This window comes from Phoxinus phoxinus (genome assembly GCF_949152265.1).
Source record: "Phoxinus phoxinus genome assembly, chromosome: 8".
Lineage (NCBI taxonomy): Eukaryota > Metazoa > Chordata > Actinopteri > Cypriniformes > Leuciscidae > Phoxinus > Phoxinus phoxinus.
Window position 1 is genome coordinate 18,497,758 of NC_136883.1, and position 72,089 is coordinate 18,569,846.

The following is a 72,089-nucleotide window of genomic DNA, read 5'->3' on the forward strand; positions in this document are numbered from 1 at the left end:
ATAGAGGTAGGAACTATTGGCTACTATGATGCCTCTTTGCCTAAAGGTCAACGGTTCTCCATGAATGATGTTCAGGTAGTTTGGAGAGAAGGAAAATATCAGGTAGATCTTTATTCATATATTTCCCTTTTTTCTTTTCTTTTTAAATTACTGTCAAGAAAGTAAATAGTATAATGCTTATATTGTTATCTTGCAGGTGCCTGTGTCTGTGTGTAGTGAGAGCTGTCCTCCAGGCACCAGGAAAGCGGTTCAGAAAGGAAGACCCATCTGCTGTTTTGACTGTGTACTATGCCCACCAGGAGAGATTAGCAACACAACAGGTACATAATAATTTAATCAAAATACCTGTTAAAATTAAAGAAAGAAAAAAAAGTTACACTTTATTTTAAGGTGTCCTTGTTACAGTGTAATTATAGATTATAATACTGAGTAATATTAATAAACTAAATTTACTTACTATAAGGTTATGATTATGGTTTGGTATAAGGTTATTTGCATGCAATTATGCATAAATGTTATTTCTATACTAAGTAACTACATGTAATATTTGTACCAAGCACACTGTAAAATACAGTGCTACCAAAAAGTCTTTCAAGATGTGTTTTGTCACAAAATTGGAGCCAATTCTCAATTCATGTTTTACATATAAATAATTTGTGCTTGATTTTCTTTTTTTCTAGATTCAACTGATTGCCTCAAATGCCCTACTGCACAGTGGTCAAATACAAGAGGAGATTCCTGCTTCCCAAAAGAAATTGAATTCTTGTCATATTTTGAAATAATGGGGATGGTTTTGGCATTATTTTCTTTTTTGGGGGTCTTTTTCACAACAGTAATCATGCTTATTTTCTACATTTATAGAAGCACACCTATTGTTAGAGCCAACAACTCAGAGCTGAGCTTCCTGCTGCTCTTCTCACTGACTCTGTGTTTCCTCTGTTCACTTACTTTCATTGGTCAACCCACTGAGTGGTCCTGTATGTTGCGTCACACAGCATTTGGGATCACTTTCGTCCTCTGTATCTCCTGTGTTCTGGGGAAAACAATAGTAGTGTTAATAGCCTTCAAGGCTACACTTCCAGGAAGTAATGTTATGAAATGGTTTGGACCCTTACAGCAAAAACTCTGTGTTGTTTCCTTTGCACTCATACAGGTGCTTATTTGTGCATTTTGGTTAATATTAGCTCCACCATTTCCATATATGAACATGAATCATTACCAAGAAAAGATCATTTTAGAATGTCATTTAGGTTCAGCTATTGGTTTCTGGACTGTGTTGGGTTATATTGGTCTCCTGGCTGTCCTTTGTTTCATTTTGGCTTTTCTAGCACGGAAACTGCCTGACAACTTCAATGAAGCAAAATTCATCACATTCAGTATGATCATATTCTGTGCTGTGTGGATCACGTTTATCCCAGCTTACGTCAGTTCTCCTGGAAAATTCATTGTAGCTGTGGAAATATTTGCCATTTTGGTCTCCAGCTTTGGTTTACTATTCTGTATTTTCTTGCCAAAGTGCTATGTAATTTTACTGAAACCTGAAATGAACACTAAAAAGCATGTAATGGCAAAGATGTCCAATGATATCCATTAATAGTTATTGAAGTAAGAAAAAATAACAGAAGAAGTCTGTACATCTGCACATTTTATATGCTTTAAATAAACATCAACAAAATAGTTTGTTGTGTGATATGGAAATATTCATAGTCAAACATTAAGGTATTGGTTTAACCCTCAATTTGACCTGTTTTTATTTATTTTTGATTTAAATTTTTATATTTTTTGTAATTTTTTTTCTCATTTAGGGTCAGGGAAATGCATGCAAAGTTTCAACATACTGATGTGTTTTGCAGAGATGGGGACAAGTCATACATGGTCAAGTCCAAGCAAGTCTCAAGTCTTAACCATCAAGTCTCGAGTCAACTCTCAAGTCACAGTTCAGATAAATCAAGCAAGTCAAGTCAAGGGTTCACCCTAAGCAAGTCAAGTCACAGTTCTAAAATAAAGAGAGGTAAACATTATTAATGAAACTACTCCTGCAGAGCGAGGACCACCTTGCGAATAGTTTGACAAACCCCTAGATTCTGTGCATCAACGATCGTACAAGTATTTACCACTTGCAAAATAACCGCAACGCAATACCATTTGCGGTACAGTAATGAATTCGACGTGTTATGTGCGGCTCAAGAAGTTCACAAAGATAAGATATCCCTTCCGCAGAAAATCTGTATCTTTCATACAAGTAACTATCAGGTAAGGCAAGGGGATTTTGTCTGGCTAAAAACTCTTTCTCTACGATGTGCTCGTCTAACAATTTGCGATGAGATGTCCACAGGATTTGGAAGAAAATGTAAAGCCATTGCAACAAACACTGGGAATTAGTTACGTCACCTATATGTTTCTTTGCTCACAGCTGATTGGTCAAATTTCAGTCTGAGATCTCGAATCCAGAACTTAACCTTCCCCGGAGCAGGTTAGCCGTGCAGCGTAAGATATCATGGCAACGAACACAGATTAAAGCTGAGCTACTTTCATAGTACCTAAAACCCAGGGTTGGTGGAAACTAAGCTGAAACATAGCTGGCTAGCCACCTAAACCGGCTTCATGGTATAGGCCCCAGATGTGCGTCACAATACGGGAGACAATATCTGTTCCTGCTTACACCTTATTACGCAAATATTAAGGTGTTTTGGAGTTTCTTTTAGCAGTTTGCCATAGCTTGTCAACATGAAGTTTAGTTAATGTGAATGTACTGACAACTGCTTCGGTAGAGAGTCTCTTTTTTCGGTCAACTCAGCCATTTTCTTTGATTGAAGGTCTTCTTTTTTCTTTGCTTAAAGGGATAGTTCACTTTAAAATGAAAATTCTGTCATCATATACTCACCCTCAAGTTGTTTCAAACCTGTATGAATTTCTTTCTTCTGCTGAACACAAAGGAAGATATTTTTGAAGAATGTCAGTAACCAAACAGTTAACTGGTCCCATTGACTTCCATAGTAGGAAAAAAAAATACTATAGCAATCAATAGGACCAGTTAACTGTTTGGTTACCGACATTCTTCAAAATATCTTCCTTTGTATTCAGCAGAAGAAAGAAATTGATACAGGTTTGAAACAACTTGAGGGTGAGTATATGATGACATAATTTTAATTTTAAAGTGAACTATCCTTTTAAAGCTGGGTGCACACTGTGCAATTTTTCAAAGTCCTTTGCGAATGTTGCTTGTCAGACTGTACGATCATGATTCCCGATGAAAGCCATGTCAAACTGTATGATCTGAGTTGTCATTATGTCAGACTGTACGACAGTCAGACGTGAAAAACGGAAGCAACTCGTACGGATTGAGATTTACGTCATCAATCCGTGACACGTTTGGCAGCATTCGATTTCACACTCCATTTACAATGGTAGCTTTCAGCAAACAAAAACAATCTGTGGCGTTAATATTGAGAATGGCTTGTCTTGATAATGAAAAAAAAACGAAGACGACGTTTTTGGAGCAAGTTGTGGCTGGGCAAAAGAGGACGTTATGGTCTACCAATTCTACAGGGCGAACTTGAGGTAACTATGTTATCCTAGTTGAAACTTTTGGTCCTTTGTGCTTCTTTTTTATGTCCTGCCCCTTGATGAATTGGTTAAAATATGTGTGTATTCACACAATGATTTTCTGTTCCCTTTCGAAGGGAACTCGAACTGCGCCAAACGCCTTCGCGTGAACCGGTGTCTGAAACTCTTGTCTAATCACAACAATCCTATTGGCCGGCGACAGCCTATGACATCATCAGAAGTGCGACCCGGAAGTATAAAGGGGAGCCTGGAGAACATGTCAACAGCTTTTTCGAGACACGTTCACTGTTCTCAATGTGGAAATTGCAATGATTTTATTCACGCTGCTAGGCAGACTGGATACCATGGACTAGATTTTCGCCTCAGCGAGGGGACCAATCACAGAACGGGGAGGGAGCAGCAAGACAATGACGACGTCTATGCGACACACCCGAATCAGTTTGTTTATATCAACATGTGCACTGCAGATTTACCTTCTATCCTCATGTTTGTCTTGCACAAATGGCAATAGTCGCTGAACACCATTGTGTACACATAAATCTATGACCCATCGTCTTCTTCCTCGCTCTATACACGGGTTTCTGTGCAACGTCATCACGTAGATGCGCGCGCATCTAAGAGGCAGAAAGCAACAGTCTTTACGGCTATATCTAGCAGAAGCAGAGATGACGCGGAGCTGTTGTGTTTTTATGATTTTATACTAATGTTTTTATGATTCGCAAACTTAGTTGGACAATTTCATACTAGTCAACTAACTAACTTTTTACATAAAGTTATATTAATATGCAAATGAAACACAAGCAAACAGATTCAACTCTGAAATTGCAGTTTATTATTGAGTCAACAAGAATTTACAAACAATGCGAAATCTACGTTAATTACAATGTTCTTTTACAGAACTCGGCATAACATATAGCGGTCTTGCCTCTTGGATGCGCGCGCATCCGGGATTGTTTGTATACAAGAAACCTGTGTATACGTCATCTGGTATAATTGAAACGATTGGCAATGAGCTACGTACAGGCGCATGTGATAGACATTCGTAGCGCCCAATAAATGTCTCTGGGCATTCGTAAACCACGCCTTAACCCTCTAGGCACCACGGTCGAGTTTACTCGACAAGATGCGGCACTGAATAAAACGGCCGATTTTGTCAAATAGGGTGTCAAATTTCGTACGACCTCCCCTCCGCTAGTTGGCAGACATGTTATACTTCATCCCAACTCAAAAAAAGTCATGCTTTTATAAAAAATCTTCGAGCTATAGCGCATTGAATCAGTGCGAACAAAAGCGGAGCTAGTGTCCGAGTGAGCCATTTTATCAGAGCAATATTGTCAACATCAGCGAGTATTTGCATTAGATTATTATTATTATTATGTCACGATGTGACAAAAAGCGTATGGAACTTATTCCCGCTGAAGCAGTGTTTCCGGTGGGACACTTGTGAGTGAAACTCCGTCCCCAGGTCTGTGGATGCGTCTGTTGTCATGACAACCCCAAATGACAGATTGGCAACAGGTGTGGGGAATTTAGAAGAATTTGGAAGAAGCCCCGTCAGCATTTGAGAGGATAAAAAGCAAGAGAGAGAGGCAGTAAGGGGTCGGTTCTTTCTCCCCCGTGAAGTCGTTTTATGGGGCGGTTGCAGTTATTGGAGGACTGAGGGACTTGAGGACAACAGAGGGAGAGTGAAATACCCCGTTTGCATTGGAGATGAGCTAAGTAACTGAGAACTGAGTCTCGTAACTGCATGTATTTGACACTGAATTGGATGTGGCTTGGAGTGTGTGGATCACAATCATAAAGATCACCGAGTGGATTGTATTGATTCCTTACCGATCTCTTATCTCTCCCTCCATTAAAAATGGTGATGCGAACTCCATTTGTGTATGTGAAGAAAAACATCCCAAAATATCCTCAGCAGTATTGATGATAACGGCCCCCTCGCAAAGAGACCCAAGGGTGAGTGCTGGCTCTAAATTGCACTTTGTGAAGTGAGTTTGCAGTGCCTAAGATTGACGTTTCCCCCACATTATATGCTTGAAGATACATTCCCTTTTGCCGTGCACTCTCCCTATGTTATGCTGGTCTATTGAAGATGCATTCCCTTTTGCCGTGCACTCTCCCTATGTTATGCTGGTCTACTGTCAATAGTGAGAGTTCTGCGACATTGATCCGTTCTAACTGTTTGGATGTTGAAGAATTATCATCTGGGATTTGAATTAACCCCTCTGTTTGCGCTAATAGGAGAGGAGATGCCCTGTTGCAATGTTCACTGTCTGTCCCAGTAGAAGCCCCGTGCAGCCCGTCGACTTCGAGTCTGTTGTATCCTCGTAGCCCACCTGTGTTGGGAGAAGTGACTGTCCCGAATGTGAGGTTGGCATGCTCTGTCTGAAATACCTACTCTGTCTGCGTCAGAAGAAAGCTCCGTTCAGCCTGTTTGATTTTGAGTCTGCTGTATCCCTACAACTCATCTGTATTGTGAGAAGTGTCCGTTCCTTCCAACGCATGTGAACTGTATACTTTGTCCGAAGCATCTATTCTGTCTGTCTCAGTAGAAGCCCGTGCAGCCTGTTGACTTCGAGTCTGCTGTATCTTCGTAGCCCACCTGTGCCGGGAAAAGTGATTGTCCCTCTGTCACGGACGTAAGGTTGACACGCTCTGTCTGGAATATCCATTCTGTCTGTGTCGGAAGAAGCCCCGTCCAGCCTGTCGACTTCGAGTCTGCCGTATCCCTGCAACTCTTCTGTATTGTGAGAAGTGTTCGTTCCTTCCAACGCATGTGCACTGTACGCTTTGTCTGAAGCATCTATTCTGTCTGTTCCAGTAGAAGCCCCGTGCAGCCTGTCGACTTTGAGTCTGCTGGACCGCTCGTTCGCACCCCCACCTGTAAAAGACCTACTTGACCACCTACCTGTTCGCCGGTCATCTGCTGCAGGGTCTGTACTGGGGAAGAGGGCGGGAGAGTCCCCCCAGTCACTGCACCGTTCACCCTCGAACCCTGAGGGCAACAAGGGAGAAGATTTTAGATTAGGATTTCCAATTTGCTTTTACTTCAAAATAAAACTTGATAATTTTATTCTCTGTCTCTGACTCTTCCCTCTGACACGCTCCTCGAGGTGGTCCTGGTTCAGGGGTGGGTGCAGTCTAGCTTGGCCCACCCGACCTGTGACAATTATCTAATTGCATCAATAAAGCTTACCCACAATGAAGTGTTGGGTCTTCTATTCGCGGACCCTGATTCTGAAGGGGAATATCTGCCTTCAGAAGATGACGGTGATTCTGAAAGTGAAAGTATAGCCCTACACCAAGCACAAACGGTGAATCCTTTGCCCAATGTAGATGGTCTTTTGCCCAATATCAGTGGTGGGAACAATGTTTCCCGGGGTCGGAGTGTTCATCGTGAAGTTAGCAGGTGTGTTATTGTTGTGGGGAACGAGGCAGGAGATTTTTTACCGCACTAGCCATGTAGTTTGTCTTCTGACCGTGTGCCTCTCCGCAATCGCGGCGACAGTATTGTGGTGGAGACTTTGTCTAATGCCACTGGGCATGTTAGACGAGGTCAAAGTATTCATAGGACAGTTAGGGGGCAACGTGGAGGCAGGGTGGGGAGTCGCAATGACAATGACAGTAGTCTGAGCTGTGCGCGAGGCAGATCTGGCCGCGCCCGCGCTGCTCGTAGCAGGAGCAGAGGCGGTGTGACACGGGGCAACTAAACCGGTCTTGTCTACTTGTGTTTGTGTGTCATATGAATAATATATATGTGCCCCATACATGGAATCAGAGTGCCTACTGTATGTAGTAAATGGAAAATCTCTACAGCAAAAGGCCAACCGCTACATGCATTCGGTTTGTTTCTACCATTTATTAGTAATGATTTACAGTTTGTTTACTACTTACTATTTACCTGAGCATTCAGTATTGTGCAATATAGCATACAGAAGGTGAGGGACATTTTGGGGGGAAAGAAGTGCTGCATTTTATCATTTAAACATGTGACTTTTCATGAAAAACTATAATCCAAGATGGCCGCCACCATATGAAGTCATAATATGCAAATTAGATGGGAAAATGTAATCCCTACATGAACTTTGGGTCATCCTTAATATTTCTCTAATTTACAGAATGTCTCTATCTTTTATCACTTTTAAGATATAGTCTTTTGAAATTAAGATGTCAAAATTGAACGTTTTAGGAAAAAACCTCTGGCGCCTAAAGGGTTAAATACGAGAAATTTAACGTGGTTCCCAGACCACGTCTCAATGAGACTAGGTCTGACGTTAGCAAGGCTAGTATTTCTGCATAATCTGATTAAACTTCAGACATCAAGAAAAACAATAGCATTAGCCATGTCACATTAATTATAATTTGACTATAATATAATGTAGGATTACAAATTTATTAAATGTTTAATTTAGATTCCAATACAATAGTATATAAAATGAGAAAGTTCTGAACATTGAATTTTAGCATTTGAGGTATACATGATGATTGAGTTTCCAGCAAGAGATTCCTGCCAGACCTGTTTTTTCCATTCTAAGTTAAATGAGTCAGACTCACACCTTTTGTCTTTAACCCTTTCGCACGTACGTTCTAAAATAGTCAGACTGGTAGCCTGGCGTGAGTTTTTTTTTGCGATCGTTATTTTGCAATCAATCGCGTTCTAATTTCCATGGAGACGCATGAACCTTGGCACGTGACATTTCGCAGTCACAATGGCGCACACGATGGATAACCGTCTGCAGGTGAGTAGTTTGACTGTTTCGCTTTATTTTTTATTCAAAACCTCTCAAATAATTAGTTAGCGTGTACCGACTATGGTTGATATGGTTGTTTATGTGTTCCCCCCCACTGCTTTGAATTTCGCTGGCACATGGTACTTTGCATCTCCCTCACAACAGCCGCGTGATAATCGGTGAGTAAGGCTATATTTTAGTGTTTAATTGTATTCTGAAGCATCTAGAATTATTTACAAGCATGCAATAAATATGAATAAAGAACGTAAAACGGACAGTGCTCAATAATGTGGTCGTTCACGTCAAAACGCGCTGTTTTGTGCATTGCAAATAAATATGTTCAGTAATCCGTGGATTCAGGAGGTAAAGTCGGGGTTCAGTTATATGAATATACCAAAGCACATATTTGACGTTAAATCCTTTACATCGATTTTCTTGTTTGTTTTAGTTCATATTGTTACTGAGTTTTATATCTCTCAATAGCAAAGCAGAGAAAAGCTACATTCTATGACATTGTTAAATTATATTTTCCTATATACAAAACATTTGAGCAAGCTGTGTGACCATATACAATTATATATATATATATGGTCACACCTCACTTATTAACTTGCTCAAATGTCTGTTGGAAATATAATTTAAAGGGATAGTTCACTTTAAAATGAAAATTCTTTCATCATTTACTCGCCCTCAAGTTGTTTCAAACCTGTATGAATTCCTTTCTTCTGCTGAACACAAAGGAAGATATTTTGAAGAATGTCAGTAACCAAAGAGTTAACTGGAGCCATTGACTTCCGTAGTAGGAAAAAAATATATACTATGGAAGTCAATGGGACCAGTTGACTGTTTGGTTACTGACATTCTTCAAAATATCTTCTTTTGTGTCCAGCAGAAGAAAGAAATTCATACAGGTTTGAAACAACTTGAGGGTGAGTAAATGATGAAAGAATTTTCCTTTTAAAGTGAACTAACCCTTTAAAGAAGTCATACCATGTAGATTTTCTCTGCTTTGCTAGTGAGAGACATGTATAAGTTTAGCATTATTCATAGAATTCAAACGTATGACATTTGTTAAAAAGAAATCACAAAATGTACACATTTCATGTATGTTTTATTTAATCTATTTTAATGTAAGTTAAATGTTTTTGTTTAATACAATACATTTATACTTACTAATATAATTACAAAACAGATAACAAATATATTTAAAATGAATAACAATCAAAATAGTATCATCATAAACAAACAAAAAATCTATAAATATACTCTAACTTGTGATAAATGTTTTTGTTTACAAACAAACTATTATAGATACCTTTAAACTTAATAATATAATTACAATAAATAATAATTAAAACAGTATCATCATAAATTAATTAATATACTCTGACTGTTTACAGGCTTAATAATGCTTCAGTGTGTGGTACTCCTCAAAACATGGGACAGCACACAAGGGAGTGTTGCATGGCACAAACATGTGCTTGGTGAGGCGCCTCTGCTTGCCCTTGCGTGTGCTGGAGAGGCAGACCTTGCAGTGCCGCCTGGTCTTGCTGCCCTGGGAAGTGGTCTGAGGGACTTCAGATGGGAAATGCCTGGCTGTAGGGCGCAGAGGAGTGTCCAAGGCAGGACGCCCGCCTTTGGTTGGACCGCGCAATGTGCTGTACTCCTCCAGCAGCCCTCTCATCAGGTTCGTCCTGAATTGTAGGGAGGTGATTTCCTTTCCTATTCATAGTAGAGCACATCATAAAGGGAGTGAGGAGAATAGAATAGTATGTGACAGTGTGGTCTGTTTATTATTGTGAATTTGTTAAAGGGTTAGTTCACCCAAAAATGAAAATAATGTCATTAATGACTCACTCTCATGTCGTTCCAAGCCCGTAAGACCTCCGTTCATCTTCGGAACACAGTTTAACCCTCTGGGGACGAATTGGGCGGTACCGCCCAAAATGGCATACTTTTACAAATGTGCAATTATCTTCAAAACTATTAATGATAGAGAAGTGCGGTCTTTTTTGTCGTCTTCCTCAGATTCCGCTGAAAACAGTGATTACCCGTTTGTATCATACACACACTTTGCTGTTGCGGAATACCACTGCATAAAAAGGCCAATGAAATCGATGTTGTTAGGCAAATTCCACCAATGGAAAAATTGCCGCTGGGAGGATTTTTTTTTTTTTACCCAATCAGAGGAAGGTTACCATGACGTATTCTAGCCAATCAGAGGACTCTGTAGCCTTCAACATGTACAAACAAACAGCATCATGTGGACGGAGAATGAGACAGATAGCGAACGGAGCGGAGTATTAGAGAGCGCACAGAGATCTATATGAGAGAGAGACAGAATAACTTAAATAGCATTATTATTGTATTGTTTTAGCACTTTTATGATGGCAAGCAGTACAAGAACAAGCTCTGGAACAATTACTGCAAAGTAAATCTGCCAGGTTGTGAGTGTGTCTGTTCTTCAGAGCAAGCAGTTCTCATTTAGTTCGAAGCAGACCGCTTTTTCACGCCTGGGACTGTTTGTAAAAAAAGTTCCTTATTTCATTGTTCTTAACACATTTGATTGAACAATTACAAATGTCTGTCAAGCAAAGGGTTTGACAAATATCTTTTTGGTTCAAAAACTGTTCACTATTGTTGTGTGAGGTGTGATTTTCAGTAATAAATGACAAAAATCTAATTTTCGGTTTTGAAATTCTCTCGATTATTATACATTTTTCACTCATACTTCCTTTATAAACACATTACATGCATGCTTATGTTAGCTTAGGGTCTTCTGAATCCATAGATACCAAACACATGGTGTTCCATCTCCATTACATATGGTTTATAAGCCCAAATGTAAAAAGAGAAAACGGACCAAAAAGGGCTTAGTCCCCAGAGGGTTAAGATATTTTAAATTTAGTCCGAGAGCTTTCTGTCCCTCCATTGAAAATGTATGCACGGTATACTGTCCATGTCCAGAAAGGTAATAAAGACATCATCAAAGTAGTCCATGTGACATCAGTGGGTTAGTTAGAAATTTTTGAAGCATCGGAAATAAATTGTCCAAAAATAACAAAAACTACGACTTTATTCAGCATTGTATTCTCTTCCGGGTCTGTTGTCAATCCACCTTCACGACTCCGCAGTGACACTGCTGACGTGTTATCTGGTGCGCCCGAGCTTCGTTTACAGTCTGAGGGAGACGCACGATGTAAACAAAGCAATCTTCGCAAACATGTCTAAGGATTTCGACACAGAGGAAGACTTGCATTTTTTTGCCCATCCATATTTATTTGAACCCGAATACTACACGGACGAGATAACACATCAGCAGCGTCTTACGTCAGCAGTGTCACTGCAGAGTCGTGAACGCAGATTGACAACAGACCCGGAAGAGAATACAATGCTGAATAAAGTCGTAGTTTTTGTTATTTTTGGACAAAAATGTATTTTCGATGCTTCAAAAATTTCTAACTAACCCACTGATGTCACATGGACTACTTTGATGATGTCTTTATTACCTTTCTGGACATGGACAGTATACCGTGCATACATTTTCAATGAAGGGACAGAAAGCTCTCGGACTAAATTTAAAATATCTTAAACTGTGTTCCGAAGATGAACGGAGGTCTTACGGGCTTGGAACGACATGAGGGTGAGTCATTAATGACATTATTTTCATTTTTGGGTGAACTAATGTCACGGCCCGAGACGAGCCCCTTTGATATGTACCACCTCGAGGAGTTACCCAGCGACACCACAGACGGACAACAGGATGAGTAATAAAAGTCAATTTATTGAATTAAAATCCTTTTTGTTAAAACACGTAGTAGAAGAGTTCCAACTCCGCTCTCCTCTGTCCAGCAGAGGGTCGACTCGTTCGTTCCTCTTCGGCGGAACCAGTGAGTAGCCGTTTTGGGCGACAAATGCAGACAACGATAAGGGTCGAGCACACAACGGTGCGTCTTCAGACGGATCTTCGCCCAGTGGCTCCTCTTCAGAGCCGACAGCGGCAGACAATGGAACAACTGCGGTGAGGAACTCTTGGGTAGCGGCTTATCTCCAGGATAGACAGCGGCGGACAGTAGAACAACTGTGGTAAGGAACTCTCATGCAGTGGCTTATCTCCGAAGCAGGCAGCAGGTAGATGTATAGACTTCCATGCAGCAGAACAACTTCTCTCCAGAATAGACAGCAGCGGGCAATGGAACGGGCTGTGATGAGAGGCTTTCGCACAGCAGCTTCTCTGCGGAGCAGACAGCAGATAATAGAACAGAGAATGGCGGTAAGATCTACTCACAGCAACTTCTCTCTAGAATAGACAGCGGCGGACAATGGAACAGGCTGTGATAAGAGGCTTTCACGCAGCGGCTTCTCTGCGGAGCAGACAGCGGGTAATAGAGCAGAGAATGGCAGTAAGATCTACTCGCAACAGCTCCTCTCCAGAATAGACAGCGGCAGGCGATGGAACAGGCGGTGACGGGAGGCTTTCGCACAGCGGCTTCTCTGCGGAGCAGACAGCAGATAATAGAACAGAGAATGGCAGTAAGATCTACTCGCAACAGCTTCTCTCCAGAATAGACAGTGGCAGGCAATGGAACAGGCTGTGATGAGAGGCTTTCACGCAGTGGCTTCTTTGCGGAGCAGACAGAGGGTACTAGAGCAGAGAACCACAGTAGGGTCCACTCACCGCAGCTTCTCTCCAGAATAGACAGCGGCAGACAATGGAACAGGCTGTGATAAGAGGCTTTCACACAGCGGCTCCTCTGCGGAGCAGACAGCAGATAATAGGGCAGAGAATGGCAGTAGATTCTACTCACAGCAACTTCTCTCCAGAATAGACAGCGACAGACAATGGAACAGGCTGTAATAAGAGGCTTTCACAGAGCGGCTCCTCTGCGGAGCAGACAGCAGATAATAAGGTAGAGAATGGCAGTAGGATCTACTCACAGCAACTTCTCTCCTGAATAGGTGGCAGCAGGCAATGGGGCAGGCTGTGATGGGAGGCTTTCACACAGCGGCTTCTCTGCGGAGCGGACGGCAGATAATAGAGAAAAGAACGATAGTAGGGTCTACTCACAGCGGTTCCTCTCCAAGACGGGCAGCAACAGATGATGACAGACCGTGGTAAGAGATGTTCATACAGCGGCTCATCTCCAGAGCAAACAGCAGATAATAAGGCAGAGAATGGCAGTAGGATCTACTCACAGCAACTTCTCTCCTGAATAGATGGCAGCAGGCTGTGATGGGAGGCTTTCACACAGCGGCTTCTCTGCGGAGCGGACGGCAGATAATAGAGCAAAGAACGATAGTAGGGTCTACTCACAGCAGTTCCTCTCCAAGACGGGCAGCAACAGATGATGACAGACCGTGGTAAGAGATGTTCATACAGCGGCTCATCTCCAGAGCAAACAGCAGATAAGGGGACAATTGTGAGGAGGCTTTCACACAGCGGCTTCTCTCTAGATATCAGACAACAGACAATGAAACAAATAATGGCGATAGATTTACTCACAGCCACTTCTCTCCCGGGCAGACAGCAACAGACGAGGGCACAGGCTGTGGTAAGGGATTTTTCTCACAGCGGCTGCTCTTCAGAACAGACAGCAGATGATATAACAGACAATGGTAAGGGATCTTTTCACGGTTCTGCCCACTGGGCCAACGAGTGGAAGCAGAATTATACACCCACACTTGTGCATGCAGGAAATCACTTCAAAGAGTCACACGTGTTCACTTCACACTAAGCACTGCAGTCCACAACAAACACACAGTGAGTAAGGCCCCCACTCGCGATCCCAGCCGACGTCCTCTCACACTAATAGGTCTGAATATCCAACGCTGCAAATAGTGTGTACCGTATACACAATGTGGATGCTCAGCCACTCTCCAATCCTCGTCACTTTCACTTCATAGATCCTTTCCAGTCTCCCAGGACGCCAAGAATAAAGTTCCGCCTTTTCGCCGCGTTAATCTTTACCGCTCCATATCACCCCCTCTTCACGCCAGAATGCCCTTCTTATAATCCTCAATGTGGATGTGTGTCCCAATCACTGTTAATTTCCCTCCTCTCGCACAGCTGACGCTCGTCTCTTCATTTAGCGGCTCCGCCCGGACCCAAAACATTGGGGGACCGGTCCAGTGTCACACTATAACCGCTACCACCCGAAAACATTTCCCCGGATGATAGTTCCGTTGACCCGTCACCTTGTGACACTAACCCTTTAACACTTTAGATTACATTAATTAAAAATAATAATTAATTAAATAATTAATTAATAATCACTTTTTATCTTTATATTTATTATTAGATGATTTTTATCCATTTCTCACCAGTAATTTGCCGGTAGACGATGTGGCTGTTGAGTAAAACAGTGTCAAGTACATGAAAAAAGATTTTCTTGTACCACTTGGTAGACTTTCTGGTGCATTCATGAAAACCGATCATCATATCAGCTTTGTCAACTGCCCCCATCTTTTTGTTATAGTCCAGCACACAGACTGGCTTCATCCTTGGTTGCCCAGTGATGTGATCAAGCTTCCCTGTGGCTGCCATACCAGTTGGGTGGACTGTGGTAAGGACATGAACATCCCTCTTGTCATGCCATTTTACTGCCAACTGTGACCCATTCTCTTCGAATTCCACCTCACCTTTTTTCATCTTACAGGTGAACTTTGGCATCCCTTTCCTGTTTGCGCGCACAGTCCCACAAGCTCCAGTGCCAAGTGACAAGAGGTACTGGAAAAGTATGGGACTACTGTACCAGTTGTCCACATAAAGAACATGACATTTTCTTAGGTAAGGTGCTAGAAGTGTCATCACAAACGGACCCAGAAATCCCAAGTCCTGGGTAATGTTGGATGTCAGTGGTAGATCCAGTGTAAATGATCATGTCCTCCACATAACCAGTTAGCACATCGCACAAAACTAAAAACTTTACCCCAAATCTGTGCCGTTTAGATGGAATGAACTGACGAAATGCCAGCCTGCCGATCCTGTGAGAACAAATACCCAAAAAATGGGGTCAAGAGCATGGGGTCTGTGCTCCAGTAATCACGAAGTGATGTTTTTTTTTATCACCCCCATTAAGAGAACTGACACTAAAAATGTGTACATTTCAGGGATATTTGTTGGAACCCATTTAACCAGCTTTCCTTTAATTTCCCTTTCTTGCAAGTCAGAGGCATAGCGGTTTGTTTCCTCCACAATTTCTCCCATGACATCTTCTGTGAGGAACATTTTAAAACAATTGACCTCACTGGGTGATTCTGGTGGATTTTGCACACCACAGAGCTGGTTGTCAAAATTGCCTGGGCCAGGAGGATTAAAAAGGTTGGTTGCCTGCCATAACAATGAGTTTACCTCTTCTGCCTCATTTGGGACTGGTGTCGTCTCTTCATCTACAATGTTGTCAAGAGCTTCAAGGTTTGGGGGAAGATCTTCATCGCTGTCACTCTCTGCCTCGCTATCAAAAATCTCCTCATCAGAAGTAAAAAAAATGTCCTTAATTTCCTCACTTGTCAGTTGTCTTTTATATAAATTTTCTGTCATTTTCTCTGAAGTTGGTGAGCTTGATTAAATGAGAACAAAGGCGAGTGTGAGGTAACGGTGACGTCAGCTCTACATCATCAGCGGGAAAAAAAGACTTGCAATGCATGACAGTTAAAATATTTTTTATTTTTTTATACTAAATATTTACAAACTTGTAGTTATTAACAACGTTAAATATGTGTAAGGGAACTCCTAATGTGATTTTAATACTTAGAGAGAGAAAAATATCATGTTAGTTGATCGTAAGATATCACGGGCTATGGGCGCCGCCATTATTTGTTTACAACACTGATGGAGAGTTGGACTCGGAGCCTGCTGGATCAGCCCGGTCTCACCCCAAAATGTCATATACTGACGGGTCTTGACCATACGTCAACATACGACGAAAAGGGTACCCCTATAACGTCAATATGAGACGCAGACATAAGCGCACCAGCAGCGCCTCCTAGCGGTACCCTAACGCATACCTAAACCCAACCATACCCGAATCGTCACACATGGACGTTAAAGGGTACCCTTTTCGTCGTATGTTGCCGTATGGTCAAGACCCGTCAGTATGTGACGTTTTGGGGTGAGACTGTGTTAGCTGGATTTACAACATGCAAGATCATCCATGTCTCCCGAAATATATGACCGTAACCCCCGCTTCACTGCATCTCACGCGACGCTCCTGCTTGACGCTCATGCACTGCTCCTGCTCCTGGTGTGAATCCACTCATTGATTAACATGCACGCACGCCGGAAAAAATATGCGCTGCTCACGACGCGCTGACGCTTGCAGTGTGAAACGGCCGTTTTATCTACAAGGTATGTTCGACTCGAATAAATATTAATATTACATCATGTGTAAAAGGTTATTTTGCTGTTATAAATATTAGTGCGCAATAATAAACTATATATTTGTTATTGTGTAATGTAATTTAAAGTGAATGAAACCTAAAATAAACATTAAAGGGTGTTTCATGTATTCAGAGTTGTTTACAGTGTTAAAGAGATGGATTCTCATGCTAATAATGGCCAAAGTTTGAAAAGTTATTTTGAACGAATAACAGAGAATTTCTGTGCTGAAAATCATACTTCCGGGTTGCAACACGTTTCGGCTGGTTTTTTCTATCGTAGATCTAATGACGTAGACCAGAGTGGAACTCCTTATATGAGCATTGCTGTCGGAAAAGCGCGTTCACGCACACGTCGACCAGAGGAGAGAAAGACCGCGCTCATCGACGCGCTACTACCGGAAATCATCATCAGCAGCGCTAAATAGGAATGGTTTATGTCAAGAATGTCTCCAAAAAAGTGTGTTTTGGGATGTGAGGGAAAGTTCACCTTGTTCAGCTTCCCAAAGAACCCAGTGTTACTGGAACAGTAGATGCAGTTTGTATTTCCAGGACAGCAAAGGAGTGTGGCAAGTGCGGTTTTGTGTTCTGGTCATTTCAGTGACGAATGTTTTATTAACAAGGCCCAGGTCGTCGCTGGATTTGCAAACCGGTTGCAATTAAAACCACGATCGATAATAAGCAAACCTTCCCGCGCGCTCCCGCTTGACTCTATAGCTCCGCCCATGCCCAGAATCAAGGACCTCGGCTTTTTCATGATAGACTCGGAAAGCTGTATTTTTATTTTATAAATATGATGAAACTAAAGACTTTTTGGAGATATGAAGGACGCACTATTACTCTAGAGGTACTCAAGATTAACATGAGATTGACTGAAACTAAGTATTTTACCCCCCCTTTAAAATACACTGAACAGTTGTGATAATGATGAGAACTGTGCACGTCCGTCTGTGGCTCAGTGCCAGTCAAAGCGTGAAAGCAGTAAAAGCAAAAGTTTGACATTTTGAATTTAGCAGTTGATCACGTGATTCACTGAACGTTCTAATCACACCGGTGTGATCGTACGCTCCAGGGACCAGCCAAGACTGATCACACCGGTGTGATCGTACGTGTCAAAGGGTTAATGGCTCTTGGAGCCCCTGTCCCAGCCGTTGATTAGTCAGGCTGATTGGATTGGTATCAATGCTCACTGTTATGCTGATGAGATCAGGAAATCTCTGTAAAAGAGCTGACTCATATAGGCTACGTCATTTGCATGCTTTGTTCAGTCTCCTCCTTTAGGGAAAATCCCTCCCCCTTGGAATGATATAAACTACAATGTATACTGTTTTAGGCCCCGTTTACACGTACATGGTTATTTTGAAAAACGGAGACATTTCCCTTCGGTTGTGCCCCTCGTTTACACGCAAACGGAGAATTCTCCTCTGAAAACGATTCTTTGTAAAAACTCCGGCCAGAGTGGAGATTTTGGAAAACTCTGTTTGCACGTTTGCATGTAAACTGAGAAAAACTGAGTTTTAGGCCGTCGACGTCACAGTATGCGACAGAACTTGGACTGCGTCAAAAGTGCGACCTATATTTTCGGGATTCTGATTGGCTAACGTGGGCTTGAGCTTCTCGTTAAACTGCCACCTATAGGTTTGGCATGCTCTTGACGGCATATACACGGGTTTGTGTAAATGAACACTTTTCTGAAAACTGAGAGGATGAAATGTCCGTTTATGAAAATAACTGGCCACGTGTAAACGTAGCCTTAGTTAGATTTTGTTGGACGAACTGCAGCAACGCTCAATAAAGAATAACTTCTGCTTGAACGTGATCCCAACGTCTCCTGGTCTTTGCTTAGAAGAAGGAAAAGTTTCCAACAATATAACCATTTAACATATACGCACCAATTATTACGAGGAAGATAAAGAATAAAATAGGGCTGATGTTGATTCACAGATTTATATGCCAAATTTGTACATGTAATCTGTTTCATAGATTGAGAGAAATCATTCTCCTCTGTTTCAGTCACTGGAGACTGAAAAGATAAAACAAGAGTGAAGAGAGGTGGCCAAAGGATTCGAGGAATTGTGGCAATTTCCACATTGTCTTTGGGCAATAGATGGGAAACATATCACATCTTGCTGATCGCAATTGCCGATTCGCAGTACAAATTTTTGTTTCTGTTGGTAAGGAGAAACCTGAAAGAGAGGCTGATGTTGAGCTGCACGGTCCACAAAGTGGGAATATGTACACTGAGTAGGAGAGGAGGGTCCAGCTGCGGCTTGGGCGTTCCCGTAATGACACAAGAATGCCCTTTGGGCGTTCCTGGTAGCGTTTCATCGACCAATCGGGAAGCGTTTCGCAAGGCACACTGGGTATGATGTCATTTCCCCTTCCATATTTGCAATTTTACCTCGTAAGTTTCGCCGGAGAAGAAGTAACGTTTGTCAAGCGGTCATGCGATGAGAGATTATGTCAGTAAGTAGGCTATTGTTTATTTCTACAACATTGACTGGGAAGTATTCTCTTTTATATCACTGATATAGCTGTCGTGTCTTCTTAATCTTGTATGGTAACGTTATGTATCCGAATCCGATATTAATAATCGCGGCAAGCATGGTTCGGTAGCCGCTAATGTCATGCTATCTCATTTTAGCCATAGCTACTAGCCAGAAGAAAGCAATGTATAAGAATGTTTGTTGCTAGAAGCTAGAGTTTGTAGCGAAGACTAAGTTAACATAACGTTACATTGTTAAGTTGGATGTTAACGTGTTAGCTAGATGGTAAGAGGTAAGAAGTAACTGTTAGCGGCCAAGCTGCTTCGATATGGATACAGATAACTTTGGTGGGCGCGTTGCCTCGTTTTGGTGGTAACTTAGTAAATTTGTCTAAAATAGTCTTCTACAGAATTTGGTTTGACGTTGGAAGTTTGACATTTGTCAGAGATTCAGCTCCGAAACACTTAAATACATCAGTACGATTTGGCATAAGAATGAAAAACAGGTTGTGTTCGAACTGTTTTAAAATGTAGACGATAACACAGTGTTTGTTTTAATCGCCTTAACTGTATCGCAACCTATACATTTTGTAATGTAAAACAGCAGATAGGGATCGTCTACAAAGTAAAAAACGAAAAGGAAAAATCTCAATCTCACCCGACTAAACACCATTCATTTTCGATCCCAAAATTCAAATGGTGTTATATTGTTAAAATAATTAAATAACTGCTTTGTTTAACTGTCAAAAGTGATGCAAAAACAATGCTGATTCAGATGTGCAAATACATTTGTGTAAAAACTTTTTTTTCTGAATATAGAGTTGCATGGACCTAAAAGATTTTCACGTAGGTATTTTTCTCATTTGTAATCAACCTGATAATAAATGTATTTAAAAATCATAGTTTTTCATCTCAACTTCAAAGGGTGTGTGTTACTGGATTCTAGAATATATTTGATCTGGATATTGGTTTTAGTAACAGAATATATATATATATATATATATATATATATATATATATATATATATTCAGATGCAAAAGCCTTTAAGTGCCATCAGAATTTATTTTCTAAGAATTATCATTTTTATCAAGCTTGTATATAAGTTAGTAATTTCCCTTAAATGACAATTAATAATTGTCATTGCCATTTAAGTGAAATTTTATTTTATTACATTTATTTCAATATATGAAATGTATTATCAGGTTTGAATTTAATATTGTTAACGTGTTCGCAAAGAGGCATGATGTAGCGTCCACGCTGATTCTTTATGGTGACAGATAACATTGGTGGGCACATTGCTTTGTTTTGGGAGAATTTTGGTGGAGGTAGGTAACTTTATGTAACAGTCTTTTACAGGTACAGAATTTATAAACACACATTGTTTACTAACTTCGTTTTTCACGTAGTTAGTTTTTTAACAGAGTTTTAGCTTTCTCACCTGAAGATTCCTTGGATTCAACGCAGCAGGTAGTAGCTAGTGCTAGGAGGGGGAGAAAAGTAAGTTGAGCTTGGTTAATGTGCTCCATATATCTCTTATCTATAGCTACATCTGTCAATTTTGCCGAGCGGTCACAAGCCCCAGCCCACAAGATGTTTTGAGCAAGGATGCCAATTTCTCCACTGCCCCTTTTGCCCACTTTATAAGGGTGACTACTCAAAAGTGGAAACACATTTACAGTCCCATCTGAAAACAGTGGTACAGCATGGAGGTATGTTTAAGGATTCTTTGGCTGATTCATTGGTTTAGATTAATAACCTTTGTGTTGATATGAATAAGTTGAGGACACTAGCCGTGGTCAAGAAAGGCACTTGTGTTTGGACCAGTTATTAAAGCCTGCTTTGTTTTTTACCTTCCTTTCAGAGGTTGTGATGTATACCTGCAAATGGGGCTGCAGAAAGGAGTCCCACTACCACTGCTGTGCTTGTATTCTAATGTTTCAAAGAAAAAAACAACTGCTTAGACACCTCAGCACATGCCACCGTCAGCCAGCAGAAGGCCAACCCCACCCTCAGCCAGCAGAAGGCCAACCCCACCCTCAGCCAGCAGAAGGCCAACCCCACCCTCAGCCAGCAGAAGGCCAACCCCACCCTCAGCCAGCAGAAGGCCAACCCCACCCTCAGCCAGCAGAAGGCCCACTGCACTCTTTTTCACCTCAAGCCTTAGAAGGCCCACTGCACTCTTTTTCACCTCAAGCCTTAGAAGGCCCACTAAACCCTATGGAGGCCATGGTAGAAGCCCGGCTACACCCTGTGGAGGCTATGGTAGAGCTTCATCAACCAAAAAAAACTGTTGGCTTACGTTCGAGGGTCAGAAAGGTTAAGTGCACAAAGTGTGAATTAGTGCTAAATAAAAAAATTTTAAAGCAGCATATGAGACGACGCCACTCAACTGTCAAGGAGGACATTACAGCCGACCGTCATCTGGCATGTCAGCCAATAGAGATTGAAAGGGGAATATTTGCTGTTGTAAAGTCCTTCAGCAGCAATAGCGCACCCATCCATGTACAGAAGCGGACATCGGGGCCAAGCCATCAAATTCGTTGTGAGCAGGATGCCTGTGTGCGCAACACTGAGGTGATGCATAGGAGTGGGTTTATATCCTTTGATTGTGCCCATGTGCAGTCCCTGCAATACTGCCCACCACCCCTCAGCCCTCAGATTGAACTAAGGGAGGATCTTCTGAGGGACATTGTCAGTAGCAGGTGGTTCAGCGAGGAGCGGAAGAGGGCATGTCTTCTGAAAAAAACGGCGGCAAACGCTGAAGGGATCCCCTTCAGTGTTGATGTTGAGGTGGGAAGCTCTTCCTCAAGAAGATATGTTTCCATTTATGAGGCAAATCTGTCTTACTATAACAAGTTTGGCAGAGTGATGGTCATGTTTGACACAGCAAATAACACGTGGCATTGCCATTGTGTTAAAGCCAAACAGGCCTGTGTCCACAAGGCCATTGCAAAATGGCACTTTTTCCAGACAAGAAAGGAGCTCTTCACGGGAGATGAGAGCGAGGATACTCAAGATAGTCAGGGCTCTGAAGACAAGGTGGAAACTGTCACCTCAAGTGATTTTCAGTATCCCCCTCGAGATCAGGATTTGGGGAGAATTGTTAGGTACATTCACAACAAGAAAAGGCTTCCTGCAGACTTGCCAGCAAAGGTGTATGGGTTGACAAGTGAGACAGAAGTGCCTAAACATCTGATGCCCAAAGAGTGTGTTTGTCCTGAGTGTCCTGGTGATCTTCCCCTTGGTGAACCCCTGATCATCAGCAAATCAGCAAAAATCATTACTGTCAAGGGAGTCATCGAGGGTCTGTATCATGTTTAAACTAAAATTGACATTTATTCTTCCTTTTCCAAGTTGTATATACCACTAAATGCTACAATGATCTCATTTCAGGTGTGACAACTTATGGGAAAAAATGCAGTAGATGTGGAATGATGGTGCGATACCAGGAATGGGAGGATGGCTTACATAACTTTAATGACAAAGTCATTCTAACCCTCCATTTTTGCCTGTATCTTCGGAACTGCCTCCAGGTCAAATGTTCAAAAATTCAATACGTGTGATTTTTGTGATTTATGAATATGATGTGACCATACTGTATGTTAAATGCGTAAATCTCATATTCCATATCTTTATGCACAGTAGGCCATTAATTAAGTAATTAGAACTAAGGTGCAGGATGAGACTTCTTAGCTGACAGTCATGACATTAGGCCATTAAATACATAATTGGAACTTTCCCAGTTGCACACTTTTATGGAAGTACATTTTCTAATTTATTATTGATGTTTTATTCCAGACTCACACAGCTCTGGGTCGGGCCATCGAGACATGGGAGCTGACGTCGCGACAGCAGTACCCAAACAAAAATAGCCTAATACATGGATACCTACATTTTGAAGCATTGACAGACCATGATTATAACTTCTCCTGTGTCCGCTGTGGACATCACCCTCCTGTGGTGGTCATGGATCTCCACAAGAGCTGTATCTTCAGCTTGGCAGGTACAATACAGGTTTTATTTGTATGGTGAACCCCTCCACCCCTCCAGGTGGTCTAACTACAGTATATTGATATTTCTTTTTATTTTAGTCAGTGAACTAGAGGATCCACCAGATGGATTTGATGGGGAGGTGGACATTGATGAGTTCTGGGACTCTCTATGTTTAGAGAGGATTGCACGTGGTTTTGTTCCAAGTAAGTGACTTTTTAAATATAATGTTTCCCAGAGATATATAATTCCTTTGTTACCTTTTTTCCCCTTGTCTTTCTCACTCCACTTTAAGAATTACAAAGTTAATTTCTAGCCATCAATGCAGACTGTTTTTCTTTCAGGTGATAAACAAAATCCTTTTGCCGTTAAACCTACGTACCACCACTGGGCCCCGTGGATTGGACCTCACACCCGCAAATCCAACAAGGTGCTCAATACGGAGCATGAAAAGGTCCACACAACAAGGCACCCAAAAGAACAGACAGAGACTGACATAACAAAGGACAGGCTATTGATTGAAGTATCCAATTTGAAGGTAAACATGTCTATGTGTTTTTTGTTGTTGTTGTTTATTCTATATAATCAATATAGCTAGTATAAATGTGTTTACAGTGTACACCTTTATTTTGGTAATCTATTACAGGTCCATGCCATCCGAAAGCTCTGCAGGGAGTGCGGAATTGATTCCCAAGGTTCCAAAATGGAATTAGTTCTAAGGCTGAGAGAAGAAATGAAAACCCGAAGCAAATTTGATAAAGTTTTTCAAAAGGTTTGGGGAGCATCTGGTAAGTAAAAAAAATGTCCCAACAATGTCTTTTCTCATTGGGCTACTGCTGGTAATTTAGTTTGACTTCCTTGAACACTTGTTCTCCTCAGGTGGCTGGGCTGTTGTTATGTGCCCCTGTGGGCAGGTTGTCTCGCTGAAATTTAACATTAGGGCAGAAAGTCCAAGGGACTTCACTGATTTATTGTTATCTTGGAAACACATGCCCAACATATGCATATATGATTTTGCAAGAGGTCTGGCAGTGCATGCTAACCTTAGAGAGCCCGAGACGATGCCTTTCAGCCCTCATGAGGGTAGGCTGTTGGACCCCAGCCATGAAAACTTGCAGTACGCATCTAATGGTGGTATGGTCAATTTACCATGGCTTAACACTAAGAAAACTGTGCCGGACCCGGGTGGCCATCCATTGACTGGGTCAGCAGACCACTATTGTCTCTACGACAGATTCCATGAGGGAAACACTAAAGACCCGAAAGATATCCTCCGGAGGATAAAGATGGTACCTGAACTGGCAGGGAGAATTAACAGCCAGGTTGCAGAACAACTCTTCTCAACCATGAAAAAAAACAATTATTACATGAACATGCTCTCGCCATCTGCTCATGTTTTCATGATGCGTAATGTTATTCACAATTACAATCAGCGGAAGAACAAGAAGATCAAGGAGGAATTAAAGAAGCTTGTGACTCCTGAAATTCAGCTGTGTCTCAATGAGCATGGTCAGGCAGAATTCTGTGCCTCTCAGCCAACAGGACTTAGCCCCGACCCAGTTGTTGCCGCCTCCTCTCAGCCAGCAGAAACGGGGTTCAGCTCAGACCCAGATCTTTCACCACCCTCTAAACGTAAGGAAATCTTCTATATTTTATGCATTGTATTAGTGATTGTGTATATTTATTCAATAACACATTTCCTCTCATTTTTGTCTCATCTCTTTATTTTGAATTAGGTTCAAGGTTACAGTCGCTCTCCTCAGCTGTTGACCGTACTAATCCCAACTTTACAGTTGCTGATTGGAAACAAGAACCAAACGCAAGACTCTGTGAATTAGTAAGTTTGAGATTAGTTTTTGTGAATTAGACATTTTAAATATACATCCATTCATAATGTTCTGTATATTTCCCCATAGATGGACTATGTGCTGGATAGTAAGGGTGACCCTAAGGAGGAAATTGTTCAAGCCAACAACTCGATCCTCACAAGGTCTGACTTTTGGACTCTGGGCCTAGAGCGAGATGTTGAAGCAACGGTAAATCTGATCCAAGTGTTTAACTGTATTTCCTATGGTGTGAGATGATTAATTGTCTTACTAATTAATCATTGTTTTTTTTAGATTGCAAATTGTTGTTTCAACATTATCGTCAAGACTGCAATTGCACATGTAAGTTACATTTAACATAATCTGTGCATTCAAGTTTCCTGACTGTATACTTTTGTTGCCTACACAAAGTGTGTTATGCGTCTGTTTTCAAATAAAGGGCATTGCAACCGTGACTGTGGATGCCTATGTGGTGGTCACCTGGCTTCCTCCATATGAGGCTTCTCCCATTGCTAAAATGATTGTGAGTAGTAATGTAACAGAACTTGTACCTCAGCTTTAACCTCACGTTCAAGTTCCTCTTTGAACTCTTTTTATTTTCCTCAGTGTGACTTTGCATCCAAAGACGTGGTGCTTCTCCCTGCCTGGCAGCCTGGGCACTGGACATTGTGTGTGAGTAAACTCACTTTGAAGTGGCTTTTTTATCTGAAATACTGTGCTGTTATTATTGAATCATCATTCATGCTTTGTCGGTACATTTCATGCAGTACATAACAACATTTTTGATATGCATAACGATTTCAGGTCTAAGAATCTAACCCAACCTTTTCTGGATCAATTCCAACTTCTCTATGCCCCCTATTTTGGATTGTGTGTTGAAGACTCTTACCATACACTCCCACCTCCCAATGAAATTAATGTTTTTGGCCATGCTGAACATAAATTTGAATGATATTTTGTTTCAGCCTCAAAGAATGGATGAATGAGAGCAATCACTTGTAAAGCACTTTGTATAAAATTATATTCATTTAATATATATATATATATATATATATATATATATATATATACACATGCATACATGCATGCATACACATATACATATACGGTACATACATATATGTAAATGCACTATTTACTATAACTGTTTTGTTTGACGTAAGATTTGGGTCTTTAACCAACCCTTATCTTGCCATTCCATGAAATAAAACTCTTAACAGGTTCTCAAACCAAGACAGAGGATTATGCAGTATTTTGATTCAAGACACCCTAGTGGCTTTGGAGATGGCCGCTACCTAGAAATCTTCAGGTTTTTCATAGAAAGCTGAATACTGGTTCCCTATGTTCATATCTAACTCTGGGTCTTGCAGCAGTAACTATATTTTTCTATTCAAAGCAATTTCCATGTTTACACCCCAAAGTAGTTCTTCATTGGTTCACTAGAAACCTCATCTGCATCTTTATTTTAATAGTTTTTTTATTTAGACCACCCAAATACTGCTTTGAGAACCCAAAAACTTAGATATGATCATGTTTTTTGGAAGTATGGTAGTTCTGTTTTGGACTATACTTCCTTTTTGTTTAGTTCTGCATTTATGGTTTTGGTTCATATGTTCCATACGTTCTAAGTCCCTACTAGGAATTGCTGCTACTCCCAGGTCACTTTTTAGCATGGGAAGGTGTAGTTCAACCCCATTTTTAAACCATGCTCTTAGGGCTCAAGGTGGGTATGTGTAGTCATGGTAGAGATTCAGCAATTCCTAAAGGGGTTCAATGTTAAATTTGAAAGTCATGAATTGCAATTAACTCGTCTTCCAAACCTTTTCAGTAACCTGGCTCATGCGGTGTCCAATGGACCATGGAAGTCATTTTACTTGGCTGATGAGGTAAAATGTGTGGCTGGAGCACGATTCATTGCATTTAGTAAAGTAGCGTACATAGGCAGGTGTCTTGATTTTTATTTATTATGATTTTATAAAGTGACGCTGATGGACCCTAGTTGCTGCTAAATGCAAGTTCAAAGCACATTGTGTTGCACTTTTTGTATGATTTAAGGCTACAAAATGAGTGTGGATATCAGTAGGCATCATATAATAAGAATCATTGATAATAAATCACACACCCCTTTTACCACCACAGGGCGCATCTCCCCAGCATCAGAGCAACAGCTGTGGTGTGTTTATGCTGATGGTGAGATGCAATAATTTCAGAAGTGATAACTGATTACTAGTTTGCAGAACAACTAACACATTTGTATGTTTATTTCAGTATGCAATGTATTCTACCCTCCAAAAGCCATATGATTTCAGTGAGGTGAGTTCGTTCAAATCTCAATCAGATTTGTAGTGTGAAATATAAGGCTTTTAATCATTTTGTCCTATCTGGAGGCTACAGTTAACATGCACCAATAGGCCTTACACTTAACTTTGTCTGTAGGTACTGTACTTGCTGAAGGAGATGGCAACATCTGTAAAAATGTACACTGCCATAGATCCCATCAATGAGTAAATAGTACTGTAACATGGATTTGTATCAGGCTATGAAGACATTTAAAGCATAACTTTATTTTCAGGTGGACATGCTCTCTATCAGGAGGTGGTGGTGTGGGCAGCTGCTGGAGACCTTTACATTAGAAAGGTGTTACATACTGCGTCCATATTTTGCCATTTAATTATATTTGGTGCTCATGAAGATGGAAGCCAATATACTGATATCTCTCTCTCTCGCTCTAGCCCTGCAGGACTAGCTGGCAGACCCATCTCACCCTCTCCCCATCTCAGCCACACCTTACAATCTCCAAGCAGTGAAAGGTATTATATACTGTGTTCATATATTGCTATTTACTTATATTGGTAGCCAATATACTGATCTCTCTTTTCTTTCTCTAGCCCTGCAGGACTAGCTGACACACCCATCTCACCTTCTCCATCTCCCCATCTCAGCCACACCTTCCAATCTCGAAGCTGTCCATCAGGCACACCCATTACAACAGAGGACAGTCCATTCTTACCACCTGTAGTCCTTCAGCGTATTATTGAAGAGACACTGAGTATGGACATGGCTATGCTTGGCGTGTTCAACAGAGTTTCGAAAACTTTCCAGGAACTCGCAAAGCCATTCCACCCCTCCGTTTATATTAATGATAGTTTGGCAAGGGACCTCAAACTTAAGAAAGACAGTCTGATGCATATAACTGTTAGAAAAATTTATAAGACTGCAGGCCGTGGCAGCGGCCTTGCACTACGCCTCAAAGGCTTTTCCAAAAGAAGGAATTGGCCGAGCGCACGTCTGGGGCTGAGGCACATGGCTTATGGCAGGTATCTGATTGAAGATGTCTGCCTACCATAGTGTTGTTCTCTGAGTCTGTGTGGTTAGAACAACGTCAACACTTTTTACTCATTTATTTTATTTGTGACATGTTTTATTTTGTAATCCCTTTCATTTTTGCATGCCAATAAATCTGTTTGTTTTATACTGTATGTACTACAATGTTCAAAAGTAAATTGTTCAAGAGAAATTACTGTATTTTGTGTCTTTATTGAAAACATCAAAAGTGCCAGTTGGAAAAGTAAGTGAATCCTTGGGGTCAAATAGCCTACTGTTTGAGCCTTCATTAAGTGCATCTGCTAACTGGACTGCAACAGCACAATGTCCCAAGTGTTAATTTAATCTATTCATTACTCAATTCAGACATTAAGACGACTGTATTGTTTTCGGACTGGATCTCAAAGGGTTCCTTTATTTGAAGCAACAAACTTATATCTAGGGCAGGGCCATAGAGAGATCTGTGTCCTCAACTCGTAGAATATAATGAACGTACTGCACAACCACAACATTCTCATTATATTTAGCTACCATGGAGCCTCCCTAAAATTGTGTTGTAATATCAGTAAATTAAACTTAATCAAGCCGCTCGAAAGCTGGCTTAGTCATCTAGTTCGATGCTAGCTGACGTCTTCCTATGCTTAAAGATAGGACTGAGATAACTTGTCCTACACGTAAATGTAATTTTATTAAGATGTAATTGGACTAACGTTAACGTTCTGTAGATGGCTTAGCTTGCTAACGTTAGTTTTATGCTAACCGTAACGTTACAGACTTCTTTTTGAGAAAAATTAACTAGCGAATGTTGTTATATTAACCCGGATGTTGACAGTTAGCAGTTCTGCAAAAGAGGCGAAGAAGAGGAGGCCGGATGTTGACAGTCAGCAAGAAAGGCGAAGAATAAGAACGGGGCGTTTCAGTCTGCGAAAACGGGAACCCCCACCAGCACGAGAACACCCATTTGTGGCCGCAGTCGGATGATATTGGAGTAGGAAGGCCAGGGGGATAAGGTATTTGCTCACACTGTGCAGACATGAATCTCTCTTGTGACTGTCTGTCGATCGATTGCTCCTGTCTGTCTCGCTGTGACTCTGCTGCTGCTGTGAGTTTGTTTGCTATGCCTAAGCCTCGTGTTAGCTTCGTATTTCTTTCTGTTTTGAACCATCATTTATTATAATTTCTAGTTGTTTATACTACTAAATACAGCTTACCCAACATCTCAGATTAACCTGACATTGCTAGCTTCCGTTATTGTCAGCACAACACGCTAACTCGCTAGGCTTTTAACGCACCACCCGTGCGCTCAGTTATTTATTTTTCTCTCGCGCGCCCGCGCCTTTGAGTTCATAAAAGCCCAGGTGAGTAAGAATCAGTCAACAAACACGGTGAGTAATGTCTTGTCCTGTTATTGTCACCTGCACTTCATGTCACATGTTTACCATAGCCTTCTCTGTCGGCAATATAGGATTTATATGTGATAAATGCAAGGAGACAGTCAGGCTGACGGAGAAGATTTCAGAACTAGAGACACGCATCCAAACTTTAATCGAGAATAGTAAGAAGAGTGCTAGAGCTTTAGATACTATTTTGGATGCGCCTAGCCTAGTGAACTCTTTACATGAGTCGGTTCCGGCTGAAGTAGAGCCCGTGCAGCAGGGCAGATGGTTGACAGTGAGAGATCGCTCTAGTCGCGGATCAAAAAAACACTATTCCGTTCCAATAACAAATCGATTTGCCCCGCTCAGTGAAACACCCACTGAGAAATATTCTGATTGTGCCCTGGTAATTGGTGATTCAATCACACGGAACGTGAAAATAGAGACACCAGCCACCATAGTCACATGTTTGTCGGGAGCCAGAGCGCCTGACATCAAAGCAAATTTAAAAGTGCTGGCTAATGCTAAACGTAAATTCTCTAAGATTATTATTCACGTCGGCACTAATGATGTTCGACTCTGCCAGTCGGAGATCACCAAAATGAATATTAAAGAGGTGTGTCAACTCGCAAGTACGATGTCAAGCACTGTAATTTGCTCTGGCCCCCTTCCTGTTCGCAGGAGTGATGAGATAGTTAGTAGATTGTGTTCACTCAATGGCTGGCTGTCTGGGTGGTGTCCGCAAAATAATATAGAATTCATAGACAATTGGAAAAGTTTTTGGGGCAAACCAGACCTGTTGAAAAAAGATGGTATTCATCCCTCCTGGGATGGTGCTGCTCTTCTCTCTAGTAATTTGGCTTATAGTCTTAGAGCTAAAACATGACAATCTGGGGCTCAGGTCAGGAAGCAGACAGACTGGCTTAACCGACCGTCTGCTAGCGGCCTCACGTCACCAAGGTCAGATAAATCCCATCACATAGAGCCTCTTTCACCTAGATATCATCATATAGAGACTGTGTCTGTTCCCCGAACTTGGAAATCCAAAAAACTTTCAAACCCATCTAAGGTTAAAAATTTAACCCTTTCGCACGTACGATCACACCCGTGTGATCAGTCTTGGCTGGTCCCTGGAGCGTACGATCACACCGGTGTGATTAGAACGGTCAGCGCATCACGTGATCAACTGCTAAATTCAAATGTGCTTTCGCGCGTTGGCTGGAGCTGAGCCAGAGATGGACGTGCTCGCGCTTGTCATATATCACAACTATTCAGTGTTTTCAACCACATAATGTTTATTTTAGGTTTCAGGCATTTAAAATCACATAAGTACTAGCAAACCAATGAATTTGAGTTTGTAAAATACACACAGATGTCTATGGAAGCGCCAATAATAATCCTTTCCATCATAATAAGACGACATGTTTTATTCATATCAGATACACAATGTGCAAGTAGCTTTACATTTTACCCTATTCTTCTCCCAGTTAACCTGCCACTTACTTTCATGTATTTCGTGAGAAGAGGAGGAATTGACGTGTTGTAAATCCAGCACAAACTAACATGGCGCCGCCCATCGCGCATACAGCTCAACTAACGCGATCGTTATAAAAGTGTTTAAACAACCAAACACATCCATATGCACATATTTGACAATCGGAATATCTGTGTTATATTTTAATATCTAAAAATATCTAACATATTTTTGAATATTTTGAATCAAAAAGAGAAAATTGCATAAAAGCAGATCATCATTCATTCAGCGCTGTGTTGTGTTTGCGCTGTGTCACGTGACAAGCAATGACGCGTCCCCATGGAAACGATAAAGTGACAGGTTCTAAATAACGGTCGCCTTGAAAAACTCACGCTGGGGGGTCAGTTAGAATATTTTAAACTTACGTGTGAAAGGGTTAATTGATGTTCAACAAATTAAAAACGGATATAATACGGATGAACAAATGATAAAGCTTGGGTTGCTGAATATTTGATCTCTTACTTCAAAAGCGCTAATAGTTAATGATATGATTACACATTATAACCTAGATGTGCTGTGTTTGACAGAAACCTGGCTAAAACCAAACGATTACATTGCTTTAAATGAGTCAACCCCACAAGATTACGGTTATAAACATGAACCTCGTCTGAAATGCAAAGGAGGTGTTGCTGTAATTTATAGAAATATTTTCAAAACCACTAAGAAATCTAGTTGTAAATATAATTCTTTTGAAGTGTTGGTGCTTAATGTAAAAATATCTAGTGTAAACGATAAATCACGTTTGAAAATTCTACTGGCTACTGTATACAGGCCACCAGGGCACCATACAGACTTTATCAAATAATTTGCGGACTTTCTATCAGAATTAGTATTGGCTGCAGATAAAGTACTAATTGTTGGTGATTTTAATATACACATAGATAATGAAAAAGATGCATTGGGATTGGCATTTAAAGACATTATAAACTCAATTGGAGTTAGACAACACGTGTCAGTACCTACTCATTCCCGTAATCATACTCTAGATCTAATACTACTATCACATGGAATAGATGTTGATGCCGTTGAAATACTGCAGCAGAGCGATGACATCTCAGATCATTATCTAGTCTCATGTAAATTACATTTAGCCAAGGCTGCAAAGCCGACTCAGGCCCAGTTTCACAGACATGGCTTAAGCCTAGTCCCAGGCTAAACTGCCCACTTGAGCTGTCTTAACTCAAAGCGACTTGCACAGATATATATTAAAATAGTCAAAGATTTAGCCTGTTCTGGATTAAACAAAGCCGATTGCAAGATGAAGGATTATAGCTAGTCTATGACTAAATTGAATCTTAAATTAATCCTTCAAAGAGGCAGGTTTAAATGAGGATGAAAGACATAAAAGAGCGACAACAAAAAGACAGTATCAATATCTTTTAGAAAATGTAGAGGATCGAGGTGATAGCATGAATGCAAGTTTTTCAGTAAGTGAATTAAAAAAGGCTATAAGCATGGCGAAGATAACAGCTACAGGAAAAGATAGAATAAGTTATGCAATGTTTAAATATCTTAGTAACGAGGCTCTTAATATGGTGTTGAAGTTGTTTAATAAGGTGTGGGAACAAAGGAAAATTCCAAAGAGCTGGAAGATGGCTGTGATTATTCCAATTAGAAAGCCAGGGAAAGATCCTACTGTGGCTTCAAATTATAGGCCAATTGCTTTGTCATCCCACCTAGGTAAGGTAATGGAAAGAATGATTGTGGACAGAATTACCTTTTATGTTGAGTCTCGGAATCTGATAACACCGTTCCAAAGCGGCTTTAGGAAAGGAAGGTCAATTATGGACCCAGTTATTAAATTGGAGAGTGATATAAGGAAGGCCCAAGGGTGTAAAGAAGTAGTTGCTGCTATATTTTTTGATGTGGAAAAAGCGTATGATATGCTTTGGAGGGATGGTGTGTTAATTAAAATCTGAAGGCTTGGAATAGAGGGGAAAATGTATTACTGGATTAAGGACTTTTTAAGCAATAGACAAATTCAAGTGAGGATAAACAATAGCTTCTCTGATTGCGTATTTGTGGAAAATGGTGTACCCCAAGGAAGTGTTATTTCACCTATTCTGTTTTCTATTATGATAAATGATATATATGATACACTTGATTATAGTATAGACAAATCATTGTTTGCAGATGACGGCGCTCTCTGGAAAAGAGGTAAAAATGTTCAATTCATTGTTAAAAAATTGCAAAAAGCTATTGACTCTGTTGAAGAATGGGCTGGGAAATGGGGATTCAGGTTCTCTGTTGAGAAAACCAAGGTAGTGTTTTTCTCTTTTAAAAAATTGAAAAAAGATTTAAATTGCAATTGTATGGTAGAGACTTAGAAAGAGTAAATTGTATAAGATTTTTAGGTATGCATTTTGATTCTAAGCTTACCTGGCATAATCATATTGAAAAGGTAGTTGATGTTGAAGATTTTATTATTTAAAAGATCAGTAATTTAGTTACATATTAAGACACTATTATTTATTTCCTTTGTGAGTGTGTGACTTTGGATGTACTTTTAGGGGCTTGAAGAAAGGTCAAGCTGCTGGTGCAGCAGATAATTCTATTTGAGTGTGTCACATGGTGTGAAACTTCAGCCCAAAAATATCTATAGGAGGTATTACCATTTTTGGAAGTGATGTGGGTATATATGTGAAGCTGACCACATGTCTGGAGCGACTTTTTCTGCAGAAGGGCGCTCGGCTTTGTTTGTGAATAAAGTCTAACTTTTCTGGCATCAAAGATCTCTGAGAAGTCATTTCCCAAGGAAGATTGAAACCACAACATTTGGCGCCCAACGTGAAGGCTCCGTTAGAAGCTGGTGGCAAAGCCGCGACGGGCTCGACTGGACGAGCGACACAAACTAAAAGTGGCCACAGGTAAGCAGTTTTTGCTTATAAGTTTGTGTGGTTCGCCCAGATATTTGCTCGTTACGGTGAGACATTTAAAAAAAGCTTCTTCAAATTCAAAGAACTAAGAAAATGTTTTGAAAAAAAAAAAAAAAGGTCTTTGATTCCAGAAATGATTGCATGCATTGTGATTTCTAATATCAAGGGCTTGAGGATATCAAGAAATTTGAAATAAAGCGGGGGAGCTCCCGGTAATACTTGCCAGTTCTTATGCAATCCTGTTTGGATTGTATGGGCACTGGTACTATTAATTTTGCGCTAAGGTTTTGTCGTACGTACGCAAGGATTTGTATTTACTGATAAGGATATCAGTGGCTGATAAGGATATCAGTTGATTTATCTGTGTTTTTGTGAATCAAGAGGGCCTTGATGGATGATTACGCAAAAAGCATGTACACAGAGGATTTATAAGGATAAAAGTTAAGTTTATTTTGGACTTGTCAAGTGGGCCTTGAAGGATGACAAGTGTACTGATAAGATATCAGTTAATGATCTGTGTTTTTCTTGTAAGTGGGCATTGAATGATACAAGAATAGCATGTACACAGAAGAAGTTAGGTCTTATTTCACTCTGTTGTGTTGAGGAAGTGAATCGCAGAGGTTTAGGAAAATATTTTAAGAGTTTAAGAGTTTTTAAAGTATATTGGTTTTACTGTTTTAAGGAAGCTGACAGGGAGTGGAGTAAATATTTGTGTGAGTGGGCTCTGGGTGCTTGCGGTTAAAAATAAGCTCTGTTTCTTGTGGATTTTGACCCTTTGCTGACCTACACAGACTGTGGTCTGGTGGTGGGGGGTTAACTGTCCACTCGAGGAGAGATAAAGGAATGAGAGTATGAGTCCGGGGATAAGCAGCAATAAGCCCCAGGAACAAGAGTGAAAGAATAAAAATTGTCCCAATTCAATAAAGGACTTTTGTGAGTGATGTGAATGGGAAACTACTGTGAATGTGAGAGAAACTAATTTAGAAAACTAGATTTGCTAAATAGATTCATACAATAAAGTATTTGAGACATCCTGATGAGTGGTGCTAAATAATTGTTTAATCTGTTTATGCAAAGTATAATAGATAATTACTATCATTTAAATAAAAAAGTGGCTGTTATTAATGATTAACAGTAGTTGAGTAAGGAGCAATTAAAAAGAAATAGAGAAAAGTTAAATCTGAGGAAACATTCAAATGAAAGTGTTAGGAAAACATAAAGAAAGTTAAATAATCCAAAAGTAATTGCTTCCTAAGAATATACTTAATATTAGACTTAAAATTAGAGGAGAATTATGGCTACTCCAGTGGAGATGCTAGGGTTAAAATACCCATTGTGTAAGGAATTAATTGATAAAATGTCGAGTAAATGGCAAAAAAGAACTCAAAATATGATGACAAAATGGCCAAAGGAAGGGACATTTGATGTAACAGTGTGCGAAGAAATGGAAACTTTGGTAAAAAATTATAAGTTAGAGAATAAGAGCCTAAAGAGAAAGACTAGAGAAGCTAAACGAGAAAAAGAACGTGAAGTGCTGGCATTGTTTAAACAAGAGGGTGAAGAAATGTTGAAAAGTATAAAGCAGGCAAGGAAAATAATAAAAGAGATAGACAAAGAAACAAAAAGAAAAGAGGACATCTTTGCCAAACCACCTTCAAAAATACTAGAAGGTCAGTTTCCAATGTTGAAGGGACTAGTAGAAGTTATAGGAGAAATGAAAATGGAGGGACATGTGGAATTAGAAAAACAAAAACAAACAGGACCAGATGTAAGACAAAAAATGCCTCAAAATAAAACGTCCAAAAAGAGCTTGCCCTTAGATTGCTATAAACAAGCACGAGCAGCATTAGAAAAAATAAAAACACAATATGAGGGACACCAAGTAGAAAAAGAAGAAGAGGAAATTGAAATAGAGACACAAATAATTGATGAAGAAATAGATAAGAAAATTAAAGAAACGGAGCAATTAATAAAAGATACAGACAAATTAGTCAGAAATAGGAGTAGACTAGTGGACAGGTTAGATATAGAAAGTGAACAGGAGTTATCATTTGACGAGGAAAGGTGGTCACAAGGAAGAGATAAAGGAAGGCTTAGATCTCTGCCGAAACAACTCCCAATTCTAATTAAGGGTACAGAGGGTCAATATGTGCCCTGGGCCTCACAGGACCTTGAAGGGTTAGTCACTCGCCTCCCAAACATTCATGAGGGAGCTGGAAAGTGGATTAGGGTGTTTGAAGAAGAAACAATGGGCAAATTGTTATCTGTGGGTGACATTAAAGCACTTCTGGCAAAAATCATAGGTGGATCAAAAATGGAAGAAATCCTCCAAGAATCTGACTTAGACAGAGCTGTTGACTCGTATTACATGGATGGGACTGTTTTTGATGCATTCCGTCCAACAGTATGGCAGGCACTGCGTGAGGAGTATCCAACCAGAATAGACCCTAAAGCATTAAAAGGGGAACAACTGGGAGATACAGAAAGCCCAATCACATATGTACAGAGACAATTAAAAAGATGGAAGCAAGAGACTGAAGGGGATCCTGAAGGAGACCCATTAATGGCTACATTGTTTCGAAATGCTGTGGTAGATGCTATGCCACAAACAGTAAAGAGCAAGCTGGAAGATGTGGTTGGTTTAAACTCCAAAACACACAAAGAGTTTTGTGATCATGTGACACATGCTGTAGAACAATACAGAAAAAATGAACAGAAATTAAAAATTCAAGAAAAAGATCTGCAGAGAAAGCTAACTCAGCTACAGCTTGAACAGCTGACAAACAATCATAAGAAAAAGTTTCAAGCTGTTGTAAAAGGAGAAGAGTCAGAACAAATGACAGTAATGGCTCCTATGAATGCACCACAGTCAGCAATGCAGCTACCCCCACCTGTAGCAATACCTCCAAATGCACACCAGATCCCTGCACCCACTGTCAATGTCTATGCTCCACAGCAGCAGCCAATGAGATGGACAACATATCCACCACAAGGGACACAAAGAGGCAAAGGCAAGCCTGTTAATACCCCTTTAAGCGTATGCTGGGGGTGTGGACAACCTGGACACAATAAAGTAATTTGCCCCATCAATCCGTGGTCACAGTCACCGAGGAATGGGAGGGGGAAGAGTTGGCAACGCCCTTTTCGGGGTCCGTGTCAAGGCCCAGTAAACCCTTGGGGAGGTCCAAATCAGGGATATTAGGGATGCCCAGAGAATCCTATGGGAGATAATCAGCTACCAATTTTGACAAATAATGCTGATCAAGAACCAATGTTAAAGATTAAAATAGAAGGTAAAACTACACCCATGTTAGTAGATACCGGAGCGGTTTATACCGCATCAAATTATGCCTCACATCTCCCTTTGTCTGGAAAATTTGCAAAGACAATAGGATTCTCGGGACAAATGCAACTAATTCCTATGACTACTCCAGTTTGCCTACAAACTAAAAATAAAAGTGTGACACTACCTGTCCTCGTATCAAATCAGACTCCTGTTAATTTGTTAGGAAGAGATGCATTATGTAAATTAGGGCTTCAAATTTGGTGTTCTCCAGAAGGAGTGTATATAGACCAACAAGGAATAAAAACTCAAATGATGATCTCTGAACCAAAAGCAAATGTATACTGGATAGGACAAATAGAAAATGAGGTAAGACAAATAATTGATACATGGGGAAAGTTCATTGAAGCACAGATTTTTGAGGCACAGTTACCAAAATCTGAATTTCATTGTACTATGATATATGACCCTGAGAGAGATGAGAAAATAGAAAAACTATGGCAAGAAGAAACAGAAAACCAAAAAGTTGAACTAGATGTGAAAGACATCATAATAAGTAAACAGGGAGCAGCAATGGCTATAATACAAAATGAATTCATAAAAAATTGGTTTAATGTACCAGACTCCGTGCCACATGTGTCCTTATATACAGGAAAAAATTGTGAGACAAAAGATTTAGGGCCAATGATGAAAAACGCAGAACAATGCCAGTGGGAGCCAACAATAAATCCGTTAATTTTTCATTCAGTTGACAAGAATTTTATTAAAATTTTGCATACAACGAAATTAATGGGGTTGCCTCAGGAAGTAGTCATTAATCAAAAAATGCAAAAACAAATGATAACAACCAACAAATCAATAGAGACTATTGATGATGAACTATTTAAGGAAGTTGAGCAACAAGTACCAACTGAGTTATGGTCTCAACATGACACCGATGTGGGATTGGTTAAATCAGCTAGTCCAATAACAATACAACTCAAGCCAGGTGTACGCCTACCTCGTAAATCGCAGTACCCTTTAAAGCCTGAAGCAGAAGCAGGCATAAAGGATACAATTGAAGGTCTGGTAAAAGCAGGAGTGTTAATAGAAACAAAAAGTTACTGTAACACTCCAATTTTACCTGTAATTAAAGCAAATAAATCTAAATGGCGCCTGGTACATGACTTACGAGCAATTAATGAGATTGCAGAAGATTGGCCAGCTGATGTTCCAAACCCACATACGCTGTTAACAAATGTACCACCTGATGCTAAATATTTCACAGTAATTGATTTATGTAATGCCTTCTTCAGCATACCTGTGGAAGAAAAAAGTAGATATTTATTTGCATTCTCATATGCTGATAAACAATATACTTACCACATAAGTGGTTCTTACCATTTTAAGAATGCCACAGGGATTTAAACATTCTCCACACATATTCAATCAAGTTCTTAAAGCTGATTTGGAAGACCTTATGATAAACAGCACTTTATTACAATATGTAGATGATTTGATGATTTGTTCAACAACAAGAGAACAGTGTCACAAAGACTCTATAAAAGTACTTGCAAAATTAGCAGAAGGAGGTCACAAGGCATCAAAAAATAAACTACAGTATTGCCAGCCACAGGTTGAATATTTAGGAAGAATGGTTTCATATGGTACGAAGGCCATAGCTCCAAATCATTTGGAGGGCATAAGTAAAGCACCATTGCCACAAACAGTAAAACAAATGATGACTTTTCTAGGAATGACTGGCTACAGTGCAGATTGGATAGAAGAGTATGCAATAAAAACAGCTCCACTGAGAGAAATCATGAAACAGGCAGGACTACACAATTTAGGTAATTCATTGAAATGGAATACAAATGCAATGATAGCATTTGAATCCATGAAAAAAGAGTTACAGAGGGCACCTGTCCTCGGAAATCCGGATTATACTAAACAGTTTTATTTATATGTTGCAAATAGAACTGATGGATATGCATCAGCTATTCTGATGCAAGAGACTTGCAGTGGCAGGAAGAAACAGCCCATAGCTTATTATAGCACCAAGCTGGACAATGTAGCTCAAGGCTACCCACCATGCTACCAACAAGGCCTTGCAGCAGTATACTATGCATATGAAAAAGCATCTACAATAACTATGGGATACCCAGTAACTATTTATACACACCATAAGACTGTGGAATTAATAGAACAAGGTAAATTTGTGTTAACTCAAGCTCGTATTTTGGCATATTCATCATTGCTTACGTACCCAGATGTTACCATTAAACGATGTGATACAGTAAATCCAGCAGAGTTAATTCCTTTGGATTACGAAGGTGAGCAACATGATTGTGTGGCAAATTCACTGGCCTTCACCAGACTAAGGCCAGATCTTGAATCTACACCAATACCAGAAGTAAATGTAATTTACTTTGTAGATGGTTCAAGTTTTAAAGATTATCTGGGAAATCATACAGGATATTTAGTGGTAAGAAAAGACAAGGATGAATTTGTACCAGTAATATCCCAACATTGTGTACAGCCTTGTTCTGCTCAATTAGCAGAATTAAAAGCGCTGACAACTGCGTGTCAATTAGCAAAGGGACTAACAGCAAATATTTTTACAGATTCAGCATATGCTCATGGTGTGTGTCATCTGTTTGGTGCAGTATGGAAACAGAGAGGTTTCAAAAAGAGTGATGGAACTCCCATCCACCATGCAGAACAAATAGGTCAATTAATTTCTGCTATGATGCTACCAAAACGATTGGCAGTCATCAAATGCCAGGCTCATAAAAAAGGAAATGACTTTGTCATTAAAGGTAACAACGTAGCAGACTTGGAAGCTAAAAAAGCATCAGGATGTCAAGTGGCAATATTAACTCCAGTAGTTCTTATAGAACCACAACCTCAATTGGATGATATTGTTAGAATTCAGAAAGAAGCAGGCCCTTATGAACACTCTATGTGGTATCAGAGAGGGGCCAAAAAGGATGGACAAGATATTTGGCGTTCACATGAAGGACAGATTGTTGCACCAACAGCATTTTTAAATATTCTAATTGCAGATGCTCATGGTTTTGACCATTGCGCGAGAGGGGAAGTAATTAGGAAGATTAAACGGCAGGGATATTGGTCTCCATATTTGTATGCAATGGTAGACAATTTTCTGTCCACATGTGAAATTTGTGCCAAAAACAATGTTAGGAAAGGAACAGCAACACCTATAGGCCACATACCAGTACCAGAAGGGCCATTTAAACACTTAGTAATGGACTATGTGGACATGATAAAGCGAGTACAAGGCAAACGATACATGCTTGTGGTAATAGATCGATTTAGCAGATGGGTAGAGGCAATACCATCAGCAGATGAAGGGTCAGGAACAGTGATCAAATTCTTGACAAGAGAAGTAATGCCTAGATTTGGAATACCATCAGAAATAAGTTCTGATAATGGGTCAGCATTCATACAGAAGACTGTAAAACAAGTTTTACAGCAATTAAGAATAAAACAAAGACTAGAATGTGTGTATCGGCCGCAATCGCAAGGCATAGTTGAAAAGATTAATTTGACCCTCAAGGCCAAAATTAACAAAATATGTGTAAGTACTAAACTCAATTGGGTTGATGCTTTACCAATTGCACTAATGAGCTATCGCATGCAAACTAATAGGATTACACATCTAACACCGCATGAGATGCTTACGGGTCGACCCATGCCTGTGCCGTATTGCAGAGGTCCCTATAAAGGACCTCCATTGGAACAATTGCAAATGGAATTAAGATCTTATATGAAGAAACTAACTGCAATACATAAAGCTATATATTTACAGGAATCGAGAAAGCAGCCCAGTGAGGAGACAGAGACACCTTGTCCAGTGGTTCCAGGTGATCAAGTCTATCTGAGGGTGTTCAGGAGAAAGTGGAATGAGCCTAGGAGAGAGGGTCCCTACAAAGTAGTGACAGCTACTCCAACAGCAGTCCAGGTGGAAGGAAAGACTGCCTGGTTTCATCTGAACCACTGCACACGAGTTCCAAGGCAAAGACAAGAAAGAGAAGAAATAACACGTGAAACGGAGGATCAGGACGCAAGGGTGCAGAACATTGAAAGCCCAGGACAACAAGTTGTTGAGCAAAGCAGAGAAAATCAACAAACTGAAAGGAATGAGTCTGATGATGGGCCTGATAATGACCCTCACATACTTACTGTGTCTGATACTGCAAGCTCAAGCCATAAGCATCAGCAGCCCAACTTCCTTTCAAGTTCAAACTACAGACATGACCACCCTGACTTCCCTACAATTGATTTCTCAGCCCTCAAATAGACCTAGTGACAACTCAACAATAAGCCCAACAGAACAAGAATTGATTGAAGAGAAAAAGTTATCAAAACAACGTAGAAATGTTGACAAAGAAAAGATTGAGGGAGATAGAGAAGAAGATATTTTAAGGGAAACAGCGCAAAATAATGATTGGTATAAATGGGCAACATATACAGCAAGAGAAATAGGTGCGGGCAACTGCTTAGTGTGTTCCAAATCCCCCTTGAATAAGGTAATAGTAGTTCCAAACCCACATGATTACGTACAATGTGCTGTGTTTAATAGTCACTTTTGTCATACAAATGACTATTTTAGACCTTACTGCTCAGCTGAGTGCTTAGCTCTTTCAGGGAATTCTGAATTTCATGAACAATTTAATAGAGCACATTGGGGAACCTGGTGTCAATATTGAGATGTAAATGCAAATATTAAAATAGAAAAAGGAAAGGTAGAAATACCAAAATGGTACAGTATAGACTACAGCCAAGGATATGAGTGCTTTAATAAGTCTACAGGAACTCATGATTTAGGAGAATTTGAAGGAAAGTGCGATACTATATGGAACCTAGATAAAACTAATGCTTGGAATTCAAATATACCGGTAAGAATTCCAGAACGTCAAGCGCTAGGAACAAGAAAAGGAAAAAAGATAAAGCCAAATGAAGAATGTAAAAATCAGACTATAGCATTACCATCAATAGAGCTGTATGAAGATCAAACTATGGTTGTAGCAGATTTCTTTTGGGCTTGCGGGAAAAAACAGCTCCTAGCCTCTTTGCCATTAAAATGGAAAGGAATATGCGCTAGAGTAAGACTAATTCAAGAAATTACTATTGCACAGATGGAACCAGAACACGTAATAAAAGGAGACAAAAACAGAAGTAAGAGAGCCTATCAACCCGATCCTAATGTAGACTTAGATTCAATAGGTCAACCTAGAGGAATACCTAATGAGTTTAAAGCTAGAGATGAAATTAAATCAGGGTTTGAATCCATATTCATATGGATCACGCAAAACAAAAATGTCGAATGGATCAATTATATTTACTATAATCAGCAGAGATTTATTAATTACGCATTGATGATGCATTATCTGCATTAGGAGAACAATTACATGAAACAAGTAAAATGACATGGCAAAATAGACAAGCACTTGATTGGCTATTGGCAGACAAAGGAGGTGTATGTGTTATGTTTGGAGATCAGTGCTGTACTTTTATACCAAATAATACCGCTCCAGAAGGAAAATTTACTGAAGCTATGCTTAAGATAAAAGGCTTAAGAGCAGAAGTTAAAGCAAATGCCGGAAGAGATGGGGGAATGTGGGACTGGTTTGATTTAAACTTTGGAGCATTGGGGGCATGGTTTGCAAAATTAGGAATGTTTTTAGGAGTTGCAATATTAATAGGAGGATTATTATTCTGTTGCGTACTTCCCATATTAAGATCACTAGTTGTCAAAACCACGGTTAAGCAAATGGAGGTGCTAAAATATCAAGAGAATGGAAAGATAAACTTAGAGGGCAACCAAAGTACATATTATCAGGATTACCCAGGCCAAACAAATTGGATTTTACAAGCATTGGACAATGATTCAAGTGAGGAAGGAGAAGATGATTGACGAGCCAGACCCTGGGTGTATGTGCTAGCCTAACCGCTCCCCGAAGGGTGACCCTCTACGATGCGTAAAGTGTCTGGGTCGAAGAGAAAATCTACACTACAAGAAAAACTTTTAATAGTATAATGCATGGTTTGATGTTTGATGTATTCTACATAACTGTGACAACCACAGGCAAGGCAGAACAAACTACACGCTCACGCTTATAACAATGTGTTACTCTTTTTTGTTTTGTTAGGGAGAATTCGAAGTCTTTTACTTTCTCCATTGAAAGAAAGAAAATACACCTGAAAGAAAGAAAATGTGTGGAGAAAGATGTTTGGCTCGAATACTCCGCCAGAGTGTGGTAGCACAACCTAGTCATTGGAAAGGTGACTGAGTGACTTAATTGAGTCACTAGGTAGCATAACTGAGAGGGCTGGATTGTGAAACTACACTCTGGGAAAGGGATAGTAAAATGGGGCTTAAGTAAGCCCCAGAGAGGGGAATGTTGAAGATTTTATTATTTAAAAGATCAGTAATTTAGTTACATATTAAGACACTATTATTTATTTCCTTTGTGAGTGTGTGACTTTGGATGTACTTTTAGGGGCTTGAAGAAAGGTCAAGCTGCTGGTGCAGCAGATAATTCTATTTGAGTGTGTCACATGGTGTGAAACTTCAGCCCAAAAATATCTATAGGAGGTATTACCATTTTTGGAAGTGATGTGGGTATATATGTGAAGCTGACCACATGTCTGGAGCGACTTTTTCTGCAGAAGGGCGCTCGGCTTTGTTTGTGAATAAAGTCTAACTTTTCTGGCATCAAAGATCTCTGAGAAGTCATTTCCCAAGGAAGATTGAAACCACAACATTGACAAGTGTAAAAAAGTCATTAACATAATTAGGTGCTTGTGCAATAAGGAGTGGGGAGCAGATATGACTTCAATGAAAAGAGTATATGTTGGATTAATTAGGTCTAGTGTTGACTTCGGGTGCGTGGCTTATGGGTCTGCTACAAAGTCTGAATTAAAGAAGCTTGATGTTATTCAGGGTTCAGCCCTCAGGATATGTTCAGGAGCAATGAGAACCTCCCCTATATCAGCGCTTCAGGTTGAAGTAGGTGAAATGCCGTTTGAGTTGAGACGACTGCAAATGTCATTGTCATACTATGTTAATTTAAAGGGGCATATGGAAGACCATCCAACTAAAAGTGTCCTTATTCCAACATGGGAGCAGACAAAAAGTAAAAGAGAGTCGTTTAGTGCAAGCATACATGGAAAGGTTAAGCAGGCGGCTGTAGGAAATTTCGAATTTAGTCCATCGGTGGTCTATCCACCGCATCCACCGTGGCTACTACCGGTTCCAGACACTGATATAAATTTGCATGAAAAGATTAAAAATGATAAGGGGGATAGTGGACAAATGGCTATGAGGTATGAGGATAACTATTATGGGTACGTGCAAATCTTTACTGATGGGTCAAAGCAACCAGATACAGGGAAAGTAGCAATAGCATATGTGATACCAGAGTTTGATATTAAGTTTTCTGCAAGAGTTTCGGATCATGTGTCAGTATACTCAGCAGAGCTGATAGCAATTTTGATGGCGTTACAGTGGATAGAACAAATTAAACCACTAAGAGTAGTTGTGTGTTCAGATTCGTTGTCAGCTTTAGAACATTTTAAATTAGGTAACTCAAGTGAAAGGTATGATATTGTATGTGAGATATTGACTTTGCTATATAGTATTCAAAATGGGGGGACGCATGTAAAGTTTGTTTGGGTTCCGGCTCATGTTGGTGTGCCTGGTAATGAGTTGGCAGACACGTTTGCTAAACAGGCTTTGAAAGCGACAAATGTGTCTATTCAATGTAAAATATCAAAATCAGAGGCTAAGTCAGTGATTAAAAAACATGTTAAAAAGTTGTGGCAAGATAAATGGGATAGGGGAGATAAAGGGAGGGGTTTTTACACTATAAATCCTGGGGTTGGTCAGGGGCGTATGGTAACAAGGTGTCGAAGAGAAGAGGGAATTTTTACAAGAATGAGAATAGGGCACACCGGACTAAATAAAACACTACAGTTAATAGGAAAACATAATTCAGGAAAATGTGAGATTTGTAATGTACCAGAAACAGTGGAACATGTCTTTATGATATGTAGGAAATTTAATAGAGAAAGGATTTTAATTAAAAGGAAAATAGAGGACAGTGGAGAAAGGTTTATCTTTAGAGGCATTTTGTCTAAGGCTTCCGATCATAGAGTAATAAAATATATGTTTCAATTTTTAAAGAATACCAGACTCATAGACAGATTATAGTTTTTTTTTTTTTTTTTTTTTTTTTTTGGGGTAGCTTGTAGGCTACAATATTCCCGAAGATGTAAGCCATAATGATGATCAGGCACAATTTATCCGGAGGGTGGCGGTAGTGCGCTAAGTTAGTCCGCATCCGCCGTTAAGCAGCCAAAGAAGAAGAAGAAGAAGTGAGAGGGTGGTGTATCTGGGCAAGTGTGTGTTTCCCGACAGCAGTGTGTGTCTTGACAGCGGCGCAACAAGAGAAAGCTGAAGGTTGAATGTCTGATCGGTGTTCTATTGTGAAGTTTCCCTGAGACATGCTCATTAAGTGAGTTTTCTGGAGCAACCATGAACAGCAGCACCACGAAGTAAGTGAGGAGATTATACAGCAGAAAAAGGAGAAGTGACTGGCCAAAGTGAGAGAGGAAACCACCGCAGGATTGGAATAACACACTGAGGAAAAGTTAAGTGCACCCTTCATTTGATTACCCTTTGAGAAAACCACATGTGAAGATTGTCCATCACCAGTGCGTGACTAACCTGTGTTGCGGGCAGTGTGTGTTATCCTGTTGATAGAGCGAAACGTAGTAACTGGAACAGCTGGGAGGATCGCTGATGTGCTCACGTCAATCTTCTGAAAACACTATTCCTTGAGTCATTCACCCTACAGCGAGAAGAGAAACGGGTCGGAGATGAAGTGAGTTTGCAGTGTCTGAAAGAGTGAAATGCACACGTGAGGATTTATAAGAGTGATTTATGCACAAGTGTGGTGAGATCAAACGACTGTGTTTCCTCTGAAACTGTGATGAATGAAAATTGACTTCTGAATATGAAGATCCCTTCAAATTGATCTGTCTAAAGCTGTGTCCAGGTTTCCCTTTGTGCACAGTGTGGCGAGGAGCTCAATACACCCTGAGCACCACAATTCACGAGCACTATCTCTCGCGTCAACGAAAGCCCAGTCTCACGAACTCTCCAACAACGGCGTTCTGCTGTACCCGGAACGAGAGCGCAGGCGGGTAAAGTACCGCGATCCGGCCACACAAGCCGAGCCTGAGCACTGTCATTGTCTGTCCCTCGGAGAAGAGGAGAAACTGCTGTCCTTCCATCGGCTGTTCTACGAACACACACACAAGCTGAGCCTGAGCACTGTCACTGTCTGTCCCTCGGAGAAGAGGAGAAACTGCTGTCCTTCCATCGGCTGTTCTACGAACACACACACCAGCCGAGTCTAGGCACTGTCATTTGCCTGTCTCACGAGCACATCTGACGAGTCGAAGAGACGAAGAAAGCCACTGTCTCACCCACGAACCAGCGAGAAGAGGAACCCCCGAAGAACCACTTACCTGCACCCCCCGTTCCTCTTCCCACGCCGTGTCCCAGCCACGAACATTCGCATCACTGCTTTTATTGTTTTAAATCAATAAAATACTTTTTAAAATTCACTTCTTGTTGTCCGCCTCTTGGTGTCCTCTGGTGTCTGCTCCTCCGGAGTGTGGTTATTGACCCTCTGCCCTAACATCGGTTACATAATGAACAGAAACTGCTCTTTGTAAATAATTGGAATCTTTTCTGGGAGCAACCTAGGCTCTTCCGTGCTGATGGCCTACACCCCAGCATAATCGGAGCATCTATTCTTACACACCATGACTAGTAAGTCAAAGTCCAAATCACATTCTTTCCTGTCCCAAATTAATTGATATAAGTACCAGTGTAGAACACTATATAGAAACTGTGTCTATTCCTCGTATAGTGAGGCCAAACAATAAATCTACTGTAGGATCTAGGAAAAATCTAATTATGATTAAACCAGAAAACCTCAATATTAGTGAACAAAAACAATTTCTAAAGCTAGGTCTTCTAAACATTAGACCGCTCACACCTAAGGCGGTTATTGTAAATGAAATGGTGTCACAGTGTCTGGTTTGTGCTTCCTGGGTACCACTAGAGGTTGTCTTCCCGCACGGTGTCCTACACTCTGTTACTACATTTCCCATGATCCTGTCTGTCACTGAGTGTTCATTGTGTTCAGCTGTTTCTCGTCACCTCGTTAGCACTTGTGTATATATACCCTGTCAGTTTCAGTGTTTGTCATGGAGTCCTTGTTTTATGTCACCACACTTCGTTGTCTGCCAGTTTGTGTCTGTTTCTTGTTTTCTTGGACTGCCTTGTTGGATGTATGACCTTTGCCTGGACTGATGTGAGTACGGATAACCCATTAAAGAATTACTGCTATTGGATCTCTCTCTCCTGTGTGTGTTCCGTGACAGAAGGACTCCGTCACAAACATAGATCCAGCGGTATGTTTTTAAATATCTCTTCCCCAGCCACCGAGCGGGAGAAGAGACAATTTTTTGAGGGGACCAGATTGGTCAGATTTCGGGGGACCCGTGGAGGCCGCAATGGAGGAGGCGGTCGAGAGGAATCTCGACACCATTCCTCACTCTGGCCCTTCTTTGACCATGGGCTGGTGAATTCCAGTCCAGAGATCTGTTCGCCGCAGTTTCCGTCCAGTCCAGAACCGGCACTTCGCTGTCAGAAAAGGCGGAGGAGGAGGAAGTCCTCCAGTCTCCCTAAGAACTCGGAGGTCGTCCTCGAGCAGCCCACTGCTGTCGTCCGGAGGGTCGTCTCCGTGCAGTCCGCTGTCGTCCAGAAGGCTGTCCCCGTGCAGCCCGCTGTCGCCCCGGAGGCCGTCCCCTTGCAGCCCGCTGTCGTCCGGGGGGTCGTCCCCGTGCAGCCCGCTGTCGTCCGGGGGGTCGTCCCCGTGCAGCCCGCTGTCGCCCGGGGGGTCGTCCCCGTGCAGCCCGCTGTCGTCCGGGGGGTCGTCCCCGTACAGCCCGCTGTCGTCCCGGGGGTCGTGCCCAAGCTGCTCGCCCTGCCGGTCCGGCCCCAGCGTCACGTCACGCCTGCCGAGCCGGAGCTTCACGTCACGCCTGCCGAGCCGGAGCTTCACGTCCCGTCTGCCCAGTCAGAGACTGTTCACGTCCCGTCTGCCCAGTCAGAGACTGTTCACATCCCGTTTGCCCAGTTTGAGACGGGTCTAGAGATGCCCATTTGTGGGGCCGCAAAGGCAATGATGGACTATTTGGAGCGTCTGGCTCGGATCCTGGACATGCCAGTGTCTGCTGTTCCAGAGCCGGAGCCAGTGTCTGCTGTGCCAGAGCCGGAGCCAGTGTCTGCTGTGCCAGAGCCGGAGCCAGTGTCTGCTGTGCCAGAGCCGGAGCCAGTGTCTGCTGTTCCAGAGCCGGAGCCAGTGTCTGCTGTGCCAGAGCCGGAGCCAGTGTCTGCTGTGCCAGAGCCGGAGCCAGTGTCTGCTGTTCCAGAGCCGGAGCCAGTGTCTGCTGTTCCAGAGCCGGGGCCGGTGGTGTCTGCTGTTCCAGAGCCGGGGCCGGTGGTGTCTGCTGTTCCAGAGCCGGAGCCGGTGGTGTCTGCTGTTCCAGAGCCGGAGCCGGTGGTGTCTGCTGTTCCAGAGCCGGAGCCGGTGGTGTCTGCTGCAGTTCCTGAGCCGGTGGTGTCTGTTGCAGTTCCTGAGCCGGTGTCGTCTGTTGCAGTTCCTGAGCCGGTGTCGTCTGTTGCAGTTCCTGAGCCGGTGTCGTCTGTTGCAGTTCCTGAGCCGGTGTCGTCTGTTGCAGTTCCTGAGCCGGTGTCGTCTGTTGCAGTTCCTGAGCCGGTGGTGTCTGTTGCAGTTCCTGAGCCGGTGGTGTCTGTTGCAGTTCCTGAGCCGGTGGTGTCTGTTGCAGTTCCTGAGCCGGTGGTGTCTGTTGCAGTTCCTGAGCCGGTGGTGTCTGTTGCAGTTCCTGAGCCGGTGGTGTCTGTTGCAGTTCCTGAGCCGGTGGTGTCTGTTGCAGTTCCTGAGCCGGTGGTGTCTGTTGCAGTTCCTGAGCCGGTGGTGTCTGTTGCAGTTCCTGAGCCGGTGGTGTCTGTTGCAGTTCCTGAGCCGGTGGTGTCTGTTGCAGTTCCTGAGCCGGTGGTGTCTGTGACTGTTCCTGAACCAGGGTCTGTCTCTGTTCCGCCTTGGTCTTCGCCGCCGTGGCCGCCCGAGGGGTCTTCGCCGCCGTGGCCGCCCGAGGGGTCTTCGCCGCCGTGGCCGCCCGAGGGGTCTTCGCCGCCGTGGCCGCCCGAGGGGTCTTCGCCGCCGTGGCCGCCCGAGGGGTCTTCGCCGCCGTGGCCGCCCGAGGGGTCTTCGCCGCCGTGGCCGCCCGAGGGGTCTTCGCCGCCGTGGCCGCCCGAGGGGTCTTCGTCGTCTGCTTCACCCGGGCCGCCCGATGGACTGTCTGCTTCGCCTTGGCCACTCGATGGACTGTCTGCTTCGTCCTGGCCGCCGGCTACACAGTCACCCCTTGTTCTTGTTCCCCTTCATGGACCTGGCCCACCATCCCTCCCCCTGATCCTCCACAATTCCACCTCCCTCCTGAACTCTTGTTTTGTGTGTTAGTCATGTCTTGGAGCGTCTGGTAGCCGCTCCGTAGAGGGGGGGTCATGTCACAGTGTCTGGTTTGTGCTTCCTGGGTACCACTAGAGGTTGTCTTCCCGCACGGTGTCCTACACTCTGTTACTACATTTCCCATGATCCTGTCTGTCACTGAGTGTTCATTGTGTTCAGCTGTTTCTCGTCACCTCGTTAGCACTTGTGTATATATACCCTGTCAGTTTCAGTGTTTGTCACGGAGTCCTTGTTTTATGTCACCACACTTCGTTGTCTGCCAGTTTGTGTCTGTTTCTTGTTTTCTTGGACTGCCTTGTTGGATGTATGACCTTTGCCTGGACTGATGTGAGTATGGATAACCCATTAAAGAATTACTGCTATTGGATCTCTCTCTCCTGTGTGTGTTCCGTGACAAATGGTCACAGATAATAGCTTCGATGTACTTTCGATGTACCTTTCAGTTACTGAAACCTGGCTTAAATCGAATTATTATGTCAGTCTTAATGAGTCCACTCCACCAGGATATTGTTATAAGCATGAGCCCCGTCTGATTGGTCGTGGCGGCGGTGTTGCAATAATCTATAGAGATATTCTTAATGTTACTCAGAAAACAGGTCACAGGTTTAATTAGTTGGAAGTACTTGTGCTGAATGTGACGTTCTTAGATGTAAGAAATAAATCCCTATTATCTCTAGCCTTGGATACTGTATATAGACCTCCAGGGCCCTATGCGGATTTCCTAAAAGAGTTTGGAGATTTTCTCTCAGATCTATTGGTCAATGTCGATAAAGCAATAATTGTTTGAGATTTTAACATACACGTAGATAACACAAATGATGCGAAAGGGGCTGCGTTTATAGATCTACTAAACTCCTTTGGGGTCAAGCAAAACGTCAGTGGTCCCACTCATCGTCTTAATCATACTCTAGATTTAATTATATAATATGGAACCAATCCAACCGATATAGATATTATACCGCAAAGTGATGATGTCACTGATCATTACATGGTTACTTGCATACTACGTACTGCTGCAATGTGTGCCACGTTATCGACCAGGCAGAATAATCCTTTCAACCAATATAGATAGATTCTTGAATAGCTTACCTGATCTATCTCAGCTACTCAGTGAACCCAAACAAACAGATGAACTAGAGGAAATGACTAGCAGTATGAGCACCATTTTCTCTAGTACTTTCACTTTATATAAAGGCTCTAAAAGCAGCCAGGGCTGAGCATCTCTGCAAACTAATAGAAAATAACCAAACTAATCCAAGGTATTTATTTAACACCGTGGTTAGACTAACAAATAAACAGCTATAGCCTGAGCAAAATATTCCATTACAGTGTAGTAGTAATGATTTTATTGAATTTCTTCACTGAGAAAATAGAAAGCATCAGAAACACAATTGAAAATCCACAATCATTGATGCTGTCTTATGATTCAGCCTCACTTATCGTCCCACAAGAACAACTACAGCGCTTTACAACTATAGGACAGGAAGAGCTAAATAAACTTATCATTGCATCTAAACCAACAACATGTTTATTAGATCCAATACCCACTAAACTACTGAAAGAAGTGTTACCTGTAGTGGAAGAGCCTCTTCTCAATATTATTAACTCGTCTCTATCTTTAGGTCACGTTCCAAAAACGTTCAAGCTGGCAGTTATAAAACCTCTTATTAAGAAACCACAATTAGATCCAAATAACCTAGCAAACTACAGACCCATTTCAAATCTTCCATTTATGTCTAAAATACTAGAAAAAGTTGTGTCCGCTCAATTGTGCTCTTTCTTGCAAGAAAACGATATCTATGAAAAATTTCAGTCAGGATTCAGGCCACATCATAGCACAGAAACTGCGCTCGTTAAAATTACAAATGATTTACTTTTAGCTTCTGACCAAGGCTGTATCTCAATACTAGTTTTACTCGATCTTAGTGCTGCGTTCGACACTATAGATCATAAAATACTCTTAGATCGACTTCAAAATTACACTGGTGTTCAGGGACAGGCATTAACCCTCTGGGGTCGGCAATCAGGCCGGCGTGATTTGCGCAATTTATTTTACATAGCAGCTAAATAAACTTAAAATACTCCGTCATATATGGTCATACAGACTTAATAAATATGAAAAAAGAATCTGTGAGATGTCTACTTTTGTATGTGTCCACTTAAAATCAAAACAAAACGTTGTGCTTTTGTAAAATAAACAAATTAAACAGGGTGTGCTTTCTGCCTCTCCGTCTCGTGAACTTTTTTTTTCTTGAGGACGTCTCTAAACATAAACAAAACTCAGCGAATACTTGTCACACATTTATGAGCTCTGTATCTTTATAATCATTTAAGTGTGTAGTTCTCTTACGAGAGTTCTCTCGTACTGCGTCGAAGACGCTACGGGAAAGATTCTTTCTCGAGATATTGAACCCTAAAAATTAATCCTTAATTTTGTTATTAATGTAAAACGCTTTCAGCAGCATACAGCCTTAGGCGGAACAGCTTGCGCGCCCATTGGCTGTTCTGCTGGAAAAGCAGCAGCCTATGCGAGGCCCCTAGTGACGCTTGACCCAATGAGGACGCTTCGCGCCCTCTGCGTCACGTCCCGCCGAAACGAGCTAAAATGGGTGTTTTTCACATATTTAGATTTTTTTACTGTAAAATTCTAAAACAATGTGCTATCTTCATGTACAAGGTGTCATCTTTTTCAGAAAAAGATTAGCTTTCAACAAATTACAGTTATTGACCATTATTGTGTGTGGTGAGTTTGTAAATAGAATTTAAATAGACAAAAATAAAAAAAATTTGAATAAAATTTCCGATTTTTATTTAGAAAAAAACAGAAAAATCACGAACGAAAGAAACTAACACTTTAAAGTTGAAAAATTAAGTATAATACAACTATACAAGTCTTTTTTGTGACATTGGGTTGCACAGTTTTCATTTAGGACACTTTTTTTCATACACGCACACATACAAATGCGTCCATTCATATTAGGCACGCACACATACACATGCATACACCACATGTAAAGATACGTGAAAAAGTAACGGCCATCCGCCTCCCAAGTTTCATTAAAAATCCTCCCAATCCCCTCTTCTGCTGTCTACCACTTCTTTCACCATGTATTTGTTCGTGTCTTTTATTATTTTATGCAATCCAAAACACTCTAACCGGCCGCGCTTCGTATCTCTCGGTTCAAATCCTTCCTTCCCGCTCTGCCAGAAAGCTGCAGTCATTTGCTGACGGAAAGCATGAAATGGTTGAATGGTTGAATGGTTTTGATAGTGCAAACGGTTGAAGAGTTACGGTACAATGAATACAGCTTGCTGATCTGTGTCGGCGACGACACATTCGGTTCTAAAGGGTTAATGTGCATGCATCTCAAACCACATACTAGAATTACACAATATTTGTGGTTTTAAAACTTTGATTTATTACACATAATGAAAATAATGGTATAACAAACCAAAAAAAACATATGCTACCAATTAGGCTAATAATTTTTATAATATGCAGTTTATACTTGACTTACATTAAGTGTACTGACACCTTGGCGAGGCTGCACGTGAGACCTGAGAAAATCTAAATTCCTGAGAATCCAGTTCTGTCTAGACGTGAGCTCTTTTGTCCCACTTCCACTTGGTTTGGGGTGCAATAATTTGGAAAACTGTGTGCGCAGAGATGAGGCACGTGTTTGTACTTCCAATGCTGCAAAACAATGTTAATTATTAATTTCCATTTAAGGAAAGAAAGTGAAACGTCAATAAAATTCAGGCAAAATATATTATAATTATAAGAATCAGTGGTAACGTAGTTGTTCAACTAAACGGTCACGTTTTAGAACGAAGTAGCTCACCTGAAATGTGTATTTGAGCTATTTTTCTCCACGCCGCTTCTTTTTTAGACCTGTCATGATACAGCGCCGAGCATAGACTGTAAAAAAATATGGACGTAGTGTCCGTGACGTCACCCGTAGGTTTCTGAAGAGCATTTTTGAAGCCTAAAGTGGGCGGAGCCAGCCGTCGCCATCTTGGCCTCGCGTCACAGCTCGTCACTCCCGGGTAACAGAATATGGGCAAAGAGGCGGAGCTGAGGAGCCTGGCTATCTGAAACCACGCCCACCTAGCGCGACGATATGGAGTTAGCTCCATGGTTAGCGCGCAGGCTTGGGAGCTAATGCTATATGCTACTCACAGTACCAAGTCTGCAACTGCACAGGGGCTCGCGCTAAAGTGACACGGACAGTTGATGATTAAAATCAGAATGCCAATTAAAAAGGTCCTGTTTTTGCCCTTCGAAATATTATAATAGTTAAAAGACATTGCTACAAGTGAGACTGTGTATCGTGATTACGTTATGTACAGCTGTTCTGCTAGTTGAAAATGTATTATGCAGTAACTTTACAATATTACTCCGAGAGTGTGTGTGTGTGTGTGACCGTGATTATGTGCAAACATGTCAGTCACTCTTTATTACAGTCTATGGTCCGTCAGCGCGGCATCGCTCATCAAGTTCGTAGAGAGCTGTATTATTCAGTCCATTTTAAATTCTGATTTTGGCCGCATCTCAATTCTCAAATGGGTCAAAACATAGATATATTACCTATGAAGTTCAAGTAAATGCGCTAGAGATCCGCGCTCATTCAAGGATGTGCATTTATTATGGACGGAGAAACACAGACACCTGCAGGATTACATCTGACGGAACATATGTTATAATCTGTCCCAGAGCAACGGCACCGCAGAACGAGTGTAGCCTTTATATCTATAGACGTTTTTAAATCTGAAAACTTCAAAAAGCAACGAAATTGTCAGACATCTATTAGTGCATGTTCACAGAGGAGAACCACTGGAATACAGCGCTGGTTGTTCTCTCGAACGATACTCGACGACAACGGTGGAATCCAAAGCCGTGGGCGAAGTAATGGGTGTATTAAATTAACGTTATATTAAATAATCCCGAAAAAAAGCACAAACACGGCAGAGATGGCAAGTTTAGCAGCTGGAATTTGCTGAGGTGAAGTGACGGCTAACCGGCTAGCATTTACATCAGCGGGACTATATTTAGCATAGGATCAAAGGAATCTTTTAGGATTTGATAAATTTATCTCAGACGGCCAAATCGTGGCTAAAACCGTACAGTATGAACCCGGCTTTACTGAGCTGTGTGCGACATTTCTTTGCAAACAGCACAGCTGTTGGGGATTGTGTCACTCCTAAAACGATACAGAAAGTTGTTAACAGAAAATATTTGTGTGGATTTCTATAAATGAACCATAAAGTTAAGTATACTGTCTAAAATAAGGCTTTGTGTCTAGGCCTAATTTAATATCATGATATATTTTGTGCTTTAAACGCAACAGTACGTACAGAATTATTATAGAATCTGTTTACATAATTTTAATGTAATTACCATGTTTTACAAATGCTTTTCTTTTTTGGTTAAATATTTGTAAAAACACACACAAAAAAACACATACAGACCTAAAGGATAATCAATAGCATTAATTTGATAAAACAATGACGAAATATAGGCCCGTTCCGGCCCGTCAGTGTGATGATATATTCTAATTTGTAGCATTTATTTTTACTTATTTTTTGGAATTTTATCATTTTCCACTGTGGTTGGGAAACACTGGCCTAAGTGAGTCTTGCCCTGGAAAAAAAACCCCTGCTTTTGAGAAACAAGCTTTTAATTTTGCATAGAGCACGCCCCCTGATGGAGGCTGCCAAAGTTGCACTTGCATGACCAGCCTTGTTGTACAATTTTGCCCAAATTACTGTTATTACTACTACTAATACTACAAGTAATAATAATTGAACTTAATAATATATTAATACATATACTAATATATATATATATCTTTTATTTTTTATATATATTATGTAATAATTCTACTTGAATGTGAAGTTGAATTTTATATAGCAACCCAACAACAGACAAATACTAAAGACAAATCATAATCACAAAGGAGTTAACAGCATAATCCAAAGGGATGATATAGATCAGCATAACCCAAAGTGATGATTAAAGATTACACTATTTGACAACAGTTATGTCGCCATGCCTGTTGTGGTAATAAACTGTATTATTCTACCTTGTTGTCACAAGAGTTTACCATGTTGTGTGTTAAATGCATTCATCCAATTCTGATTATTACACTGTAAGCATCAGGTTGGGCACATTGCAAACAGTTGTCACACTCTCACACCACATGGACTATTGTTTTCGGTCAGTACTGGTTTCCCTAAAGGGTGAAACACTAACAGTTTAGTTCGGAACGGGGCACGGTTCGCATGAAAAATCACTAATGTGAACGCTGTCATGCGGACCCGGGTGCGCACTGGGGTACCAAACCCGAGACTACCTGGAGGAGATGGTCTGAGTTCGGTTGCACTCGAACCGTGCCGCGGTATTAGATCTTGTGAGTAATAAGTACGACACCGTATATCTTCAAAGACCTTCACATGTTTTACTCTAAGCACCTTCTTCTTCTTCTGTTTCACCCACTCCTCCATCCTCTTACAACACAGCGCCTCTGGAGGTAGTATTAGGAATTACAGTACATAACACATAATTTCCCCTCTTTGTAAAAACATTCTTCTTAACTCAACCAGAAGGAAACATGTACTCTGAATAAAGTAGTTGTGACAACCTAGACAACTATTCAGTAACAGTCTGTACATTATATTCAATGTATATAAAACAGTGACATAAAACTGTTACCTAATAACTCATGACATACTACATGAATGGTCAGCAAAAGCAGTCAATTGACATTTGAACATATTTAATAACCTTCCTTTACTGTTAATTCAAACCCTTTTGTAAACAAAGGAGTGGTTAACTCATTCAGAACAGTTTTTTTTTTTTTTTGAATGAGAACTACACTTGTGCAACTTGGATGTAAAACAGTCCTGTTTCGTGTATCTCATTGTCCTTGTGCCAAACCGGCTTACGTCTCATACGCGAGACTTTCACAGAACTGTGTGTAGTGTTTTGTTTGCTGTAATGTGTTACTGGCACAGTCAGTCAATCCGAATAAGCCAGGTGGGTGAGCAGCATTCCACTTTTTCCCAACACTGAGCAAGAATGTGTTGGGTCCCACTCTCTTCTCTACTCTTACAGGAGCACAAAATCTAGGATGACCTTTTGGGGTTGCCCGAGGAAGCCTTATTCTCACTATCCCTCCCACACCAAAGAGAGGATTGCGAGCACCGCGTTTGTGATCAGTGTATATTTTCGTTTTGTCCTGTTTCTTTTTCAAATTTTCACGGACAGCAGCAAGATCACGTTTGCCCTCCCCATGTAAAGCCAGGATGTTAAGCTTGGTTCGCATCTTCCTCCCATATAAGAGCTTGTATGGTGACACACCCATAGTAGCGTGAGGGGTTGCCCGGTAGACCTGGAGTCACTCTGTGACAGCTCTGTTCCATGGATGTGAGTGTTGAATTGCTGTCTGGATGCAACCTTTCAGTACACGGTGAAATATTTCAACAGCACCATTAGTACACAGATGTACGGATGTGTTTTATAAATTTGATAACATCCTCAGTAGTTGCACTGCTAGCCAGAGGTGGAAAGTAACAGATTACATTTACTCGCGTTACTGTAATTGAGTAGTTTTTTTTGGTACGTCTACTTTTTTAAGTAGTTTTTAAAGTCTGTAATTTTACTTTTACTTAAGTACGTTTTGTTTGAAGTATTGTACTTCGCTCCATTTTTAAATCATATCCATTACTGAGTAAAAAATAAATAAAATAATAATTTACAAGGGGGAAAAAAAAATCGCGCTCCGAAAACTACTGTATTGATTGAAGGGCGGGAGAACCGCCTATGGGGAGAACAAACGCGCAAAAAAGGAGATGCAGACCCAGCTGAAAGTGAAACGCCATCGAATTCTTATGAAGCGAACCATGGCCAGTATACTTTAGATGTAGGAAAAACGTGTGGTTGTCCTCGAGGATAGATATCCAATTTGCGAAAAATGTGGACGCAATGTGGCAGCAAAAGGAGGAAACATAGAACACCATCCATCCGTGCAGACAAAGGTATGTCCCGTTTGCAGAGTAAATCACGGAATCCAGTCATGCAAATTACATTTTTAAATTCAGGTTCAGCCACAGGTGTCTCTCCTTATATACTAATGCTACCATAAAATGGCCGATGGCACGGGCCGTCTCTTTAGTAGCACGGAGAGACAAGTCAACAGCTCGACGAAGTTCCGTAATATCGTCGCGAGCGACCTCCCCGCTGTCCTCTTTGAGGAGATAGGCCTGGTAGGAAGCAATAGGAACGCAGGAAGCGTTAATCTAACTTGCTTTTTTGATGCTTCCTGCTTCTCTGCTGGCCAATCAATGTTTAATTTGGCCTCTACCCTGGTCACAACCTCCAGCAGCTCCTCAAAGGCAGGAGAATGGTGTGGCGAATCATCACATTCTCCTGCCTCGATGCTCAAACTGTCTAACTCCTTGGAGCCAGATAATTCGAACATCGGGTCCTCATCATGGGCAGAAGAAGCCGTAGAGCCGGCTTCCGACCCATGCACGGGCCCAATGGAGCTGGCTGCTGAATGCTGAGAAAGGGCCGAAGCCGTCTTCCGAAGTCGAAGGCCGAAGGCCGAAGTCACACAGAACGCTTGCTGAAGACGACTGTTGTGATCCGGCGTCCTTTTATAGCTTCCGCATCACCATCACATGCGACATCACGAGTGACGTAATGACGCAACACCAAGCGAGATTGGACTAGTTCCATACAGGCTTCAGACGCATCACACTGAAGTTGTTCCCCAATGTGTCGATTCTCGACGCAGCGCGCGTTCTCTCGAAAGGGAACTCAGGAGATAGAATCCACAACCAGGTACAACACTGATGACACGGAATAAAGAACGGAGGAAACTAAGGGTTTAATTATATGGGGAAATAATGAGGAAACAAATGACCAAAAGGTGAATGTAATTAGTAAATAAGGGAAATAATATGAACAGATGAAAACGTCTCGGTTATATATGGTAACCCTCGTTCCCTGAGGAAGGGAACGGAGACGCTGCGTCGAACCCGACGAATAGGAATCTAGCTAGAGAGTGAAACTTAAAACAAACATTGGCATGCAATCATTGAGGGTGTTTGGAGGACTCACAGGATTTTCACACTGGAGAATAAGGGTGCACAGAAGGGTGCAGCAAGCCGCCAGCGCCGGGCCTCTCTGTGCTTCTACCCGTCTAGGGTGAGAACACGGGAGGAGACCGGCTCTACACGTAGGCTATAGTATCTAGCAAACATGTTAGGTGTCGCCCAGCCCGCAGCTCTACAGATATCTGTTAGCGAGGAGCCACGTGCCAGTGCCCAGGAGGATGCAACGCCTCTCGTGGAGTGTGCATGCAACCCGAGGGGGAAGGGCACACCTTGAGCTTGGTAAGCCAAGGCAATGGCATCCACTATCCAGTGGGATATCCTCTGCTTGGAGACAGCCTTTCCCTTCTGCTGGCCTCCATAACAGACAAAGAGCTGGTCTTAGGTCCTGACGCTTTGATCTGTCCACATACATACGCAGAGCGCGAATGGGACAGAGCAAAGCCAGCGCTGGGTCTGCCTCCTCCAGGGGCAGCGCTTGCAGGTTCACTACCTGGTCCCTTAAGGGAGTAGTAGGAACCTTGGGCACATAGCCAGGCCGGGGTCTCAGTACAACATGCTTGTCACCTGGCCCGAACTCTAGGCACGATTCGTCGAACGAAAATGCCTGCAGGTCCCCTACCCTCTTTACAGAGGCCAGTGCAACCATCAGCAAAGTCTTCATGGAGAGAAGCTTTAAAGGGCACCTATTATGCCCCTTTTCACAAGATGTAAAATAAGTATCTGATGTCCCCAGAGTGTGTATGTGAAGTTTTAGCTCAAAACACCCCACAGATAATTTTTTACAGCATGTTTAAATTGTAATTTTTTGGGGGCTGAGAAAAACGCACCGTTTTAGTGTGTATGCTTTAAAAGGGAATGAGATGCGGTTCCACGCACAGGGGGCGGAGCCTAACCAGCTCACACTCAGAGCCAGGACAATCTCATCTCACAGAAAGATGATAATATCAAAACAGAAACTCACAGTAATGGTGTTCGTGTCGGACAATAATGCCAACAGAGTTAGAGAATATATGCTGAATAGAGATAGAACAGGTATGTTTATTTTTACTACGTTTATAACTTATATGCCATCTGCTCCACTATTAATACAAGCCTGCTGTAGTAGACCCCATCTGAATGATGACTAAAATATACTGATGAGTTCAATTAAGTTTATTGTACATTACACTAAAGATGAAGCGTTAGTTTTACTGCAAAAAATCACTGTAAGAATAAACAGTATAAGACGTGCGCATTAAGTCTTATCCATAAACTCTCTCTCTCTTCCTTTCATTATAATGGAACATAACGTTACACAGCGAAAAACACTTGTTACAACTAACAGGAAACAAATATATACACACCTTTTCAGTGGGTGCTTTATAAACTGCTAAACTGTATATCTGTAAACGACTCGATGAGCTCGAGCTGTCATACAGTGCTCGCTCTCATTTTTATTTCTGCCGTGATCAGTAACGTTAGTCCTGTCGCTCCGGAGACTGTAAACTGGATAAGGAGAGTAGTTGTACTGATCAATCCTCGAGTAACAACGAGAGTAAATGAAGACTGCAATATTTATTCTAACATCCAAAAAACAAAACAATCGCTCAATCGCTTTCGGAGACATTCTACAGCTGCTCCAGCGTCGAAACAATGGTGGACTGTGTCCAGCTCACTCAGGGCGGGTCTATGCTCAAACTGCAGTGTCAATCAAATGTCGTGGACAGGGCTCGTGCAATTCTATGTCACATTGCATTGATTCTGAGAACAGCTCATTCTGAGACAGTGCTTATGATTCATGGGGATTTAAAGAAAACACTGGTTGGATTTTTATCATTATAGGGTGGTTGTGTACACACACTGCCAACACACATTTATGTTCAAACACCATGTAAAAGTGAATTTTGCATAATAGGTGCCCTTTAACCTGTTAGCCTTCACCAGAGCGAGGACGCACTGAAGCGTTTTTTTTTTTATATAGTTCAAAGTTACTATCAGATTTAATGTTATTACCTTGACAAACTATACATCATTAAAAATATATAAGTCTCACGTTTCAGTATTTGACCACTATTGTATTCTGAGAAACTTATAGTGACAGTTATGTCTTAATTTGTGTCAAGATTTATGTATTGAAAAAATGAGTCGATACCTTTAATATGAATTATGAGCATCAGCCGCGTCCATTCAAAAAAAACTCCCGTGTTGTCATGAGAACGCGTGACAAAACAACGTCCCTCAGGGCTTTTGGCTCAAAAATGTGCAGATTTGGAGAAATATTGATAGATTCTCATAGGTTTACATAATATTTCTATAGACAGGAATAATATTTATTGAATTTATATCCAAATGCGTCGATCTAAACATAAAGAGCGCTGGATACTCTGATGTACTGTGTTTTCAATCCATCCAGCAGCCTGAGGGCGATCTATGCACAGAATTTTTCCAAATATGGTGCACAGTGCACTCACGAAGAAGAACCATAACCTGTGACCTTCCAGGACGTCACTCACATAAACAACGCTATCAGAGATCGCTGTAACATGCAGATAAAGATGTTTTGAAGACAATAAACATGATTGCAATGATATTTGATTTACCTGTGTTCTTCGAGTCATGTCAGGTATTTTTATAATAATAGATTATATTTATAATGTAATGCTAATCGATATAGACTTTAGCATTGTGCAGAATACGATAACATAATATATGTTCTGTCTGATTTTCTTTTCTGAAGCCAAATAAGATCATAGAAGATTATTTAAAACACTCGACTTGCGCTATAAAGTAAGTTTGGAGCACACACATGGTTTTAATCTCATAAATTGTCGTGTATTGATGGTGTGCTAAGCTAACATGCTAGCTAGCTCTCTAGTTGCACCTGCCATCTAGCTGTTATTTTTTATGATTTTTTTCTAAATCGGAATGCTTACTGAAATATTTCTTTATTTAAGAAAGGCATTTGATACAGTTTCAAATGTGAAGTGAAGATTATGAAAGAAATTAGGGGGTGAAAAACCGTGAATAGCCAGTCGTTAGGCATTATAATGGAGACAAAAGAAAAGCATATTTATGGCCATAAGCAGGCTGGAGAGGTGTAAATGTGAGCAGGAGAGACTGTCACTGAATGGGTCTCGTTTGCACCACAAAACAACAGAGACAATAGACTGAATAGATGCTAATAGATGACAATAAACACAAGTTTGCATTTTAGAGTCAATTCAAAATAAAGTCATTTGAGATGATCTTGAAAAACATTTAACAAAATACAGAGTTTTAGACTTATCACCTTCAAATTTTAAATATAACATGGTCAGACATGTGTCTTTAGCTGGAGTGCATTTCTAGAGTGCTGACGGGCCAACTTCAATTTAATTTTCATGAAGATGTTTCATAAAAATACTTACACAACTTTGAAGCTATTCATAATTTTTTTTTTCATTATGACAATAATTCATTCTACATTTCCAATAAAGTGCCAGGTGTCAGCTTTCAAATGAGATCATGCTTGTGCTTTTAGTACAAAGCGTCAATGAACTGAATCTGTTTTCGGTTGAGAATGCAATTTCTGGGGATTTTTCAAAAGTGGCGCTGAAGGCTAACAGGTTAAGTCTGCTGATTGCAACGGCTCAAAGGGAGCATCCTGAAGTGTTCAAAGCACCAGGGAAAGGTCCCAAGAAGGTATGGAGGGGGGTCGAGGAGGATTTAATTGTCTCGCCCCGCTAAGGAACCTGACAACCAGGTCGTGCTTTCCAACTGTTTTGCCATCTACGTGGTCGTGATAAGCTGAAATAGCGGCAGCATGTACTTTGAGGGTGGAGGGAGACAGCCTTCACTCCAACCCTTGCTGCAAGAAGGAAAGCACGGACCCTATCGAACATCTTCGGGGGTCTTCTCGGCGAGAAGAGCACCACTCAACGAACGGGTTCCACTTCAAGGCATACACAGTCTTGTGAACGGTGCCCTTGCAGAAGTGATGGTGTTAAGTACCTCTGGGGGTAAGTCACCTAGAACCACCGCGAGTTTCCAGAGTTCTGGACGCGGGTGCCATAGGGTGCTCCTTCCTCAGAGATAAGATCCTTCCTCAGAGAAATGGGCCAGGGAGGGACTGTAACAAGGAACCAAGTCTGGGTGGGCCAGTAGGGAGCCGCCAGAAGGACCTGCTCCTCGTCCTCCCTGACTTTGCACAAGGTCTGTGCAAGTAGGATTACTGAGGGAAATGCATATTTGCGGAGGCCCCGGGGCCAGATGTGTGCCAGTGCGTCCGTGCCGAGCACAGCTCGTGATAGCTCGTCGGCCACACGATTGAGCACACCGGGGACATGCATGGCTCGAAGCGACCTCAGAGTTGCGACATGTGACGGGAGCGTAGACCACCTTGTCGTTGATGTACCCAACGGTCGCAGTGTTGACCGTACAGACCAGCACGTCTCTACCCTGTAGCAGCCTCTTTAGGCGGCTCAGAGCAAGATATACTGATAGTAACTTGAGGCAGTTAATATGCCAATGCAGTTGGGGAGCCGTCCACACCCCTGACACTGCATCCCCATTGTACGTTGCACCCCAGCCGGTGGCAGAGGCATCTGTGAATACCACAGCATGCCTGGACACCTGTTCCAAGGGCACTCCTGCCCGCAGGAACGAGGGATCTGACCACGGGCTGAAGGTCTGGGGGCACGCCAGTGTGATTGCCGCCCGGTGAGTGCCGTAATGCCACGCCCATATCGGGACTCGGCCGTGAAACCAGTGCTGAAGCGGTCTCATATGAAGCAGCCCGAGCGGGGTTACCGCTGCTGCCGCTGCCATATGCCCCAGGAGCCTCTGAAATAATTTCACTGGGACCGCCATCCTGCCTTTGAATGTGTTCGAGCAGTTCAGCACTGACTGAGCGCGCTGCTCTGTGCGACCGAATCCAACTCCATACCGAGAAAAGAGATCCTCTGCACGGGTGCGAGTTTGCTCTTTGAGGTGCCTGAGCACCAAGGTCACTGTGTTCGCATAACTGATCTCGAGAGTGTGCCAGTTGTCAAAATAGTTGAGGAAGCGAACGCCCTGTTCTCTCATGGGAACAAGGGGCCCCTCCGTGACTTTCGTGAAGACACGGGGAGATAGGGACAGCCCGAAGGGCAGGACCTTGTACTGATATGCTCGACCCTTGAACGCAAAGGGCAGAAACGGCCTGTGTCGAGGAGGAATCGAGACATGAAAGTACGCGTCCTTCAGGTCGATCGCTACAAACCTATCTTGGGGACCAAAGGGACCATAGGCGTACCCGGAGTGGGGCAGCAAGGTGGAACACAGGGGCTCGGCTCGGGAGGCTTTCCTGGGAGGCGACCCAGAGCGGAGGGTGAGTGTGCTGTGCAACACGTAGTAGTAGAAGAACTTTATTGTCCCTGTGGGGCAATTGGGTTTGCGGCGCAGTCGCAAGGCACTACATGACAAACATATGACACAAACAATACAATGCACTACAAAACACTAAAATACATAATAACTATAATAATACACTACACACCCTTGGGTCTAACAATGCCAGCCGGACAGATAGCTTATTTCAATTGATTTAAGGCTTTAATGGCTTGCGGTACAAAAGAAAATTTGGATCTGTTCTTGGTCATAAGAGGTGGGTAGAAACGACGCCTAGATGGTAGTAGATTAAAATGGGATGCTAATGGGTGTGTGTGATCACATACAATGTTATTGGCTTTTTTCAACATTCTGTCTTTGTAGATGTATTCAATGCTTGGTAATGTTATCCCAAGCACCTTGCTAGCAGTGGTGACTGTTTTTCTGATTATGTTTTTCTGTGCTTGTGTGGCATTTCCGAACCAACAAATGATACAGCAAGTTAAAACACTTTCAATAAAAGCAGTATAAAACATCTGAAGCATTTTGTTATTGACATTAAAAACAAGCAGTTTCTTTAAGAAGTACATTCTTTGCTGTGTTTTAGTGTGCAGAAGATCAGTCCAAGAGTCCCATTTAAGTTTGTTGTCCAGTACAATGCCAAGATATTTATAGTTTGTAACGACCTGAATGATCTCCCCATTGATGAAAGTATCGATTGTTTGCTGTGACTTTCTAAAATCTATGGACATTTATTTGGTCTTATTGGTATTTAAAATTAAGTATGACTTATTGCACCATTCTAAAAAAAGAGTCTAAAACTGGCCCATGATCTACCTCCCCATCCTGTAGCAGACTCACAAGAGCTGTGTCATCTGCATATTTAATAAAGTGCCTGTTTTGAAAAGTGCTAGTGCATGAATTTGTATATAAAATAAATAATAAAGGAGATAAAACACACCCTTGTGGAGAGCCTGTGTATGTTGTCTTCACATCAGACAGAAATGAACCCACTCTAACCTGCTGGACTCTACTAGTAAGGAAATCCATGATCCAATAAATAATACCTGTATTGAGAGAGAATTCACTGGCTAAAATATCTGCAAGTATCTTAGGTTGCATAGTGTTAAAAGCAGATGAAAAGTCCACAAATAGGATCTTAGCATGGGTCTTTGGTTTCTCAAGATGAGTATGCAAAAGGTGCATTAATGTCAGAATTGCATCGTCCACCCCCCTGGAGGACTGATAAGCAAATTGCAAGGGGTCTATAAGATGGTGGGTTTGTGATATAATGTACCGCTTAACCAGGCGTTCCAGGCACTTCATGACTAATGATGTCAATGCAATTGGTCTGAAATCATTTAACTCTGTGGGTCTTGGCAGTTTTGGCACAGGTACAATGGTAGATTGTTAAGAGGTTAAGAGTCTGGGTGTCATCCTTGACGGTACATTATCTTTTCATTCTCACATCAATAACATAACCCGGTCTGCATATTTCCATTTACGCAACATTAATCGCCTCCGCCCTTCCCTTACCCCTCACACTGCAGCTGTCCTTGTCCACAGTCTCGTCACTTCACGTTGGGACTACTGCAATTCTCTTCTTTTTGGCCTCCCTCACAAATCAATGCATAAACTTCAACTGGTCCAGAATTCAGCTGCCCGCATAATAACAAGAACACCCTCCATTCACCACATCACTCCTGTTCTCCAACAGCTTCACTGGCTCCCGGTACAGTTTCGCATTCAATTCAAAATCCTTCTTCTCACCTTCAAAGCCATCCACAATCTATCGCCCCCATATCTGTCTGATCTTCTCCAGGTTCATACCCCCACCCGCTCTCTTAGATCATCGTCCTCCGTACATCTGTCAGTCCCCTCTGCCCGTCTCACTACTATGGGGAGCAGAGCCTTTAGCCGCTCTGCTCCCCGTCTCTGGAACGCACTACCACCGCACATCAGAAACATTGATTCATTTGCTCATTTCAAATTGCAACTAAAAACACATCTGTTTAAAACTGCTTATCATATTTGATCACATGCTCTGCCTCTCTCACTTGTTCTTCTTCTTATTTTTTATCTTATACTAGTTTTGATTGTTTTATGTATCTTTGTACGGTGTCCTTGAGTGCCGAGAAAGGCGCCTTGAAATAAAATGTATTATTATTATTATTATTATTAGATGTTTTCCACAGGATGGGGACTTTCCAGAGATTAAGAGAAGAGTTAAAAATGTCAGTGAACACAGGTGCTAACTGTTCTGCACAGTGCCTGCACACTTACCTAGTTCCATGGGGAAGGAGGTGCAGGAGTTGGCTTGGTTGCGTTCTCGAACCGCACGCAAGTCAAAGCCAAATATGGACTTCACTGTATAAATTATACATTGATTATTATTAAAGTTACTATTAAAGTTCTCAGTCAAGAGCAGTGTGTGATGTCCTCTGTGTTTTGTTGCTTTATTAACCCTCTGGGGTCTGAGGTGTTTTCTGGGTCCTGGAGATGTTCTGACATGCTCTAACATTTGTGCTTATTTCTGTCCCACATGGAAAGAACCTATATAAACATATATGTTTTAATATAGGTTTTGATATAGGTTTTTAATATATGTGACATATATAAAATTGGCCGTTTTCCTATATTATATGTACATATATGCACATATATGTACATATATGTATACATATATGTGCATATATATATGTACACATATATGCACATATATGTGTACATATATACGTGCATATATGTACCTATATGTGTACATATATACGTGCATATATGTACCTATAAGTACATATATGCACGTATATGTGTGCATATATGCACATATAGGTGAACATATATACGTGCATATATGTACCTATATAGTACGTATATATGTGTGCATATATGCATGTATATGTTCACCTATATATGCACCTATACGTTTACCTATATATTAGTACAATTATTAATGTATATTATGTGCATATATGCACCTATGTTTACCTATATTAGTAAAATTATGAAAATCCATAGCTAATAGGCAACATAAATAAAAGCCCAAAATGTAGAAATTTACATGATTTATTTACTTAAAATAGTACAAGAATAAAAATAAGTTAAAAAAACAACAGAAAAAAAAAATGTATCTTGTTGATCTTCTCAGCTCCGTGAGCTTCGAATTGATAGATGTGCCCATCTGCCCTCGGCTGGCTGCCGGCCACTTCTTCAATGTAGCATCTAGAAAAGACAAAAATAATAAGACAGTATAATAATAATAATAATAATAATAATATAGTGCTTCATCAGGAACCCAAAGTGCTTACAGTACAGCTGCGATTGGACACATATTTTGGATAAAGGGCTGATCATCATAAAAAATGCGTCATGTAAACACGTCAATTGGAAGATTCTGATTGGATTCTGCTAAATCTGAAAGAAACTCTGATTGAAAACATCACCCGCATTTTCCTGCTAGGTTTACTCGAAGAGCAATAGGATATGCATTAAAATCAAGCAAATCATTACCGGTATAGACAAAATAAGGCACAAACAAAGGACAGAGGGGATTAAGGGTAAAGGAGGGGTGAAAATGATTATTTATGAACACTTCAGATGACAACAATATGCCATGAGGTTATTTGCAACACTATATGTTCTACAAAATATAGGACTACACACCTTACAGCACAATATCCCAGAAATGTGGCTTTAGAAGAGGAAAGGTAGGATCAAGAAGTGAGCAAGCGATGAATTAGTATTATAGGTGCCAAGCAGATACAGTAACAATAATGATGCCTAATAAACATTAATACAAGTAGGCTATTGTTAAAGTGGTGAAATTATAAAGTCTTAAAAGTTTTGTTTTCCCTTCTCAACGCATTATGCATTTACTCACCAAATAATGGCTGCCTTTTTAATTTGGTCAAGGGCGACCAGCTGCTCCCCATCCCCTCTGGTTGGCTTCCCACCTTAAAGTAATATTTCAAAATTATTATAAAAGGGGGTAAAATGAAGGTGGAGAAAGCAAGAGGTTTTTTTACATACACACATCACATTTTCTTGAGGTGCAAGGAAATACAAAAATGCCAAGCAAAAAAGTGATGGTATGCCGGCACACAAACATAATTTATTCCAGAGAATATGACTGACATGACAAGGACAGAAGAGATAAGGAACATGTTGTTTTGTACCGTTCAGGTTGCTTTTCAGCAAAGTCTCCAAATCAAGGTGCCCAGCAGCAGATTCCACACCATGGCAGAGGTGGCAAGGCTTTCCACGCTTCTGCCTGGCAACACCCCGGAGCCCTTTATAACTTCAATCTGAAAAATTATTTCACATCACAATATTAATTTATTGGCAACTTTTAGAAACTTTTTCATGTTTCATATTGATTCTTATGTTTAGCTTCCCAATAGTTAAAGGGCACCTATTATGACATTTAAAATGTTCCTAATGTTGTTTAGGGAGTCCCCAACAACAGTTTTACATGCATGCAATGCCAAAAAACACTTTTGTTTTCGTATAATATGCATTTATTTTTACCTGATTTGCTCACCGACTCCCAAATGAATCGTTCAACGACTCGTTTTTCAAACCCCTCCTTTGCGCGACGCTAATCTGCGTTGATTGGTCAGATGACCCAGCAGTGTTTACAGAGATAATACTTATTTTTAAAACGGAGTACAATGATGCTTTTATCAATTAAATTGTATTATAAAAATGATTATAGTCCACTGCTTTATAGTTTGTAGTAAAAAACGAAAAATAAGATAAATAATTTAATGTTATGTTAGCGAGCATATCCCAGAGTTCATATTGTAAAAGCACAATCAGTCTTTGTTTGCATTAGCCCGATGCATAAACATAACGTTAAAAAAAAAAAAAAAAATGCAGTTACGTTACTACGAGGTATTACTCTATTCTTTAGACAACTCCGAAAACAACGACGAACACTTCACATATCTCAATACAATTGTCATTGAAGACCTAGAAGCTAAACGGTGCTTACACAACAAACAAAATAATTATTAAGCATGCTACATAAAATATAAAAGCAAAAATTATTAATAACACTTACAGGTTGTGATACGGAGGAGGAAGCTGATGCAAATACACTTGGAACTGAACCTTCCTTAGATATCAGCGAATCCAAGTTTGATTGCATTTAAAAAAGCAATCGTCTTCAAAATGACGCGAACAAAGCACAAGGCTCGGACTATACTTCTGTGGTATAGTGAATTGTAGCCACTTAGTCTTCAAATGCTCCTCCTTGGGCAGATGAAAAAAGTTGTCTTTTGAGTTGCACTTCAGAACACAGCGTCTCGTCGCCATGATATTTCCCTGCTGGCCTTGGAGCGCAATAAGTGGGCGTATCATATTCAAATAACTTGACAAGTTGACGTCAACTAGTCAAAGAAAAAGCTTCGGTCTTCTAACGATTCATAAAAATGACTCAGAGTCGACGCTCACTTTTGAAAGACAATAACTTTATATACGGTGCACTTTCATATTTCAAACTTTGCAGGATGTTTTTGTTCACTTAGATCTATGTTACACACTACATGAAAGGTAAATTTCAAAATTCCATAATAGGTGCCCTTTAATAGGTTTTTATGTATAAATGCAGATTAATGTATAAATGCAGATTAACGATAAAGATATGAAACAAATTAAAGGGATAGTTCACTTTGAAATTAAATGTTGGTATGTTTTAGCTTACCTCAAGGGCATCCAAGATGTAGGTGTCTTTGTTTCCGCAGTAGTTTAAATTTTGATATTTGTCTGTCAGTCATATAATGCAGGTCTATGGTCACCTCCTCAAAGAGCATACACAGAGAAGTAAGTTACAAATTAAACAATTCCCCGTCTTAAGTACACATCGATGGCCTAAGACACGAAACGTGCGGTTTGTGTGAGAAAACGAACAGTATTTATATCGTGTTTACCTCTTGTAACTTAACCGTCCAAGTGATCTGAGGGCGGGCGTCACACACCAGGAAGCGCGCGCGCCCTCAGATCATTTGGACGGTTGTGTACAAGAGGTAAACACGATATAAATACTGTTCGTTTTCTCACACAGACCGCTTTAATTAAAATTAGGAATAACGTTACTTACGATTGATGATAATGTCTTTCAGAAGGTTAGAAGGCGGCCTTTTCGCCATTCCACCAGCTTCTCAGTTTTTTTCAGTCCTTTCAGGAAAAATTCCGGACACAGTCGATTGCCAAAATACTATGGGACCCTGTATCGTCACCCTCAGTCCATTCAAGTACGTTAGGACATAACGGAACTCCAACGCTGAAATCGCCATTTTACTCCCAGCCGCTATCTTTCTTTCGGCGCGAAATAGCGCGCTGGGCCGCATGCGGATGACGTCATCAACTGCGCGACGCTGTAGCGGCCAATCGGTAGCAGCAGAGTGGAGAAATGCTTGCCAGTATAAATAAATAACGTTAGGGAAATAAGACGCAATTAAAGAAAAGCAATAGATATGGATCCAGTACGTTACAAAAGGTACCTCGTTGACTTGAAATTGGCAAAAAGGCTTGGTTGACAAAATAAAAAAACGACAAACCAATTTGTTATACATTTCCTTCTTTTCCACTATCTTCTTCTGTTGTTTATATGACGGTTGGCAAACCAACTAAAGGTGCATTTCCGCCACCTACTGGGTTGGAGTATGGAGCATTGGTACACTTAGGAAGAGAAAAAAATGTTATATATTTTTATTTTCCACTATCTTAGAAAGAATTGACCTTGTAAATGTTTCAAAACGTGCGGACATCATAGCTTTCCATCTCCTCTCACTTAATTGCCATAATAAAATTCCATAACATGCCAATTACATGTGATACCAATTTCACGTGTTCGCGAAGTTACACAAGTTTTTGCATTTAAAAAAAAAAAGTTAGTTCTTAGTTATAGCCTTGATAAAAGAAAATGTCATATCTTGCCAAAGAGCTACAAAATGACCAGATCCTGCCATGAGCTATATAGGAGACATATCTTATGTACATATAGGGCTTATATGTGGATATAAAGAAGCAATACAGGAGACCTATATGGCCTGTATATGCACATATATGCACCTCAATTTTGCCTATATGTGGCAATATACGCATATATGCAGCATATATATTATCATATATGTGCATATATACTGTATATATGCAGCATATATGTGCATTTAAACTGCATATATGTTTCATATATGTGCATATATGTGCATTTAAACTACATATATGTTTCATATATGTGCATATATGCAGCATATATGTGCATTTAAACTGCATATATGTTTCATATATGTGCATATATGCAGCATATATGTACATATAAACTGCATATAGGTTTCATATATGCGCATATATCCTCATATAGGTTTTTTCCATGTGGGGTTACTTGTGACATTTTCATGACTAAAGTATTATTACACTGCATTCAGCACAAACTCTGCAACAATAATATGTCAGCAGCATGTATGTAAAAGTTTGTAGTTTTGAGCTAATAACATTTATGCGTGGTTTGTGAAAATGACCAAAAAAAAAGTCACTGAAATGAGGTCATGAAACCCAAACTGATTATTTCTTTGCAAGGCTTTTGAAAATTGTATCACGTAGCCTAGAATATTTGCTCCAAAACTATGTGAA

The 72,089-nt window shown here is 41.1% G+C and overlaps 2 protein-coding genes and 2 long non-coding RNA genes across 8 annotated transcripts in view; 3 read left to right on the top strand and 1 right to left on the bottom strand.

Annotated features, from left to right (window-relative positions):
- Positions 1-1,594, top strand: part of LOC307002391 (extracellular calcium-sensing receptor-like) — a gene marked incomplete at its 3' end in the record, with an annotated part of 3,272 nt that extends 1,678 nt beyond the window's left edge. Inside the window, exons 4-6 of the mRNA XM_079619973.1 lie at positions 1-102; positions 197-320; positions 681-1,594. The exon at positions 1-102 is cut by the window's left edge and continues 126 nt beyond it. Coding sequence (XP_079476099.1) covers positions 1-102; positions 197-320; positions 681-1,594 — 1,140 coding nt within the window. The remainder of the gene's footprint in view (positions 103-196; positions 321-680) is intronic.
- Positions 1,595-12,077: 10,483 nt separating this feature from the next.
- On the top strand, positions 12,078-15,730 carry LOC307002823. The gene is made up of 3 exons (XR_013798552.1): positions 12,078-14,669; positions 14,782-14,863; positions 14,957-15,730. It is a non-coding gene; the product is annotated as an uncharacterized lncRNA (long non-coding RNA).
- Positions 15,731-19,094: 3,364 nt separating this feature from the next.
- Positions 19,095-28,398, top strand: LOC307002740 (uncharacterized protein). Of its 4 annotated transcripts, XM_079620628.1 has the most exons (23): positions 19,096-19,142; positions 19,981-20,007; positions 20,706-20,871; positions 21,024-22,418; positions 22,449-22,466; positions 22,556-22,695; positions 22,961-23,165; positions 23,254-23,358; positions 23,497-23,690; positions 23,799-23,940; positions 24,032-24,784; positions 24,889-24,989; positions 25,069-25,188; positions 25,273-25,320; positions 25,418-25,501; positions 25,585-25,650; positions 26,199-26,287; positions 26,807-26,864; positions 27,118-27,168; positions 27,247-27,291; positions 27,551-27,615; positions 27,711-27,788; positions 27,867-28,398. In XM_079620628.1, exons 1-23 carry the CDS (start codon positions 19,137-19,139, stop codon positions 28,324-28,326), a joined length of 4,416 nt encoding a protein of 1,471 aa, XP_079476754.1. In that variant the 5' UTR covers positions 19,096-19,136; the 3' UTR covers positions 28,327-28,398. The 4 variants fall into 4 exon arrangements, 3 of the variants coding, with proteins under 3 accessions (XP_079476753.1, XP_079476754.1, XP_079476752.1); XM_079620626.1 differs by having other exon boundaries at positions 21,024-22,466; XM_079620627.1 differs by lacking the exon at positions 19,981-20,007 and having other exon boundaries at positions 19,095-19,142; positions 21,024-22,466.
- Positions 28,399-67,584: 39,186 nt separating this feature from the next.
- On the bottom strand, positions 67,585-71,553 carry LOC307002814. 2 transcript variants are annotated; one of them, XR_013798542.1, is made up of 5 exons: positions 70,555-71,553; positions 70,159-70,255; positions 68,630-68,758; positions 67,763-68,407; positions 67,585-67,676 (listed from the first exon to the last, which is right to left on the bottom strand). It is a non-coding gene; the product is annotated as an uncharacterized lncRNA (long non-coding RNA). The 2 variants fall into 2 exon arrangements; XR_013798543.1 differs by having other exon boundaries at positions 67,592-68,407.
- Positions 71,554-72,089: the final 536 nt, after the last annotated feature.

Excerpts from the sequence above, each read along its gene's own strand:
- LOC307002740 (XM_079620626.1), top strand. Across the intron at positions 23,359-23,496 it reads TGCACGTGGTTTTGTTCCAA|GTGATAAACAAAATCCTTTT; the intron begins GTAAGTGACTTT and ends TTTTTCTTTCAG. Across the intron at positions 27,789-27,866 it reads CAATCTCCAAGCAGTGAAAG|CCCTGCAGGACTAGCTGACA; the intron begins GTATTATATACT and ends TTCTTTCTCTAG.